This window comes from Oncorhynchus keta, chromosome 34 (genome assembly GCF_023373465.1).
Source record: "Oncorhynchus keta strain PuntledgeMale-10-30-2019 chromosome 34, Oket_V2, whole genome shotgun sequence".
NCBI lineage: Eukaryota > Metazoa > Chordata > Actinopteri > Salmoniformes > Salmonidae > Oncorhynchus > Oncorhynchus keta.
The window spans coordinates 20,230,399-20,302,487 of record NC_068454.1 but is presented as its reverse complement, the minus strand read 5'-3'; the positions used below and the strand labels follow the sequence as shown (position 1 = coordinate 20,302,487).

The window sequence follows — 72,089 nt, the reverse complement described above, 5'->3', positions numbered from 1 at the left end:
TTCGTTATGTGTCAGATGGTCCAGCACATTCTTTAGACAATTGCTTTAATTTTTTTGTGAAATTCAAATTTCTGGAAAAGGCTTAAAGATGCATTGTGCAGAAATCACTCTGCCATTTCCTGGTTGCAAAATTATTAATTGTTTGCCTAATTTCCTATTAAGTGACAAACAAGCAAGTATAGTGTTGAGAATCATTGTACCATCTAAACTGCTTTGAAATATATTTTCCATAACTAAAAATATTGTATTTTCAGCTGTTTGAAGCCGAAAGTAAAAGACAAAAACTGGAAGCATAGAAATAGCGTACATAGACCATATCTACCGCTTCTTAGACTTCCTTTCAATGAAAATGACAGATGTATAACTCACATTTCTATGTGAAGTTTGTCAGGTCGCCCCAAAACATATTACATCTTTAAAATAAAATATTTAAAATCTAGGTCATGTGACATTATAGCCAAAAACACAGAGCCCTTCTCATAACACATAATAGCATAGAGCAGTTATTGGTCCTTGCACTTCTGACATAATATGAGGAAAGTTTTTTCTTGAATGGTGTTTCTGAAAAAGTTTGTTTACTAAACTGTACATCAATAAAGTTGAGTGTGCACCACACATATGCTCTCCCTCATCATAGTCGTGTGTTACTGTATTGTCCCATCTTCAAACAGGTTGTCATATCTTTAGATGATGTGTACTGTCTGTTTGGAACTAGCTGACCACATTTTAGAAGAATGATTATGATGCAGACCACAGAGTTGAATATTTCTAGAGGGATGGCAACAAGGAATCAATACTGATGAATAATGATTACAGACAAACCAAGAGCAGACATTACTATATTAACTTGGGAATAGAGAAGGTTAGAGGAGAGAAAAATCAACAACTGTCCTTTCTACTTACCTGGCCAATGACTCAGGGTGACTGCTGAAGCCTGGCTGGGCTCTCTCTCTCTCTCTCTCCAGGTCGCTCCGTGTGACACAGACCCGGGGCGACAGCGGGCTTCCGTTAATGTGGGATAATGGGCCTCACGGTGCGTTGGCGAGACATCACAGCAGGTGACATTTACCTATGTGGACTCCAGCTGAATAGAAAACGCTAGGGTGGCTTCACCGACACTGCAGGACAATTCTATTAGACACACACCCGGGGATAAGTGGTAGAACATATTAAATGGTCTCCACTCAGTGCAATTGTCTCTGAAGTTGTTTAATGTGAGAGCCATGCAAATTACTGCTGCCCAGAAAGGCAAATTACCATGTGAATCATTTGAATTAGACAGAAAAGATAACATTGCTCTACTGTATATAGGACTTACCTTTTCCACTAGTCAATTCACTGGACCTTATTATTATTATGCTGGAAATGAATGAAAGAGATCAATATTGAGCCATATCCAAGAAAATGTGTAATGTTGGGGATTAAAGAGATTTTTCTGTACTTTTGTGTACTTTCTAGCCAGTAGTTCAGAAAGTAGCGCTCATGAGCCAAAAGTGGTCTGTCTCGCTCTGCTGTGTGTGCATCTTGCTAGCTGTCACTCAAATGGCGAGTAGCTGAAGCTCATTGGCTAAAACTCGAATTGCTAGGTGCTGGTCCATGTGGGGGGAAAATGGCACCGCACAGCTTCCAGTAAACAGTTGCTTTCAAACTAGGGATTTCGTGGCTAATTGAGGTAAGAGTAATTCTGCTCACAGATTATGTATATATAAACTACACATTGACACATTCAGCACAATGCGAATGACAGATCTATAACTCACATTTCTATGTGAATTTTGTCAGGTCGCCCAAAAACATATTGCATCTTTAAAATAAAAGGTTAAAATCTAGGTCCTTTTGAACACTTCCTGTTGAATGTGGGAACAAGGGAGAGCTCGGTTTGTTGTTTTGAAAAGTTAGTTGTTTTGAAAGTGTATTGCAAAGTTTCTTAGTAGCTAGCTAACTTTTTAGTTTGCATTTGGCATAAGTTGCTAGGACTGAAACTCTCTGTCCAGCAATCCTGCCAACCAAGGCAGGGTCTGAGAAAATATTTGGCATAGCAGCTAGCCTAACTGTTAGCTAGCTGCATATCAAGCTAACAGGGTTTACTAAGGGCTTGAACGCAGCCCGCAACGTGGTTAGCCATTGTGGCTGGGACCGTGGATTGTCCTGGGTTTGTGGCTGTCTAGATCCCTGCTCTTTGTTGTGTTCAATCTTCCCTGTGACCTGCCCTGTCTGGAACTGTAAGGAGTAACCTCGTAACCTACGTTGCTAGCTACCATGACAAAGACCAAAGCAGGCAGGAGTACCGTTGAGGACAGTGGTGTCTCTCTATCACAGGTAAAGGATCTTTTAAACTAATAAAAATAGTTCTACAAGCAGTTATTACAACAACAAGAAAATAGCTTCAAGTGTTTTGTCTAAATACTGGTCGATTCAACTAATGGACAACCTGACCAGAGAGGTTCAGGACCTGAAGAACAGTTTGCAGTTCTCCCTGGGTCAGCTCGATGAGGTGAAACAGGAGAATAGCAAGATGACAACAATCTGTAAGTCATTGTGAGAGGACATCAGTTTTGGGTTAATCCATGATAACTATGATGGATAAATCAGACTCGAGGTACAATCAAGGAGGAAGAACATGGTTGTGGATGGAATTGCAAGATATCCACGAGACCTGGACAAAGGCTGAGGACAAAGTGGGGGAAATTATCTCTGAGAAATGGAAGATGGAACACTGGAAGATTGAGGTGGTGCATGCCCACAGGACTGGAAAACCCATCACCGGCCCAGGTGACAGGCTGAGGCCGATAGTGGTCAAGTTCCTGATGTTCAAGGACAAGGTAGCTGTTCTGGAAAGAGCCAAGAACTTGAGAGGAACGTATATCTTCCTCAACGAGGACTATCCTGAAGCTGTGCGCCAGAAGACCCCAGCCATGAAACCTGCCAGAGCACGTGGGGACATTGCTTACATTCGCTATGACAGGCTCATTGTCCACCCTCCCTCCCAGAAGCCTGGAAGGGATGAGGGAGCCACGCCTATGGGTTCGTAGTTTAAACCCCGGAGCACACACTAATTAATGAATGGACTTCTGAATGTATATTTATTTATCTTGGTTTGTTAGCTCTTTTCCATATTATGTCTATCTCTAAGAAGCTACCCAGGAAAGAGCTGACAATAGCTCAAATTAATATATGTAGCCTTGGAAATAAGGTTCATGAAATAAATAACTTGCTAACATCAGATAACATTCATATATTAGCCATTTCTGAGACTCACTTAATTTATATGATGATACAGCAGTAGCAATACAAGGATATAAAATATATAGAAGAGACAGAAATGCTTATGGATGAGGTGTTGCTGTATATATTCAGAGCCATATCCCTGTAATGCTTAGAGAAGATCTTATGTCAAGTGTTATTGAAGTGTTGTGGTTGCAGGTTCTCTTGGCACATCTACGCCTTTTCTTTTGGGATGTTGCTACAGGCCACCAAGTACAGTCCGTTTCTAAATATTATGTGTGAAATGCTTGATAGTGTATGTGATGTAAACAGAGAGGTCTACTTTCTTGGGGACCTGCATATTGACTGTTTTTCTATAAGCTGTCCGCTCAAGAGGAAGCTTCTCACTGTAACCAGTGGCTGTAATCTGGTTTAGGTTATTAATCATCCACATGTATCGATCACATTTTTACTAATACTGTATCCATACCCATTGGATGCAAATATAACAATATTGTGGCTACATCCAGGAAGGCCAAGGTTCCAAAATCTGAGCCTAAAATAGTATATAAGAGATCATGCACAATATTTTACTGTGACTCTTATGTGGATGATGTTAAAAATATTTGTTGGTCTGATGTGATTAATAAGGAGCATCCAGACGCTGCACTTAATGAATTTATTCAATTGCTTCTTCCAATTATTGATAAACAGGCACCTGTTAAGAAACTGATTTTTAGAATTTTTAAGGCTCCATGGATTGATGAGGAATTGAAAAACTGTATGGTTGAAAGAGATGGGGGCAAAAGAAGTGGCTAATCTATCTGGCTGCACATCTATCTGGCTGCACATCTGACTGGCTGCACATCTGACTGGCTGCACATCTGACTGGCTGCACATCTGACTGGCTGCACATCTGACTGGCTGCACATCTGACTGGCTGCACATCTGACTGGCTGCACATCTGACTGGCTGCACATCTGACTGGCTGCACATCTGACTGGCTGATCTACTGGAAATTGAGAAATGATGTGACTAAACTCAACAAAAAGTAGAAGAAACTGTATTATGAAGCCAAGATCAATGATAGAAAGAATGATAGAAAAACAACTTTGGAGTACTTTAAATTAAATTATGGGCAGAAATACAAATTCAACTCCATCGTTTATCAAGTCAGATGGCTTATTCATCCAAAACCATTTCATGTTGTCAGTTATTGTAATGATTACTTCATTGAACAATGAGCCATCGTATTCATGCATAAAAAAAACAATGAAAGAAAAGTATTGCAAGTTTGAATTTTGTAAAGTTAGTGTGAATAAGATTGTTATTGTTAACAATCAATAATGACAAACATACTGGCATTGACAGCCACTCCTATCTGTCATATATTTAATCTGAGCCTAGAGGAAAGTATTTGTCCTCAGGCCTGGAGGGAATCAGTGGTTAAGCAGCCAATAGAGGTTAAACGGCCTTTAGTGGTTCTAACAGCAGACCTACAGTGGGGGCAAAAAAGTATTTAGTCAGCCACCAATTGTGCAAGTTCTCCCACTTAAAAAGATGAGAGAGGCTTGTAATTTTCATCATAGGTACACTTCAACTATGACAGACAAAATGAGAGAGAGAAATCCAGAAAATCACATTGTAGGATTTTTAATGAATTTATTTGCAAATTATGGTGGAAAATAAGTATTTGGTCACCTACAAACAAGCAAGATTTCTGGCTCTCACAGACCTGTAACTTCTTCTTTAAGAGGCTCCTCTGTCCTCCAATCGTTACCTGTATTAATGTCACCTGTTTGAACTTGTTATCAGTATAAAAGACACCTGTCCACAACCTCAAACAGTCACACTCCAAAATCCACTATGGTCATGACCAAAGAACTGTCAAAGGACACCAGAAACAAAATTGTAGACCACAGGATGGTGTTCTCTGTTCTGTAACAGGGATATTTCCGTTTTATTTTTATTTTATACATCTGCAAAAGTTAATAGAAACCTGTGTTTGCTTTGTAATTATGGGGTATTGTGTGTAGATTGATGGGGGGGTGGAGGGGGCAATTTTAGAATAAAGCTGTAATGTAACAAAATATGTAAAAATGTCAAGGGGTCTGAATACTTTCCGAATGCACAGTATCTCCAGCTATAGGACAGACACTTCAGAACATCCTTTAGATTTTTGGGGGGACTGTTGTTCCATGTGGTGAATCTGTTATTCAATACGTTTGTCTGGGCTAATAGCATGAAGGCCAAAAGTCATTTTTAATCAAATATTTTTTTTATGTTTCAAGGGGTCTTCAAAATCAAATAGATAAATGGTCCTTGGTATGACCTTCTTAAACAATCCCATATTGCTTCGTAGAACCCCCCTCCCTCGGATTGAACAGGATTTATGGGTTAAAAAAAGACTTACTAGTCGCCAAAGTGATGTAGTGTACGTGGCAGAATATTGCATAAAACTGCAGGTAATAGTGCATAAGGATTATGCATAAGGATTATGCATTGATCCATAATGTTAATACTCTACAAATAACACCACTTTACATCACTGTTCATTATTGGTCTAAAAGGCAGTCTTATAGAAACATCCAATCAAGTTGAATCGTGACAGCTTATAAAAATACAATTATTTTCAGCATGAAAAGTAAAAATAGACAGCATCTTAATTGTCTCAGATAGAGAAAACACGACTTTCAATCATTCATTAGGCTTCAAGATGTTCTGGGAAGGAGAAACAAGAAATTACAGGGTTTCCATAGCAACTGCACAAAAATGGAAAGTTCAGCATGTGGGGATTGATTGAATTTGGAAACTGGTGGATCCTTTAGTTCACAGAATATATTTTTGGTCTTTCTTTCTTTAACAATTTGGGAGATGAATATGTTAACAAACAAACTGTTTTACGTTATTCTAGGGATTAAACCAGCTTTATATAGATGACCACAGCAAAGCTTTTATCATTATCATCCAATTAAAACCAATGTTTACCTATTATACTACCTGGAACTGCAAAACAGCCCTCCAAGTCTACACTAACTAACAAAACCACCCAATGGTCTCCTGAGTGGTGCAGCGGTCTAAGGCACTGCATCTCAGTGCTAGAGATGTCACTACAGACACCCTGGTTCGAATACAGGCTGTATTACAACTGGCTGGGAGTCCCATAGAGCGGTGCACAATTTGCCCAGCATCATCCGTGTTTGGCCGGTGTAGCATGTCATTGTAAATAAGAATTTGTTACAAACTGACTTGCCTAGCTAAATACATTGATCTCAGCTCCTTTGTCATGTCTCAAGGTAGCTAGTCTATAATCAATGAGACTGGACTGCTTTGATCCCCCTTGAGGCCTGCCAAGACTGGTTTCCCTGCTGTCTTGGGAATGGTTTCAAAGCACAGCCATTATATCATTCTAAATCTCTAGTCCAAAGTGCATAAATAAATATCTCTTTATAATCTCTGAGTTTTACTGCTCAGAGATATGGTTACTAACGAAAGCTGATAAACACTGTTTATGCTCCTGATGGGACAATTATAGGAATGATATGAATTAGACGGGAAAAAAAACACACTTTCTGACTGTATCTGGAAAGTTCTAGTCAGAAACCCAAGAAGACAAATCAGAAACTAAAAATAATGTGGTTAAAAAAAGAAGCCTTTTGTGAAATAATACGCCCACTTGACTCTTTCCCCTCTTACTAGCTCTGACTTTACTGATAGCTACTCTATTGAGGAAACATGTACTTACTGTGATATGTGGTTGTCCCACCTAGCTATCTTAAGATGAATGCACTGACTGTAAGTCTCTCTGGATACGAGTGTCTGCTAAATAACTTAAATGTAAGTGGTAGAATGTGATAAGGAGGGAACGCAGGGGAATCGCTAAGTTGAACAAATATCAGAATACATTATTGATATTTGATAGAGTCCTCCACTTGCGATTTACGTCTGAGGACTACTTTAAAAGGAGCTGTGATGGTTCCATTCAAACACATTACTGGGAATAGCTTTTAAGATAAAAAATAATAATTCTGCATAGGAAATGTTGAATTTGGAATACTGCAAGTCTGCCACTTGGAATTGTGGTCAATAAACACAGGGTGAGACATTACTTCCGTCAACGATGAGTCGAGGTATAGCCAAAATAAATCTTCTATGTAGAAAAGCTCGATAGAGTTGCGCCTACTTCTCTTTTTGATAAATAAGCCTATGTATTTTCACATACATTTAACTGACATGCCATTGTTTCCCCTCAGATTTTTTTCAGCTGCGGTGGCAAGGGTAACGTGCTTACCATTATCCCAGAAACCCTAGACCCACTTCAATTTGCATACCGCCCCAACAGATTGTTGGGTTCTGAGAATATGAAATATACTTATTTATGTCACTGAGGGAGTGCTGAGGTTTAGAGGGTCTACACTAGAAGTGCATTATTATAGTAGGAAGGTATATAGTGTGTGCAATTAAGCTTGGAATGTGTTGGGCGCAGGGAAGCGATTACATGTGGTAGGCATTGATAATGGAAGAGAGCCATGGATTAGTGAAGGAGGGGGTTGAGGTCAGGTCACCTTAAGGGAGAAATAAAAGTGTATGGCCCGTATCACTAGTGTCCTGCCGAGCAGTAACGAACAATGTTTGTACAGATGTGTAGGAGGAGACTCAACCTTGAGGAACGGTTAAATATCAGTGCTTGTATGAAAATGTTTTTGTCTAATGCAGCCAGATTCTCTGGGAAGAATAAACTTGTGTTAAGCTTTCATAGAGTCCATAGAGTTTTTTACTCTGAGAATTAGAACCTAACAAATTCCGCAGATGATGCAATCTCTACACTGCCCTTTCCCACCTGGACAAAAGGAACACCTAGGTGAGAATGCTATTCATTGACTACAGCTCAGCGTTCAACACCATAGTGCCCTCGAAGCTCATCAATAAGCTAAGGACCCTGGGACTAAACACTTCCCTCTGCAACTGGATCCTGGACTTCATGACGGGCCACCCTCGGGTCGTAAGGGTAGGTAACAACACATCTGTCACGCTGATCCTCAACACAGGGGCCCCTCAGGGATGCGTGCTCAGTCCCCTCCTGTACTCCCTGTTCACTCATGACCGCATGGCCAGGCACGACACCATAATTAAGTTTACCGATGACACAACAGTGATAGGCCTGATCACTGACAATGAGGAGACAGCCTATAGGGAGGAGGTCAGAGACCTGACCGTGTGGTGCCAGGACAACAACCTCTCCCTCAACGTGATCAAGACAAAGGAGATGATTGTGGACTACAGGAAAAATAGGAACGAGCACACCCCCATTCTCATCGACGGGGCTGCAGTGGAGAAGGTTGAGAGCTTCAAGTTCCTTCGTGTCCACATCACCAACAAAATAACACGGTCCATGCACACCAAGACAGTTGTGGATATATTGAAGCAACATCTCAAGACATCAGTCAGGAAGTTAAAGCTTGGTCGCAAATGGGTCTTCCAAACGGACAATGACCACAAGCATATTTCCAAAGTTGTGGCAAAATGGCTTAAGGACAACAAAGTCAAGGTATTGGAGTGGCCATCATAAAGCCCTGACCTCAATCCCATAGAACATTTGTGGTCAGAACTGAAAAAGCGTGTGCGAGTAGGGAGGCCTACAAACCAGACTCAGTTACACCAGCTCTGTCAGGAGGAATGGGCCAAAATTCACCCAACTTATTGTGGGAAGCTTGTGGAAGGCTACCCAAATGTTTGACCCAAGTTAAACAATGTAAAGGCAATGCAACCAAATACTAATTGAGTGTACTGTATGTAAAATTCTGACCCACTGGGATTGTGATGAAAGAAATTAAAGCTGAAATAAATAATTCTCTCTAAAATTATTCTGACATTTCACATTCTTAAAATAAAGTGGTGATCCTAACTGACCAAAGACAGGGAATTTTTACTAGGATTAAATGTCAGGAAATGTGAAAAACTAAGTTGAAATGTATTTGGCTAAGGTGTATGTAAACTTCTGACTTCAACTGTATATATATTTGGCAGCAGTTGCAACAATTTAGCAGCGGTGGGACACTGAAAAATGCCAAGGGGGTTAATACTTTCACAAGCCACTATAGCTATAGCAAGCAGACCAGGGGCAGAGCGATCAAGGTTGACATGGAAGACCTCCTGTCACTCAGCATCAACATAAACAATGACTCCACTCCTCTCCACCAACATTACTCATCATTGTTAGTGTCAACATTACCGCAATGATGCCTTTGGAAACAGTCAATCAAGTATCTGGGGCTTGCTTGTCCCTTAAAGACATGCTCCGGAACTTTGCTGACGATGTGTCAATGTGTAGTTCATACATGCATAATCTAAGACAGAATTACAGTCTTGCCTCAATTAGCCGTGAAATCCCTAGTTTGAATGTAAGGTGTTTTTGGAAGCTGTGCTGCGCCATTTTCCCCTACATGTTCCCCCATGTGGGGCAGCACCCTAGTAAGTTGAGTTCAACCAATGAGCTTCAGCCCCTCGCCATATGAGTGACCGCTAGCAAAATGCACCCACAGCAGAGCAAGAGCAATGATGTGGTACACGTGATGTATTACACAATTTCAGGGACCACTTTTGGCTGGTGAGCACTACTTTTAGAACTACTGGCTAAAAAGTATACAAAAGTACAGAATAATCCCTTTAAGACTATTAAATTATTAATGTAACAGTAACATAAGGATTCCAATAAATTGTACAAGATGGAAACTAGGCTACAGTGTACATGACCTTGTCTTGTCAACAGATTTACATCTGGAATGACTGGTCAATTGCCTTCATGTCTTAATAACAACCTACATAAACTATTTTGGCTCTGGAGAAGAAAGATGCAATCCTGCAAGCTTCATGTCTGGTCCTCTTCTTCAATGGTGCCTGATGACATCCTCTGTCAGAAACCACATTCTTCATTGTGATGGAAGCACTTCTGCAGATGGAAGGCAGCAGGAGCCCTGCTGTCATCCTTCTCAAATTTAATGAAAGTTAGCATGCAATAATGGGATGACAAAACAAATCCCTATACATTCTCCTCAGCCTGCCAGGCAGTGAGGTTTGAAGAGGGCCCCAGGCAGAAAACCATCCCCAGCTGATACCATAACAAATCGAGCAGGTGCCTCAGTGCAGGGTGAGAGTAAAATAGTGTGTGTGTTGTGAAAATGGAGAGGAGAAAAACGCAATGGCAGGTATCACCATAGGACACAATTCTCAGAAAACAGGTTTAAAGCTGAATCGTTTTTATTTAAGTATTCTGTAAATAACAGACACCTTTAGTCAGAAATAACTGATCTAACAGCTTGGGATGATGACTCATGAGAGGGCTGCTGTTGATTCCCTTGGAGGAAGGACACAATAGTAACTGTACTACATGTGGTCATCACGAGACATCATCCAAGATGGGTTTATTTTATAGCATGTTACAGAGAACAGAACTGAACCATGAAGGGCAGAATTGCTACTAAAAGGTTTTGCAGCCAAATCCAGCTACCAACCAGGGAAGGAGATTTAGACCTTCCAGTTACCTCCTTTATGCCATCCAGTTACCTCCTAACATTTCATTCTGAACACACACAGCGTTTCCCACTTCAGAACAGAGTAAGAAGCCGGCCTTTCCCAGTGTGCAATGCACAGCAGCGCACATTAAAGAGTGTTTCACAGGCTGCCGGTGTGAGGGGAGAAGAGTGGGAGAGAGGAGTAGCGATCACACAGAGATGAGGTGTGAAGGGCAGGATGTTGTCCAAAGGAGACACGCATTCGCCCACACTATTGGTAGACAGGTTTACAGTAACAGATATGTAAACCTGCCAACTACAGTAGCATACACGGTGAACCACATCGATCTCTGGTTTGAAACTTCTGCTTACCAATGCATTGGGTAGCACTCAGTTCAAAATGAGATAAGAGCGACATCACCTGGACTGAAACTCAACATTTCACTGAATAATGGGCACTTACAGAATATTACAAAGCAAATGAACGTAACCGTACAATCCATTGGTACTCATGAAAGCATATAAATAAAAGGAACTACTATACATGTCAATGCAGTGCAGAGCTGAATGAGTGACTGTGACTCTATGAGGGTGGCTATATCTCCCTCCAACTGTACCTGGGCCAGTATCTGGGTCAGCCTGCGATAGGGTTCCATGTCCACCAGGGGGCTAAACCTCCTCCTACTCCTCTCCCTGTCCCACTGCCACACCTCCCTGCACCCCTTGAGTCGCTATGCAGAGCCTGGATCAGGGGGCTCCATCTTTCTCATTCCGCTGTACTTCCTCCCCTCCTTCTCAGTCTCCTCCTCCTCCTCGCCAAGGAGCAGAGACAATCTTCGTACTGGGTGACTTCAACTAGGGCGGTCGGGGAGCCAGAAGATCCCTGTCTGTGGACGTAATGGAGCATGACAGCACATTTGACACTGCCAGAGGTCAGCAATGGGGTCAGGTCAGTCACAGCGGTCACTGCCAGTCTGTGTGTGTCTGTGTGACAGACTGGCACCATCTCGCCTGCTTATCTTGGCCGTAGGCACTGGGTGAGAGCAGTGAGATGGGATCTTTGTGTGTGTGTGGGGGGGCGACACTTGGCTGTGGGTCTGAATGACCGCAAGCGTCTGGCACTGACCTGCCTCTGTCAGGTTGGATAAAGTCACACTCTCCGCTAAGTTGGAACAAAAATATATAACACGTCAGGAACAATCACTTGGACATGATAGGTTGCCGCACAGGGAATCAATTACATTTAGCATTCATGAAGTGAGTGAGCTAGTGAGTGTCAGCAGCATACCACCGTGCATCCCACTGCTGGCTTGCCTCTGAAACTCAGCAGGGTTAGTCCTGGTCAGTCCCTGGACGGGAGACCAGATGCTGCTGGAAGTGGTGTTGGAGGACCAGTATATATGCCCTGTGTAGGGTGCCGTCTTTTGGATAGGATGTTAAACAGGTGTCCTGACAGTGTGGTCACTAGAGATCCCATGGGGTGCTAAATTCCCAATCGGGCCCCCATACTATTATGACCACCTAATCATCCCCAGTTTCCAATCTGGCCCTCATACCATTATGACTACTCAATCATCCCCAGCTTCCAATCTGGCCCTCATACCATTATGACCACCTAATCATCCCCAGCTTTCAATTGTCTCATTCATCCCCTGTAACTATTTTTCAGGTTGTTTCTGTAAATGAGAATGTCTTCTCAGTCAATTTACCTGGTAAAATAAGGGATATGAGTAATTTAAAGAAGTCTCAAAGTGCCTGGAGAGCCTATGTGCTACTTGAGCTGTACCAGCAATTCCATCATAAGGATGATGCTCTCCAGACAACTGGAGCAACTTGGACTCTTGATTGGTCTGCGCTTCCACAGAAACAGCTCCAGGGCTATTGGAGAGCGTGTTGCCATGGTGACCAGACAGGCATGTGGCTGCTGTGGAGTAATTTCTCAGAAAGCCTGTAGTTATCGCCTGAGAGACTGGCGCTTAACAGTAGCTCTTCTACACTTTAGGCTGTGGAAGGTGAGATATTATTGACGTCTTGCTTTGAGAGCACTTCACAGGGATAAACAGCGTTTGATGTTAGGTTTGTTTGCTATATATCCTCATCAATGCAATGATCAAAGTCGTGATGTTGAGACAAATGTCCGGAGGGGAAACATTCTCTTTCAGGTGTGATTTAAGTGAGTGGTTTTGAAGATTAGTATTCAGGCTTTTTTTTCTGGCTTTTGGTTTGGGGAACTGCTCTCGTTGGTAGATTAAGAAATCTGGTCAGACACCAGTTGTGGGATCTAACAGCTGGTAAGTGGCGTTCACCAGGCAGGAACCACGGTTGACTGAACCCCATTAACACATACAATCATTATATTAACACTGCCACTATCATTACCATTGACATGCCACACAGCTCCATAACATTAACAAGATATCATGAATATTTGAAGCGTTACAATTCAATACTATTCGCTACTGGAGGCGGCAGGTAGCCTAGTGGTTAGTGTTGGGCCAGTAACCAAAAGGTTGGCTGATCAAATCCCTAGGCTGAAAGGGGCAGAACAACAGATTTGTACCTTGAGTATGGCAGTTAACCCACTATTTCTAGGCAATAATTATAAATAAGAATATGTTCTTAACTGACTTGCCTTGTTAAATAAAGGTTAAATAAAAATGAAGCATAACTGAGGAAAACAAGATATTTCCTGGCTTCCACACACAGCCTACAAGCCACTGATGCAGACCTTTGGAACATCTACATTTAAAAAGTCTAATAAATACATGTAATCGCCTACACCTTCACAATAAATCCAGTATTTATTTTAGACAGTTCTAAAGAAGCATGATATAAAGAAAAAGCAGTCTATTTCAGAAGAATAGTATACTCTGAGTTGTCCTTATGTTAGGTCTGATGTGGCTATGCCAAATTAATGTGGGCTACACTAGTACATTTAGCATTTGGCATTATTTTATATTATTTTACAGTATGAAGAATACAATTGTACAAAGCTGAAAAAAATATAAATATTTTCTCCAAACGATTTGAGGGAGTGTGCACATGTGGCTATTCTGTGTTGAGTGGTTATTAACAAAGAAAGAGGTACTCCTATATGCTTAATTTAGAGTTATTCATGTAACTTTAGTTGGTCTATAAACATTGGGCTATATGTTTTGTACATTTTTTGTACATTTTTTGTACATTGTATGGCTACATGATGAGACTAAAGATGATTTGAAAACAAGTTGCTTGAAAGGCATGAGCTCTAATTAGTTTTTTTTGCACAGGCTGTACACACTTCAATTGCCTCATTCACAATTTGACAAGCACTTGATAATGCCTCAAATTTCATGGCGGCATTCCCTTTGTGGCCGTAATGCACTCTAAAAAAATCCAAGCCCAGAGTGCTGTGTTGTGCCCTTCTCCCTGAGTGCTGCGCAATCCGAAGCGCCTCTCCCTCATATGTCTCTCCATCACGTGATAGGGTCTTTCTCAAAGGCTACAAGTGAAGACAGACAATTCGGAGATACAACAGCACGCGTCCTTATCCAATTTTGAGGTGCATATTGAAGATATTGGAAGAACTGTCCACATTTACTTTGTGTCAGCCAACAAGATGAGTAGGCCTAATAAACAGCAAAAGCACTAGCCTATGTCAATCTACCATCCCCCATAGTACAAAAGTCGATCTATTCTGTGCAATAAATAAATATTCCAAACAAAGTCTGGGACACTTGTGGGGTGCAATAGATCCCAAATTAATACAAACACTAGCATTAAAAAAAATGTGGATGACGCAACAGATCAGAAAGTTTAGCTTAACATGTTGATAAACTATTAGGCTATTTCTTCACGCAGCAATGTGCACATGGCAGTAGGCTATAAGCGTGAATGTTCCATTAGCAAGAAAACACCATTATCAAAAGTGACCGCAAATGTGATTATGCATGTAATGCTTTTATTATAAAGGTGCATTTTTATGGTGAAAATTATATTCCCCAAACTTGAAACTCACAAGCAGGTTTTGTATGCCAGTTAGGCTCTAAAACCCTTGTAAAGCGGATTAATGTGCTTAATTTTAATAAGTTATTTGGCCTCTTTAGTTGTGATACAAACCTTACCAAAACATGTAGGCCTATGGTCTAGGCTACATGAGGTGTGCAACTACGATCAGAAAATGTCGCAAAAAAAAGGCAGTTTCTTATGCTGGGCATCATTCATCATTGTGCCTGCAGCACAAATTCCAAAAAGTTCTGGGACACTGTAAAGTCCATGGAGAATAAGAGCACCTCCTCCCACTTGCCCACTGCACTGAGGCTAGGAAACACTGTCACCACCGATAAATCCACGATAATTGAGAATTTCAATAAGCATTTTTCAACGGCTGGCCATGCTTTCCACCTGGCCACCCTTATAGCCCTGCACCCCCCACAGCAACTCGCCCAAGCCTCCCCATTTCTCCTTTACCCAAATCCAGATGGCTGATGTTCTGAAAGAGCTGCAAAATCTGGACCCCTACAAATCAGCAGGACTAGACAATCTGGACCCTCTCTTTCTAAAATGATCAGACGAAAATGTTGCAACCCCTATGCAACCCCTATGCAACTCTTCATCCGATCGCTACCAGCACCTGCCCGCGAGTCCAGCATCACTACTCTGGACGGTTCTGACTTAGAATATGTGGACATCTACAAATACCTAGGTGTCTGGTTAGACTGTAAACTCTCCTTCCAGACTCACATTAAGCATCTCCAATCCAAACGTAAATCTAGTATCGGTTTCCTATTTCACAACAAAGTATCCTTCACTCATACTGCCAAACATACCCTCGTAAAACTGACTATCCTACCAATCCTTGACTTCGGCGATATCATTTACAAAATAGCCTCCAACACTCTACTCAGCAAATTGGATGCAGTCTATCACAGTGCCATCCATTTTGTCACCAAAGCCCCATATACTACCCACCACTGCGATCTGTATGCTCTCGTTGGCTGGCCCTCGCTTCATATTAGTCGCCAAACCCACTGGCTCCAGGTCATTTATAAGTCTTTGCTAGGTACAGCCCCACCTCATCTCAGCTCACTGGTCACCATAGCAGCACCCACCTGTAGCCCGCGCTCCAGCAGGTACATATTTCACTGGTCACCCCAAAGCCAATTCCTACTTTGGCCGCCTTTCCTTCCAGTTCTCTGCTGCCAATGACTGGAACGAATTGCAAAAATCACTGAAGCTGGAGACCCATATCTTCCTCACTAGCTTTAAGCACCAGCTGTCTGAGCAGCTCACAGATCACTGCACCTGTACATAGCCCATCTGTAAATAGCCCATCCAACTACCTCATCCCCATAGTGTTATTTATTTATTTTTGCTCCTTTGCAACCCAGTATCTCTACTTGCACATTCATCTTCTGCACATCTATTACTCCAGTCTCTATCACTCCAGCATTTAATTGCTAAATTGTAATTATTTCGCCACTATGACCTATTCATTGCCTTACCTCCCTTATCTTACCTCATTTGCACACACTGTATATACAGTGCCTTGCGAAAGTGGTTCAAAAATAAACATATCCAGGTGTTAGAATGGCCAAGTCAAAGTCCAGACCTGAATCCAATCGAGAATCTGTGGAAAGAACTGAAAACTGCTGTTCACAAATGCTCTCCATCCAACCTCACTGAGCTCGAGCTGTTTTGCAAGGAGGAATGGGGAAAGATTTCAGTCTCTCGATGTGCAAAACTGATAGAGACATACCCCAAGCGACTTACAGCTGTAATCGCAGCAAAAGGTGGCGCTATAAAGTATTAACTTAAGGGGGCTGAATAATTTTGCACGCCCAATTTTTCAGTTTTTAATTTATTAAAAAAGTTTGAAATATCAAATAAATGTCATTCCACTTCATGATTGTGTCCCACTTGTTATTGATTCTTCACAAAAAAATCCAGTTTTATATCTTTATGTTTGAAGCCTGAAATGTGGCAAAAGGTCGCAAAGTTCAAGGGGGCCGAATACTTTCGCAAGGCACTGTATCCTTTTTTCTCTATTGTGTTATTGACTGTATGTTTTATTACTTCCATGTGTAACTCTGTGTTGTTGTTTGTGTCGCACTGCTTTGCTTAATCTTGGCCAGGTCACAGTTGTAAATGAGAATTTGTTCACACCTAGCCTACCTGGTTAAATTAAGGTGAAATAAATAAATAAAAACGAATAATAACTCACAAGTGATAATATATAATTCACAAGTGATAGGCTAATATTGTCACCCATCAGACTATTCTTGATTTAATATTTACATAAGCTAAATAATATGTGTGACCATTATCATGCACCTGTCTCGAAACAGGGCAGCGGGAAAAAATACATGTCATCTATGCACATAAATAGAGAATGGAGGATGCTTTCCCTGTGGTTCATTTTAGTGGGCTATACTCCTGTTGTAAAGATAAACAATGTCATTAATATTAGGAAAGTTGAGAAATAAATATAGTAGGCTTAGTCTATAGAAAGCTGATGGGATCCTCCTCGTTCTAGTAGAGGCCATCACCCTGTTTTCTCACGCAAATGCATTGCCTATAGAAATGTTGCACAACACGAGCACATGAAGTGTTTGACTAGTTTTTCAACCACATTTGCATTAATGTCAGAGTGATTAGAGGGACAATAGAGTGTTGAGTACCAGGCAGTTAGCAAGTTTGGTAGGCTAATAATGACCAGCAGCAGCATCATTTACATTTACATTTAAGTCATTTAGCAGACGCTCTTATCCAGAGCGACTTACAAATTGGTGCATTCACCTTATGACATCCAGTAGAATAGTCACTTTACAATAGTGCATCTAAATCTTAAAGGGGGGGGGGGGGTGAGAAGGATTACTTATCCTATCCTAGCATCAGAGATTGGAAAGCCTAATTACCACGACTAAACGGTCACCTGGAATTTGAGGGGGTAATACGGTCATCGCAATGGCCCTAATTGAAGGTATAACCTGCATCTTCTCATCTGTTGCCTCATCCTCTGACTTGTCATCCTCATCCCATAGAGAAACAAGTCCTTCCTGTTCGAGGATCAGACACTACCATCAACACCAATATGATAACAGTTCCTTACAGTTGAAGTCGGAATTATACATACACCTTAGCCAAATACATTTAAACTCAGTTTTTCACAATTCCTGACATTTAATCCTAGTAACAATTCCCTGTCTTAGGTCAGTTAGGATCACCACTTAATTTTAAGATTTTGAAATGTCAGAATAATAGTAGAGAGAATGATTTATTTCAGCTTGTATTTCTTTCATCACATTCCCAGTGGGTCAGAAGTTTACATACACTCAATTAGTATTCGGTAGCATTGCCATTAAATTGTTTCACTTGACTCAAACGTTTTGGGTAGCTTTCCACAAGCTTCCCACAATACATTTGGTGAATGTTGGCCCATTCCTCCTGACAGAGCTGGTGTAACTGAGACAGGTTTGTAGGCCTCCTTGCTCACACAAGCTTTTTCAGTTCTGACCACAAATGTTCTATGGGATTGAGGTCAGGGCTTTGTGATGGCCACTCCAATACCTTGACTTTGTTGTCCTTAAGACATTTTGCCAAAACTTTGGAAGTATGGTTGAGGTCATTGTCCATTTGGAAGACCCATTTGCGGCCAAGATTTAACTTCCTGACTGATGTCTTGAGATGTTGCTTCAATATATCCACATAATTTCCCTCCCTCATGATGCCATCTATTTTGTGAAGTGTACCTGTCCCCCCTGCAGCAAAGCACCCTCACAACATGATGCTGCCCCCCCCCCTCCCCCATGCTTCACTGTTGGGATGCTGTTCTTCGGCTTGCAAGCATCCCCCTTTTTCCTCCAAACATAACGATGGTCATTATGGCCAAACAGTTCTATTTTTTGTTTCATCAGACCAAAGGACATTCCTCCAAAACGTACAATCTTTGTCCCCATGTGCAGTTGCAAACCATAGGCTGACTTTTTTTTATGGCGTTCTTAGAGCAGTGGACTTCCTTGCTGAGCGGCCTTTCAGGTTATGTCGATATAGGACACATTTTACTGTGGATATAGATAATTTTGTACCTGTTTCCTCCAGCATCTTCACAAGGTCCTTCACTGTTGTTCTGGGATTGATTTGCACTTTTCGCACCAAAGTACGTTCATCTCTAGGAGACAGAATGCATCTCCTTCCTGAGCGGTATGATGGCTGCATGGTCCCATGGTGTTTATATTTGCGTACTATTGTTTGTACAGATGAACGTTTGGAAATTGCTCCCAAGGATGAACCAGACTTGTGGAGATCTACAATTTTTTTCTGAGGTCTTGGCTGATTTCTTTTGATTTTCCCATGATGTCAAGCAAAGAGGCACTGAGTTTGAAGGTAGGCCCTGAAATACGTACACAGGTACACCTCCAATTGACTCAAATGATGTCAATTAGCCTATCAGAAGCTTCTAAAATCATGACATAATTTTCTGGACTTTTCCAAGCTGTTTAAAGGCACAGTCAACTTAGTGTCTGTAAACTTCTGACCCACTGGGATTGTGATACAGTGAATTATAAGTGAAATAATCTGTCTGTAAACAATTGTTGGAAAAATGACTTGTGTCATGCAAAAAGTAGATGTCCTAAACAACATGCCAAAGCTATAGTTTGTTCACAAGAAATTTGTGGAGTGGTTGAAAAACGAGTTTTAATGACTCCAACCTAAGTGTATGCAAATTTCCGTCTTCAACTGTACATCTAAATGGCATATATTGAATAGTAAGAAAGATCATGACAATGTAAGAAAGATAAGCATGACTCTGCGATTGACAATCACCTGCTCTGTCTGGGTGAGAATGTGTTCTCTTCCTGAGACCTCTTCTGTAAGGGCTTGGACTGACTGGCGTAGAATCCTCTCTTTTACCCTTACATCTCTCTGAAGAACCCGGAGCAAGGTCAGACCCCTCTATAGAAACACATCAGGGGGGGTATCAACAACAACATGTTGGATAAACGGGAATATCCTTGCATCTGGACAATAGACTCCAAACATTACAACCGTTTAATAACTGTACCCAAATACTAATAACAGCTTTGATGCTGCTCTCTTTAATGTAACAATATACCTGTAGTCTGTCCTGTAGAGTTTTGACAGTTAGGAGTTAGTTCTCTTGAGCTGTGTCAGATATGGTCCGTCCTTCACCGCTCTCATGTCCATGCTGAAACATACAACAATCTTCACACATCAGAACTGGGTTATAAGTAGGGTGTTATAAGACTGGTAAAGAAGAGCAGAAAAGTACAGCGTCTCTCAGAATAGGTTGTCCCGCAGAGATCTGTGATGAGGTATTGATCCACTGGACCCACAGTAGGGCACTGGCTTCCAAAGACCAGCAGTATCTGATCTGTTCCACAGTCCACAACGTCATCCTCACGGAGGGAGCTCACACCCAACCAGCATGATACTCCCCGAGGGGGACAGAGCAGGGCCATGACAATTATACAGTTTTACACAGTAAGCAATGAGCATGATGATCTCACAAAATAGCATTCCAATACCTGAAATGTGTCTTTCCATACTGCACAGACTGCACATGGTTGAAAGAGATGGCAAACAGACATCCATTCTGTCCAGTGTTGACCATCTGAATGTGGTGAGTTTCTTCAAAAGGAAACCTGGCATACCTTTCAAATAGAGCAACTGGTTTTTACTGGTCGCTGCCACCAGTTGACACACTGTTCACCTCTTCAGCTGAGATCCCAAATCTACACGGTGTGATGGAACTGTAGGCATGAGTTAAGATCAGAGCACCGTTAAATACTTGTCCTTCCTCTACAAAATACCCCAGGGTTTTGCTCCTCCCCGGAGTCCAATTGATCATTCAGGCATTCTTTGGATAGTGTTTGGGAATCTAGTATGAATATTTTCCTTTTGTTGAGGGTATCCTCACCAATAAAATTCAGAGCGAGCTTGATAGGCATTTGTCTAACTTCACCTGCTTGTAGAGAAATGTAAAAGACAACACCTTCATGGCTCCATATTACACTAGGGCCCTTCAAGACAGTAACATTTCCTTTAATCCGGTATGGTAGATTAAACTCCATATGTGGCTCTTATCTATTTGACCTGCTCAGAGTGAGAAGCCTGTACTTGAACACATCCCCCTACTTATCAGTAAAATGCATGGTGAAGTCACTGTTTCCCACATGTAGGGCAAAGATGCATGCCACCATATCAACATCTGATTAACTCTTTCTGTTGATAACAGCCATATTACCACCATTCCCGTTTGAGAAGGTGCAGCCATCCATTGAAATGTCAGTCTGCTGAAAGCCAGTTCTGATCCTCTTCAACTTTCGCCATCTCTGGGAATGGAGCGTTAGTATTGAAATGTGAGAATGTCACCACCGAAGGAAAGTAGTTTCATGTGTTGGCTGGGACAGTCTTGTGTCATTGTGGTATTATTGCCGCGTTCAAGTGATAGTCAGAACAAGGAAACCTGGAAATGTTCGACTTGTTAAAGGTTGTACAGTCATGGCCAATAGTTTTGAGAATGGCACAAATATACATTTTCACGAAGTTTGCTGCATCAGTGTCTTTAGATATTTTTGTCAGATGTTACTATGGAATATTGAAGTATAATTATAAGCATTTCATAAGTGTCAAAGGCTTTTATTGACAATTATATGAAGTTGATGCAAAGAGTCAATATTTGCAGTGTTGACCCTTCTTTTTCAAGACCTCTGCAATCTGCCCTGGCATGCTGTCAATTAACTTCTGGGCCACATCCTGACTGATGGCAGCCCATTCTTGCATAATCAATGCTGTGAGTTTGTCAGAATTTGTGGGTTTTTGTTTGTCCATCCGCCTCTTGAGGATTGACCACAAGTTCTCAATGGGATTAAGGTCTGGGGAGTTTCCTGGCCATGGACCCAAAATATCGATGTTTTGTTTCCCGAACCACTTAGTTATCACTTTTGCCTTATGGGTAAGGTGCTTCATCATGCTGGAAAAGGCATTGTTCGTCACGAAACTGTTCCTGGATGTTTGGGAGAAGTTGCTCTCAGAGGATGTGTTGGTACCATTCTTTATTCATGGCTGTGTTCTTAGGCAAAATTGTGAGTGAGCCCACTCCCTTGGCTGAGAAGCAACCCCACACATGAATGGTTTCAGGATGCTTTACTGTTGGCATGACACAGGACTGATGGTAGCGCTCACCTTGTCTTCTCCTGACTTTTTTTCGGATGCCCCAAACAATCGGAAAATGGATTCATCAGAGAAAACGACTTTACCCCAGTCCTCAGCAGTCCAATCCCTGTACCTTTTGCAGAATATCAGTCTGTCCCTGATGTTTTTCCTGGAGAGAAGTGACTTCTTTGCTGCCCTTCTTGACACCTGGCCATCCTCCAAAAGTCTTCAACTCACTGTGCGTGCAGATGCACTCACACCTGCCTGCTGCCATTCCCGAGCAAGCTCTGTACGGGTGGTGCCCCGATCCCGCAGCTGAATCAAATTTAGGAGACGGTCCTGGAGGTTGCTGGTCTTTCTTGGGCTCCCTGAAGCCTTTTTCACAACAATTGAACCGCTCTCCTTGAAGTTCTTGATGATCCAATAAATGGTTGATTTAGGTGCATTCTTACTGGCAGCAATATCCTTGCCTGTGAAGCCCTTTTTGTGTCAAGCAATGATGACGGCACCTGTTTCCTTAAAGGTAACCAGGATTGACAGAGGAATTAAAATCAAATCAAATTTTATTTGTCACATACACATGGTTAGCAGATGTTAATGCGAGTGTAGCGAAATGCTTGTGCTTCTAGTTCCGACAATGCAGTGATAACCAGCAAGTAATCTAACTAACAATTCCAAAACTACTGTCTTATACACAGTGTAAGGGGATAAAGAATATGTTCATAAGGATATATGAATGAGTGATGGTACAGAGCAGCATACAGTAGATGGTATCGAGTACAGTATATACATATGAGATGAGTATGTAGACAAAGTAAACAAAGTGGCAGTTAAAGTGGCTAGTGATACATGTATTACATAAGGATGCAGTCGATGATGTAGAGTACAGTATATACGTATGCATATGAGATGAATAATGTAGGGTAAGTAACATTATATAAGGTAGCATTGTTTAAAGTGGCTAGTGATATATTTACATCATTTCCCACCAATTCCCATTATTAAAGTGGCTGGAGTTGGGTCAGTGTCAATGACAGTGTGTTGGCAGCAGCCACTCAATGTTAGTGGTGGCTGTTTAACAGTCTGATGGCCTTGAGATAGAAGCTGTTTTTCAGTCTCTCGGTCCCAGCTTTGATGCACCTGTACTGACCTCGCCTTCTGGATGATAGCGGGGTGAACAGGCAGTGGTTTGGGTGGTTGATGTCCTTGATGATCTTTATGGCCTTCCTGTAACATCGGGTGGTGTAGGTGTCCTGGAGGGCAGGTAGTTTGCCCCCGGTGATGCGTTGTGCAGACCTCACTACCCTCTGGAGAGCCTTACGGTTGAGGGCGGAGCAGTTGCCGTACCAGGCGGTGATACAGCCCGCCAGGATGCTCTCGATTGTGCATCTGTAGAAGTTTGTGAGTGCTTTTGGTGACAAGCCAAATTTCTTCAGCCTCCTGAGGTTGAAGAGGCGCTGCTGCGCCTTCTTCACGACGCTGTCAGTGTGAGTGGACCAATTCAGTTTGTCTGTGATGTGTATGCCGAGGAACTTAAAACTTGCTACCCTCTCCAGTACTGTTCCATCGATGTGGATAGGGGGGTGTTCCCTCTGCTGTTTCCTGAAGTCCACAATCATCTCCTTAGTTTTGTTGACGTTGAGTGTGAGGTTATTTTCCTGACACCACACTCCGAGGGCCCTCACCTCCTCCCTGTAGGCCATCTCGTCGTTGTTGGTAATCAAGCCTACCACTGTTGTGTCGTCCGCAAACTTGATGATTGAGTTGGAGGCGTGCGTGGCCACGCAGTCGTGGGTGAACAGGGAGTACAGGAGAGGGCTCAGAACGCACCTTTGTGGGGCCCCCGTGTTGAGGATCAGCGGGGAGGAGATGTTGTTGCCTACCCTCACCACCTGGGGGCGGCCCGTCAGGAAGTCCAGTACCCAGTTGCACAGGGCGGGGTCGAGACCCAGGGTCTCGAGCTTGATGACGAGCTTGGAGGGTACTATGGTGTTGAATGCCGAGCTGTAGACAATGAACAGCATTCTCACATAGGTATTCCTCTTGTCCAGATGGGTTAGGGCAGTGTACAGTGTGGTTGAGATTGCATCGTCTGTGGACCTATTTGGGCGGTAAGCAAATTGGAGTGGGTCTAGGGTGTCAGGTAGGGTGGAGGTGATATGGTCCTTGACTAGTCTCTCAAAGCACTTCATGATGACGGAAGTGAGTGCTACGGGCGGTAGTCGTTTAGCTCAGTTACCTTAGCTTTCTTGGGAACAGGAACAATGGTGGCCCTCTTGAAGCATGTGGGAACAGCAGACTGGTATAGGGATTGATTGAATATGTCCGTAAACACACCGGCCAGCTGGTTTGCGCATGCTCTGAGGGCGCGGCTGGGGATGCCGTCTGGGCCTGCAGCCTTGCGAGGGTTAACACGTTTAAATGTCTTACTCACCTCGGCTGCAGTGAAGGAGAGACCGCATGTTTTCGTTGCAGGCCGTGTCAGTGGCACTGTATTGTCCTCAAAGCGGGCAAAAAAGTTATTTAGTCTGCCTGGGAGCAAGACATCCTGGTCCGTGACTGGGCTGGGTTTCTTGCTTGGAACAATGATTCCAAGCATCACCCTGCTTTTGAAGCTTCCAGTCTGTTATTCGAATACAATCAGCATGACAGAGTGATCTCCAGCCTTGTCCTCGTCAACAGTCACACCTGTGCTAATTAACGAGAGAATCACTGATATGATGTCAGCTGGTCCTTTTGTGGCAGGGCTGAAATGCAGTGGAAATGTTTTGGGGGATTTAGTTCATTTGCATGGCAAAGAGGAACTTTGCAATTATTTGCAATTCATCTGATCACTCTTCAGAACAACCATTTAGCAAGTTGAACATTTCCGAGTTTCCTGGTATAGAGTAGCACGTGAACCAAGGCTGAACTACGCAGCTGCTGACGTTAACTAACGTTACATAATACATACATGCATACATGATTTAGTTATACAAATTATAACAGATGATGCTTACTTACACATACATAGGTAATGGGCAATAGTTTGCCGAATACTTATCTATCAGAGTTATTGGGCAACAGTTTCTCGAATATGAATCTATCAAACATCACTACACGAAAGTCAAAACATCTCGCCAGAAGACTGGGTGCGCTCGATTCATGTCGCTCGCGTGGAAGACGTTGAGTGATTTTGATGGGCTACATCCAAACTGGTTCATATACGTTTAAATTGTTATAAAGCTATAAATATGATATTTAAAAAAAAGTTATACGCTAATATAAGTATCATACAAGGCTTTAAATCCGATATGCAACTACTTTTGCTCAGTATTGGCCGCTCATCCGTGTATCCGGGGCAGCACATAACGCAAATGAAGTAAGAAACGTTGCATTGTGGGTTAAGTCAGTATTGTCTCCGGCAACAGACAAATGTACAATACATATTGTTGTCATCAATGCTTACGTTGAGAAATAATTAAATAATCCATTAAATATTCTTTACATTTGATTGAATGGTCTTATTTTTTAGGTATCACTTTGATGATCTAGCCAAGAGCTAAAATGGCAATACACGGGCAACAGTTTCATACGCCAGAACTGATTTATTCCTCAACTTCAATATACCCATTCTAGCCAGAACAGCAGAGTCACTTGAACATGGCGGAAGTTGGGAAGTTTGAACCAGAGCAGGTAGCTTACCATTTCATTTTTCTTGCAATAATACGTATATTTTGCCAGGCCATTTGTAATGCATTCATTACACATGTCTAACTGATCTTTCTGTACAACAGGACATTGAGAAGAAGATTGTGGAGACGAGACAGAAGTTCAACAATGTGTATGTCCAAAGACAAGGTAAATTCATGCTAACAGGCTAACTATCGTTAGTTAGGTAACAACATGTATTTTTACAACAAGACCCCCATATTCTAGCTAATTAACATTCGCTCCTAGCTAGCTGTTAGCTAAAAGCCAGATGTCATGTGCTGTTCGATTGCATTTCATCCATCTAGCTATTTTACTTAGCTAGCGCAACACATTATCATCAGCTGCTTTTACCAGTCAGTTGTTTGACAGATTGTTCTGATACATTAATTCATGGATGAGTAATGATTATTAGTTTGGCTACTGGCAGTGACATGACATATGTCTGTATTAACACCATAATTATGATCTAAACTCGTTTTTTGTAATAGAAAATACAGTTATATTGAGTAGCCTACTTGAGGTGTGACCTCAAGCCATACAATATCAAATCTAATTTTATTTGTCACATGCGCAGAATACAACAGGTGTAGTAGACCTTACAGTGAAATGCTTACCCCCCCCCCCCAAAAAGGTACGAGATAAGAATAACAAATAATTAAAGAGCAGCAGTAAATAACAATAGCAGGGGGTACCGGTACAGAGTCAATGTTAATGTGGGCACTAATAACAGAGAGTAGCAGCAGTGTTCCAGAGGGGGGGCCATGCAAATAGTCTGGGTAGCCATTTGATTAACTGTTCAGGAAGGAGTCTTATGGCTTGGGGGTAGAAGCTATTTAGGAGCCTCTTGTACCTAAACTTGGTGCTCCGGTATCGCTTGCCGTGCGGTAGCAGAGAGAACAGTCTATGACTAGGGTGGATGGAGTATTTGACCATTTTTAGGGCCTTCCTCTGACACCGCCAGGTATAAAGGTCCTGAATGGCAGGAAGCTTGGTCCCGGTGATGTACTGGGTCATACTCACTACCCTCTGTAGTGCCTTGTGGTCGGAGGCCGAGCAGTTGCCATACCAGGCAGTAATGCAACCCGTCAGGATGCTCTCGATGGTGCAGCTGTAAAACATTTTGAGGATCTGAGGACCCATGCCAAATCTTTTCAGTCTCATGAGGGGGAAAAGGTGTTGTCGTGTCTTCTTCACAACTGTCTTGGTGTGCTTGGACCATGTTAGTTTGTTGGTGATGTGGACGTCAGGGAACTTTAAGCTTTCGACCTGCTCCACTACAGCCCCGTCGATAAGAAGGGGGGAATGCTCGGTCCTCTTTTTCCTGTAGTCCACAATCATCTCCTTTGTCTAGATCACGTTGAGGGAGAGGTTGTTGTCCTGGCACCTATAGGCTGTCTCATCGTTGTCGGTATGCCTTTCAGTTCCCTGTTAAGCATTGTTGAGAGACCAATCCATCTTTCAAAGAACACTTGTTTCCTAAACAATCTTTATATTGGTAGATACATGTCAGCATTTTAGTAAATGAGGTAGCTGAAGGCAGCCTTGTTTAGTATAGGAGGCTAAGTGCTGTCTTCACTCTATGGTTGAGTCTTGTCATAAAAGGTTATAAGCAACAAACTCATAGGTGCTGTAGGTGTTATGGTTGTAGGTCAGACGTTGGAGTAGGAATTCAGTTTCATGTCAAGTGATTTAAGTTTTTTACTGTTCTCCCTCACAGAATCTGACAAATATGACTCCAGAGATGTGGACAGGCTACAAAAGGATGATGCTCTGGTGGAGGCATATCTGACATGGAGACTATACTCTGTGGACGATGCCCTGAAGATGATTGATGACAGTTTCCTGTGGAGGAAAGAATTTAGTTTGAATGGTGAGCGGTCTGGGCACATATTTAACCTCTAGTAAAACTCCACTGCACGTGCACTTGTTTTCAGAGAATGAAGAAGGTGTAAGTGTCGGTCATCAATTAATCACTCTTGAAGTGATTCATCTCGATCTGAGAAGCCTGTGGCTGTATTTGAACCCTATAACATGTGACTTTGGCCTTGCTTAGGGTTGAGTGTAGAAAACAGGAACAGCACACATTCTCATTCCCTGCTAAACTTGTATCTTAACTGTATTCAAATACAGGCAAGTTATACAGTGCAGTTTTATTTGGGCCTATAAGTATCACCACACTGGGATGGTTCATCAGTAGCTGTCTTTGTGTGTCAATGTGTTATAGATTCTTGACCTTCTCTCAGATAAAGGCTTATTGTGTGCTGTGTGGTAATATTTCCATCTGTTCCGCATGGAGACAATCCTCTCTATTTTTCTTACGTTTCACTTTTAAATTGCTACATTTTACTCATACCAATACAGGGTTTTCTAGCCAGACAACATTCAGTTTGTTAAATCGGTGTCATGCAGAAATTAGATTTACAAACGTTATCTCTTCCAATTGCCTAACTTCCGATATTGACAATGCCTTATTGTCACTTGTTGACAAGATTTGTCGGTCTTGTATGGTGGCGAGGAGTTAGGAATTACTTAGGTTTTTATGATAATTATTTTGGCCAATAATTGTTCTTGTTATAAAACATTCTTATTGATTTATGTTTTATATTGTTGGCTGATAATGTATTGTCTTGTTTCAGACCTCACTGAGAGCAGCATTCCAAAGTGGATGTTTGAGACGGGGGCTGTCTTCCTCCACGGCTACGACAAGGAAGGCAACAAGCTCTGTATGTTGATTAATGATGCTCATACTGCACCATATGTATAATTGATTTCTCTCTAATAATTACTCACAGACACTAGTATTACCCCTTACAAAAGGTTACCAAAAATTGTAAGCTATTGCTTTGTAATATGTTTAACACATAAAGTACCAGTCAAAAGTTTGGACACACCTACTCATTCCATGTTTTATTTTTTATTTTTTGCTATTTTCTACATTGTAGAATAATAGTGAAGACATCACAACTATGAAATAACACATATGGAAGGAATCATGTAGTAACCAAAAAAGTGTTCAACAAATTAAAATATATTTTATATTTTAGTTTCTTCAAAGTAGGCAGGCACCCTTTGCCTTGAGGACAGCTTTGCACACTCTTGGCATTCTCTCAACCAGCTTCACTTGGAATGCTTTTCCAACAGTCTTGAAGGAGATCCCATTTATGCTGAGCACTTGTTGGCTGCTTTTCCTTCACTGTTCAGTCCAACTCATCCCAAACCATCTCAATTGGGCTGAGGTCAGGTGATTGTGGAGGCCAGGTCATCTGATGTAGAAAATAGTAAATACATTTTTCATTTTTAACTTGAATGAGTAGGTGTGTCCAAACTTTTGACTGGTACTGTATGTTGAGGTTATTGAATGCAATACTTTTGTCTGTGTTCTCAGTCTGGTTCAAAGTCAAGCTCCATACCAAGGATGCAAAGACCAGCATGGACAAGAAGAAGTATGTTGCCTTCTGGCTGGAGCGCTATGCTAAGAGAGAGCCAGGGATGCCACTCACTGTTGTGTTTGACATGGCCGATTCAGGGATCAGCAATATCGTAAGTGAACACTTACCTTTTTGATTAAGATTGTAGTCTTTTCTTGTATTTGTCACCTTCCCTTATTATAAATGTAACCTTGATTTAGCTAGGCAAGTCAGTTAAGAACAAATTCTTATTTACAATGACAGCCTACTGGGGGGAAGGGGGTTAACTGCCTTATTCAGAGGCAGAACAACAGATTTTTACCTTGTCAGCTTGGGGATTCGATCAAGCAACCTTTCAGTTACTGGCCCAATGCTCTAATCACTAGGCTATTTGATAGTGTTTGAAGAATCAAACCAGGGCTACAGCTCTGATTTATACCAATGTCGCTGTTGATCCACTCTACATAGATTTAAGGAGGGCTTTATTGATCAATTTCTGTCCTCATAATTAAACATGTTTTCCCCATTTTCAAAAAGAAGTAGCCTACGTCTGTTTGTGTGTGGTTATGAGTGTCATTGAAGTCCTGTTGAGCTTTCTAATTTTGCTTACTGTTTGAGCCTGGGACTTGGAGGGATTGATGCTCTTCAATGGTTTAACACATTGAAAGTGACCTTTAAATTAGTTTGGTCATTCCAAGTCGACTGACTGCCTAATTCATATACTGACTTTGTCTCGATCAGAGTTTCCCAGCAGGCACTCTCCTTTCTGTCAGCCAGCTCGCTTCACTGGCCAAACTCTCTCTTGGAGTAATGCCCTAATAAAATACACACAAGCCAGAGAGAGAATAAATAACTTCACGAAACCCTAATATGAAATTAGTGTGTTAGTAGATTAGTTTGGGGAGCAACCTTAATGAAGTTTGCTGAAATAGGCACTGTGTGGGCTGGAACAGGCCTGGCTAGTGTTATCTCTAACTTTCTTAGTGAGTCTAGTGCAGTGGTTCCCAACAAGTGATACTAGGACCCCTGGCAGTACTTGGCCTATCCACAGGGAGTACTTGAGAAATCTCATGAGACCATAGGGCTACTGGTAAAATGCACATGAGAGGGTAAATCAGGGGTACTCTGGGCAGACCAACATTCAGTAGGTGGGACACCGAAAAAGGTTGGGAACCATTGATCTGGTGCAGTGTTTCCCAACCCTGGTCCTCAAGTGCCCCCAACAGTACACATTTTTATTGTAACCCTGGACAGGCACACCTGTGTACTGTTTGGGGTACCCGAGGACCAGAGTTGAGAAACATTGGTCTAGTGCATGGCAATGAGTCTCTGTAGGGCATAGGATGTAGCCAGGCTGATATGCTTCTCTTCCTAAGGGTCTGATTAGAATATTGATAGTTCTGTTGTCTGATGATAATATGGCCATTATGGTAATGAAAACGTGTGGTATCTTTGACTGAGCAGGGGTCTACAGTGTGACCACTATACTTGAATATGCGCCTAAATATGTTGTGCGGCCTGGAATTTTAATTTAGGACAACCAGTGCACATAGAAAAATTAAGGATTTTAGCTTTAATATCTCAAACATTTTTCGTTGTGCTCCTACATTTCTTTGTGTGCGTATGCATTTTTCTACTTAGATGCACACATGCTCCTTGTGAAAAAGGTCAGCGTAGAGCCCTGCTCAGTAAATTCTCATGAAGGAGGCATTTCATGGTTAGCTGTAATCCATTAAACTGACTGTGAAATGTTTTAGATACTGTTGGTCTTGTGGGATTGTATAAAAACCCATCTCTGTCTTTGTTTGAGGCCTCAGGACAGATAGTATTGGGTTGTTTACAGGGTTTCCAACACTCTGTCCTGCCCTCTGGAGCATGTTTATTTTTTACACGTGCACTACACAGCTGATTCAAATAATCAAAGCTTGATGATGAGTTGGTTATTTGAATCACCTGTGTAGTGTTCGTGCGAAAACCAAAACGTGCACCCAGAGGGGGCCCCAGGACCTAGTTTGGGAAACCCTGGTTTAGAGAACACTTTTGCACAGACAAAAAGGAAACATTTCAAAGCTGTCTGTAGTTATCTCAGCCAAGGCTTGATACTGTATGTAGAGCAAGTTTATTCAACCTTCTATGAAGATCAAGGTTACGCAATCATAAAGTAAACAACCAGACTGTAACGTTTCAGAAAATACTGTGAATGGATTACAGTTAATAATCCAATTTGAGCAAAGTAAGAGTAAAAGTAGTTGTGGTGTTGCATGGGGTGCAGTGTGCACTGCACACACACTACTTTTGTATCACACGTTTTTCCCAGAAATATATTTAATATGATTGAGTTGAGGGAAGGTGTTTGAAAGTATTGACTACAGCTTTGTTCAGCTTTGTGACAAAGTTTAAATGGTTATGAATTGGGTCATTGCACAGCTAGCTTGAGGCAGTAAATATCTCCGGCTGAGCAAACGGGTTCCCTATTGAAAGGCCATAAAACGTCTTTGCTAGTCAAAGCCTGCTTTGAGGCTGTATATAGTACTGTACTTTCTGAGTCCTAATTATACTCTCTTTCATTTTTTTCAGGACATGGATTTTGTGAAGTATGTAATTAATTGCTTCAAAGTGTATTATCCAAAGTTTCTATGTAAGTATATAAAATTTGAAACAATATGGAGTTCATTCACAGGTTGATTGATAAACGTTGTATGACACATATACAGTGGGGGGGGGGAAAATATTTAGTCAGCCACCAATTGTGCAAGTTCTCCCACTTAAAAAGATGAGAGAGGCCTGTAATTTTCATCATAGGTACACTTCAACTATGACAGACAAAATTAGAAAAAAATCCAGAAAATCACATTGTAGGATTTTTAATGAATTTATTTGCAAATTATGGTGGAAAATAAGTATTTGGTCAATAACAAAAGTTTATCTCAATACTTTGTTATATACCCTTTGTTGGCAATGACAGAGGTCAAACGTTTTCTGTCTTCACAAGGTTTTCACACACTGTTGCTGGTATTTTGGCCCATTCCTCCATGCAGATCTCCTCTAGAGCAGTGATGTTTTGGGGCTGTTGCTGGGAGACACGGACTTTCAACTCCCTCCAAAGATTTTCTATGGGGTTGAGATCTGGAGACTGGCTAGGCCACTCCAGGACCTTGAAATGCTTCTTAAGAAGCCACTCCTTCGTTGCCCGGGCGGTGTGTTTGGGATCATTGTCATGCTGAAAGACCCAGCCACATTTAATCTTCAATGCCCTTGCTGATGGAAGGAGGTTTTCACTCAAAATCTCATGATACATGGCCCCATTCATTCTTTCCTTTACACGGATCAGTCGTCCTGGTCCCTTTGCAGAAAAACAGCCCCAAAGCATGATGTTTCCACCCCCATGCTTCACAATAGGTATGGATGCAACTCAGCATTCTTTGTCCTCCAAACACGACGAGTTGAGTTTTTACCAAAAAGTTCTATTTTGGTTTCATCTGACCATATGACATTCTCCCAATCTTCTTCTGGATCATCCAAATGCTCTCTAGCAAACTTCAGACGGGCCTGGACATGTACTGGCTTTAAGCAGGGGGACACGTCTGGCACTGCAGGATTTGAGTCCCTGGCGGTGTAGTGTGTTACTGATGGTAGGCATTGTTACTTTGGTCCCAGCTCTCTGCAGGTCATTCACTAGGTCCCCCCGTGTGGTTCTGGGATTTTTGCTCACCGTTCTTGTGATCATTTTGACCCCACGGGGGGAGATCTTGCGTGGAGCCCCAGATCGAGGGAGATTATCAGTGGTCTTGTATGTCTTCCATTTCCTTATAATTGCTCCCACAGTTGATTTCTTTAAACCAAGCTGCTTACCTATTGCAGATTCAGTCTTCCCAGCGTGGTGCAGGTCTACAATTTTGTTTCTGGTGTCCTTTGACAGCTCTTTGGTCTTGGCCATTGTGGAGTTTGGAGTGTGACTGTTTGAGGTTGTGGACAGGTGTCTTTTATACTGATAACAAGTTCAAACAGGTGCCATTAGTACAGGTAACGTGTGGAGGACAGAGGAGCCTTTTGAAGAAGTTACAGGTCTGTGATAGCCAGAAATCTTGTTTGTTTGTAGGTGACCAAATACTTATGTTCCACCATATTTTGCAAATAAATTCATTAAAAATCCTACAATGTGATTTTCTGGATTTTTTTCCTCATTTTGTCTGTCATAGTTGAAGTGTACCTACGATGAAAATTACAGGCCTCTCTCATCTTTTTAAGTGGGTGAACTTGCACAATTGGTGGCTGACTAAATACTTTTTTGCCCCACTATATGTAATTGTTCCTATTATTGACCCACATCCTCTTTAAAATGGGTTTTATTAAATGTATTATAAGAAACAAAAGTACATGGAATGCCGTCATATGATTCTGTGTTAGAGCCAATGCTACATGAGTACACAGAGCGTTGGGAACACCTTGAGTTGCAACAACTCCCCTTTTACCCTCAGAACAGCCTCATTTTGTCCGGGCATGGACTCTACAAGGTGTCAAAAGCGTTCTACAGGGATGCTGGCCCATGTTGACTCCAATGCTTCCTACAGTTGTGTGAAGTTTGCTGGATGTTCTTTGGGTGGTGGACCATTCTTGATACACTCGGGAGACTGTTGAGTGTGGAGAAACCCAGAATATCCCGTTCAAAGGCACTTAAATATTTTGTTCACCCTCTGAATGGCACACATGCACAAGAGTGGCTTACCAAGGAAAACTTCTGAAAGGACTAATTCGAAGTAAAAACGAGTTGGCACACATTCCAAATCCATATCTCAATTGTCTCAAGGTGTAAAAGTACTTCTTTAACCTGTCTCCTCCCCTTCAACTACATTGATTGAAGAGGATTTAACAAGTGACATCAATATGGAATGATAGCTTTGACCTGGATTCACCTGGTCAGTCTATGTCATGGAAAGAGCAGGTGTTTTTAATGTTTTGTACACTCAGTGTATTTCACCCCTCAGTCATGGTCTTGTCATTTCAGCCAAAATGATCATTGTCGACATGCCATGGATCTTGAATGGTGAGTCATGTAGTTATTGAAACGATTTGCAACAGATACGGAATCATCGTAATTTGGACATCGTAGTTCAAATCAAAGTTTATTCATTGCGTACACAGATTTGCAAGTGCAGCGAAATGCTTATGTTTCTACCTCCAAAAGTGCAGTAATATCTAGCAATACAATAACCAAAAAAAAACATTTTACAAGTTCGTACATGTGTTTTTGTTTTTTTAGCCGCATGGAAGATTGTGAGGACATGGTTAGGTCCAGAAGCCATCAGCAAGCTCAAGTTTGCATCTAAAAATGAGATCCAAACATTTATTGGCCCTGAATACCTGCCTCCTCACATGGGTGGAACGGTATGTACCCGCAGTATTCAACTCACTGAAGATGGCAATGACGCCATAGCTACATATATTTTCATCTTACTATCATCTGATAAATTCCCTTTTCAAATGTCAACATTTGACAGGTTTTGCCTCTATTTCTTCCCTCACTTGTCATGAGAAAATGTGACTAACCTGTGATTAGTCAATATTTATATTTATTTATTGTTGACTTAACCCAATGAGTCCCACTTAACACCGGTGCGTTTTGGACTTCTAACCCCTTTTAAACATCGTGTTGGATTCATCTATTTCTTCTGGAGACTAATGGTTGGTACCTACGGCGTGATTAACGGGCTGAGCTAGAGCGGTTTTTGTGAGAAGGACGGATCCCGAAAGAGGATTTTTAAATCTTTATAGTCCAATTCGTCAGTGACAACTTCACACAGTTGTCACTGATGAATTGGATATTCATTTCCCAGTGAGGAAACAATATCTGTACCGAAAGCATTCATATAAATGTAATTTTTTATGAGGTTTTTGTTTCGGCGGACCTTATTTCTTTATTTGACGTTCATGAATGCAACTGTTTATGTCAACTTGTTTTGTGTTCTACTTGTAGCCCTGGTTCTCCTGAAAATAAAATGCTAAAACACTTCATTGTGAGACAGAATATAAGGGCTGGACTTGCAGATAAGTGAAAAGCTGATTTTTGCTGGGGTCTCGACGCTGATAGTATTAACCCTATCGCTGACTTCATTCCAGGATCCCTTCAGATACAGCTATCCTCCCCTTCCTGACGATGACTTCCAAACGCCAGTATGTGAGAACGGACCAATCGTCAGCGAGGACGACAACGAGAGCAAGGACTTCGAATCAGACAGCAAGGAGTTAGAGTCGAGCTTCAGCTCCGAGGTCGCCATCGAGTCCAAAAAGGTACAAAACCTTTAGTTTAACAAACTTTTTTTGTTTATTTAACCGAACTCCTCCCTCTAAATGTAGGTACAGTAAGGAAGACAGTAACGCATAGAATTAAATATTCACGCTGGGGCTGCATATGAACTCATACTCCGCCTTGAATAGCCTACTACTTATCCACTTAATTTTCAGAAGTAGTACATGAGTCTGTTGTCATGTTTCTAATGTAGCCTACTGTTAAAACTGATGATGGATGCTGCTATTACTCATTAACAGTAGAGTCAATACATTTAGTATCTGCAGTGTGCTGATTACTGACGATTTAACCCTGCATTGGGCTCTCTACGAAACAGCAGAGACCTTTTCTCTTCGTCATTAGCCTTAATTAACATTAAACACACCCCGTTCTCACTTGTCAGTCAAATAAGACATTAGAGGTTCAGTCAAGTCCCTCCTCACTTTGATGTGCCGTTTTCCTCCCAGACCCTTTCATTTCTCAACGTTTAGGGTGAGATTACAGCATGTAATCGGCCTCCTCTATGGAGAGAGCTGTGAATTGTAGAGGCGGTAATGTCCTAATTTGGCAGCTGTTACGCTCTTCCTCATTGTCTCAGTCAAGGTGACTCCCCATGTCTCCAGCTGCAGCTTAATCCTTCCTGTCCACTGACTGTACTCACATAACACATCACAGTCCCTTCTTCAGTCTCCCTCACTCACCCCACGGCTCCTCTCATCTCCTGAGCACTTCTCTGGCTACTGAGAATGTGTCAAGTCTGACTGCCGTCACAGAAGCTCTTCCTAGCTGTGCTAGAGACTGCTTTTCCCCCCACATGCTTCGTTCAGCATACCTAACTTCACAGAAGTTTTTAAAGCACTTCCCAGAATACTTCATTTATTGTGTTGTCGCTAATGATTTTGGCTCAACCTAGTTGGAGGCTGGGTGATGAGAGTGAGACAGACGTTGGGGTGATGTGGTTTGTCAGAGGCTGTTATTTGTGTGTGTGATGGTCTCAGATGGTTAGTTGGCAGCCCCACCGGCCCGGACGGCCCCCGTGCAACCAGGCACCATCACAGAGACCCTGCAGCTCTTGGCTTTAACACACCTCCTCACAGAAACCATCTAGCATTCTCTGCTGTCGTCAGGCTGCTGCACCCTAGCAACGGTCAGGGCTTCATTGTCAGCATATGCAGCACAAATTTATGTATCTCTCTCTGTCTTTCTCTTACTGTAGCTAAGGGTCTTCATTTATTTATCCACAGTTGATATTTGGCCTCTTCTTTGTGACACAGAAAACAAACACATTGTAGTGAGTAGCTAATAGATCAATATCAGCCTGGGATGTAGGGTACACCCTATATATAAATTTCTGTCATTTGAAGACTAGCCTGAGTAGGCCTACCTGTTTCAATAAATATTATTCAGTGTAATGTGAACTGGATGGTAGTGAAGTGATTGTGTTAATGTGGCCTCGGTGTCGCTGCGCTGGGTGTTGCTGGGTGTCGGTGTCGCTACGCTGGGTGTCGCTGCGCTGAGTGTGTTGTCTCTACCGTGACAGACTCGAGGGAGGGGTGTGTGTGACTGCGCTGTGTCGAAGCAAACTCCTGCGCCCTTAAGCCTTCTGGGTAACCTGCACCACTGTCATAGCTCACAGGGGGCTCTGTACACACACACACACACACACACACACACACACACACACACACACACACACACACACACACACACACACACACACACACACACACACACACACACACACACACACACACACACACACACACACACACACACACACACAAACTAACTTGCACTCCAGAGTTGCCCTGTCAGCTACACATCACAAAGCTGCTCACATGAGCCTTTTAAGCCTCTTCATTGTCAATGATGATAAATTGGCAAACCAGAATCTAAGCCTGATCAAGTTTGTGTGTGGTTTTGTGTTTCGACCTATGTGCAATTTAGTGGATGAATGTATGTTAATGGGTCGGTCCATCAATACACGTGAGCAATGTTCCCTCTAACTTTTTTTCAGCACTATGCAAATTTCAGGTCTGCTGAACGAAAACCTTAACATTGTGAAAATTCTGTGCAACTTCCAGCACGTGATTACTGTGAACACGGAGACTGTACCCGCTTACAGTTTCAGACAGTGGTCAGGTAGCCTACTTTGGCTGTTTGATCTTATTGTAGGCCTATCAGTGGCCTACCATAAAAAACAATGGAGAAAAATGCATCCCATAAAATGTTTACATGGAATTAGCTGTTATATCATTCAACCTACAGTAGCAGCCAATGTGTGGTGTTCAATGTAGGCCAACATTAATGACATTAAACCGTTTATCCACTTGTCCTTCAGACAAGTGGATAAACGTAGCTCTGTAGCTCAGTTGGTAGAGCATGGCGCTTGTAACGCCAGGGTAGTGGGTTCGATCCCCGGGACCACCCATACGTAGAATGTATGCACACATGACTGACTGTAAGTCGCTTTGGATAAAAGCGTCTGCTAAATGGCATATATTATTATTATTATATTATAGACAAAGAGGTGACTGAAAATGTGTTGTTTGATGCAAGAAGCCACTTTACAAAATACAATATCTGTATATTCCCATACCATTATTCCAGAGAATCAGACAATTTATACTACGCACTGCCTGTGGGCTACTTAAGACCGTCTCAAAATACAACACTGACAAAAAAACAAAAAAAAGCTAAAAAAAAACTAGCTAGCAAAGAATATGAACAAATGTGCACACGTGGCTACATGCAACTCTCTTTTATTTAAATAAAAGAGAGGCAAGTCAGTTAAGAACAAATTCTTATTTACAATGACAGCCTCGCTTTGATAAAAAAAAAAAAAAAAAAAAAATGCATCTACTCAAGATTGCTCATACCGTAGCCTATACACAGTCCAGTTCAAAGTGAATGGCACATATCCATGTATGGCAATGGCTATTTGCATATAGGCCTACTGCAGCTCTGATTGGTTATGGCACACCTGTCTGTGTAGAGTACGGGCCTGAGTCATGTCTGTCAATGCAATAGAATCCTACTCCAATGCTTTCTGCCTACAATAAATTATCTTTCACACTTCATTTTGCATACTAAGTTTTGCATAGTTTTGTACATTTGTTTTATTACATTGATTTGAAAGTGGCTAATATTGCATTGACTCGATCACATTTCTCACAGTAGAGCGAAACATGATAGTGTTAACTAAAGGGGAAAACTCAAGGAGGGTGAGTGAAGTTCAATCTCGTGCTTCTCTGCGTGGGGGAATATTTATTCTGCTTGGCAGTCTGAGGGGAGCTATGCGCCCGTGTGCATCTTAAAGGGATCGTTGCCTGTGAGCAGAATGTAGTCTTTGGTGCCTCTGATTTAACCAGTCCCTAATGATCTACATAGGCTATAGGCTAATCTCTTGGCTTGCTGGCTTTAAAGGCATACTTCGGGATTTTGACAATGAGGCCCTTTATCTACTTCCCCGGAGTCAGATGAACTTGTGAATACCATTTTTATGTCTCTGTGTCCAGTGTGAAAGAAGTTAGAGGTTGTTTTTCAAGTTAGCATTGGCTCACGACACTACCTCTAAATTCCTTCATACTGGACACAGAGACATTCATCTGACTCTGGTGAAGTATCCCGTTAAGGTCCTAACACCAATCATGATACCCATTGTTTACAGCTTGTCTGTCTGCACACATTCCACTGTCATGATCATGTTCTGCTGCTCCTATCTCTACATAAAGCCAGTCTCAGGACTGAATAAATACCTGTGGCTCTCAACAGTGTGTTGATACAGTAGCTTCCCAGATCAGCTAATTTCCTTTCTCTCTGTTTTGACTCAAGGGCTGGTTTTGGTAAGGCATTGTATGATCTCTGCCTCACCAGCAACACTGATTCCTGGAGAGTTCTGCATTCTGAAAGGGCAGTCTGAGGGTTTTACTCATGTACCAAGCCCGCCATCGAGTCACCATCATGAACACATTCAGCCTTTCATTGAATCAAATGGACCTGGACCAAACATTTAAAATATGACCCCCACAATGTGTTGCACTTATCACAATGTCATGATTTTGAAGAGATTCATAGCCAATCAAGTAGGCTATGAGATACATAACTCACAATAGTCTATCAGAAAGTAAAAAGGAACGTTTGCCCCCTTGATTCCTGTGACCAGCATTATAACATGGTGATATTTTATCCAACTTCAGTATTTTACCTAACTTAATATAACGTTAAGGAAATAATGTTTTGTAGAGAAAGTAAAGCATGTGTGCCAAGTGTATACGTAACATGCCTTATCGAATTGTACTGATCTTTTAACCCAAAATGATACTTTATTTTATCATTACTGTTGTATTAATATCAACTGTACTGTAATGATGTACTAATATACTAATGTTTATAATAATAAGAAAAGAGTATTCTACTACCACCAGCATGAAATCCTTTATTTTTACCACACTCAATGTTAGCACATTTGCACTGACACTGAAGTAATACAATGTATATTCAACTACCTTATGCCATATTATAACTGTAATTGAAAGCACTTCCTCTGTATCGATGCCTCTGTGTAACGAGAGAGTACTTATTTAAAAATAATCTGTGTTGTGCCTTATTGTCAATACTCTCCAGATGATCAGACTGTCACTCCATGGTCTGTTGGGGAAGCTGCCTACAAATCATATTATCAAAACCAGTATTTCATACGGTCTACATTTCTTAGACATATCTGGATCTATGGATTTCTGAATTGTATCTCCTGCTTAGATCAGCCTTATTCATTCCAGTTTGTGTATTTGTTATTGTTGTGATTTACACATTTTAGCTCGTAGGATTGGACTGTTTTAGTGTGTTGATATTACATGTTAAGACCTTTTCATTAATGTTAGTTCATGCATGGTTTGTAGTTCTAGTGCCAAAGATTATTGTCAATATCTCAATACTGAGTATTTTAATCCTGGTTTTGACTAACCAGAATGATAAATTGAAAGTGTTGTTTTACTAATGTTTAATTAAAAATCACATTTGTTATGAGTTTTACTTTTATGTACTGTAGTTATTTGATACAGTGTATATAATCAATAGAAATGCTGTATTTTGTATTTATTCAATCAACCAAGCAGTCTATTGAAGTCAATTATGGTCATGTATCTTTCAACAGCAGCTAATGAATCCCCATTCTCCCCATATCTTACTCAGTACTGTATTGCACTTGATTTGAACACTGAATAAAACTAAACATTTCAGAAGCAGCTCAAAGTCTCTTGATGTCTTTATTGTGTCATCTGTGTGTGGTGTGTGTCGCAGCAGCCTGCTGAAGGGGGGGGTGTGTGTGTGTGTGTGTGTGTGTGTGTGTGTGTGTGTGTGTGTGTGTGTGTGTGTGTGTGTGTGTGTGTGTGTGTGTGTGTGTGTGTGTGTGTGTGTGTGTGTGTGTGTGTGTGTGTGTGTGTGTTGCTTATCACAGCAGAAGACACACTCCATCTGACTCATTAGTGCTTGTACGTGCATCATAGGCAGACCCCAGTCACCTCTCTATCAGCTCTCCCATCTTCTCACATCCTCTCCTGCTGTACTCCCTATCTCCCATCTGCCTCACACAAGCTGTGGGACTGGCCTTGGTCAATATGGTATGGAAACCAAATGATGCTCGTCCCACCACAACTTCATCTGTCCTTCCCCAAATTTCTGCTAACATTGCACAAACCATGTGTTTATCAGCTGTTCTGTAGTCTTGTGACATTGTGTAAATGGATGTATGAGGAAGTCTGTTGGATTTGGGTGAAAGTTTACAGTTGAAGTGAAAGAGCTTACTGCCTCACTGTACTGTGAACAAGGGTCAGGGATTGTTATGGGGATTGATGTATTGATTATGAAATTAAGTGTCATACAAAAGCTCCCTATTTTTAAAATGTTTCATCCTATCATTTGAAATGGACTATAGTTAGGCATTTAATAGTTTTATTTAGACATTAATAAAGATATGTTAATCATTTGTATCTTTAGAACACCTCTCCAAACAAAGCACCTTAGACTCATTTGATCAGTGTGTTGATGAACATTGTCTCACAAAGCCACTGTTGTCCTTGTTTCAGGTGTATTTCTCAGAGGAGAGCCTGAGCAGTCTGAAACTGGACGACAACGACAAAGGAGACAGTAGGCCGAAGGGAGCCAGGAAGCCACTGACCACATTCAAGGCCCCTCTGCTACACGTCAGGTATTCAAGCCAACTTTCTCAGAACTCCCTCTCTTAGCCATCTCTTCCTGAATATCAAATAAATCCCGAGCCCCTAATCGGTAGATACACATGTATCTCTGAAAGGATCAAATAGGTGTAGATCTTTCACCTTGCCTTCTGGGTGGAATTTTCAACGTATTATTTATCCAGTAGTTGCAGATGTACAAGGGTTTCTAGGAAGTCGGAAGAGACTAGGGTTTGATTTGGAATTCAGCATATCTCTCAGCTGCACTCGAGGCTTAAAGAATAGTCGACTGGTAGCACAGTGACGAGGCTATAGCCAATCCATGCCCACATGTTGGATTTGAAGGTGTTGTAGAGTTTAGAGTGAATGTATTGTTGACACTCAAGCCCAGAGCCAGATATCGATACATTTGTATCTGAATGGATCGACTAATCTTGTAGTATCTAAACAGAAATAAAGGGTGTCTGCGATTGAGTGGAAATCAGTTGGTGCAGTTAATTTGCAGTAATAATCAATGGAATTAATTGATCACACTGATGATTACTGCCCATATTAACCATGGAACAGCCTGTAGTCCCATCATTCAAATTGGATGGCCTAATGAATGTTGCAGTAGTGATCAAGCGACACTTTTGTGCAAAACATAGTTCAAGGTCACTCTGTTACCTAATTGTACTCTTTTGTGATGAAGCGGATGTATCCATTTACCCTGATGTTGATTATAGACTGGCAATCTTCACCCTGAGGCAGATTATAGACCGGCATTCTTCACCCTGAGGTTCATTATAGAACGGCATTCTTCACCCTGATGTTGATTATAGAACGGCATACTTCACCCTGAGGTTGATTATAGAATGGCATACTTCACCCTGAGGTTGATTATAGACCGGCATTCTTCACCCTGAGGTTGATTATAGACCGGCATACTTCACCCTGAGGTTGATTATAGACCGGCATTCTTCACCCTGATGTTGATTATAGAACGGCATACTTCACCCTGAGGTTGATTATAGACCGGCATACTTCACCCTGAGGTTGATTATAGAATAGCATACTTCACCCTGAGGTTGATTATAGAACGGCATACTTCACCCTGAGGTTGATTATAGAACGGCATACTTCACCCTGAGGTTGATTATAGAACGGCATTCTTCACCCTGAGGTTGATTATAGAACGGCATTCTTCACCCTGAGGTTGATTATAGACCGGCATTCTTCACCCTGAGGTTGATTATAGACCGGCATTCTTCACCCTGAGGTTGATTATAGACCGGTATTCTTCACCCTGAGGTTGATTATAGACCGGCATTCTTCACCCTGATGTTGATTATAGAACGGCATACTTCACCCTGAGGTTGATTATAGACCGGCATACTTCACCCTGAGGTTGATTATAGACCGGTATTCTTCACCCTGAGGTTGATTATAGACCGGCATTCTTCACCCTGATGTTGATTATAGAACGGCATACTTCACCCTGAGGTTGATTATAGACCGGCATACTTCACCCTGAGGTTGATTATAGAACGGCATTCTTCACCCTGAGGTTCATTATAGAACGGCATTCTTCACCCTGAGGTTGATTATAGACCGGCATACTTCACCCTGAGGTTGATTATAGAACGGCATACTTCACCCTGAGGTTGATTATAGACCGGCATTCTTCACCCTGAGGCTGATTATAGACCGGCATACTTCACCCTGAGGTTGATTATAGACCGGCATACTTCACCCTGAGGTTGATTATAGAACGGCATTCTTCACCCTGAGGTTGATTATAGAACGGCATACTTCACCCTGAGGTTCATTATAGAACGGCATTCTTCACCCTGAGGTTGATTATAGACCGGCATACTTCACCCTGAGGTTGATTATAGACCGGCATTCTTCACCCTGAGGTTGATTATAGAATGGCATACTTCACCCTGAGGTTGATTATAGAACGGCATACTTCACCCTGAGGTTGATTATAGAACGGCATACTTCACCCTGAGGTTGATTATAGTCCGGCATACTTCACCCTGAGGTTGATTATAGAACGGCATTCTTCACCCTGAGGTTCATTATAGAACGGCATACTTCACCCTGAGGTTGATTATAGACCGGCATTCTTCACCCTGAGGTTGATTATAGAACGGCATACTTCACCCTGAGGTTGATTATAGAACGACATACTTCACCCTGAGGTTGATTATAGACCGGCATTCTTCACCCTGAGGTTGATTATAGAACGGCATACTTCACCCTGAGGTTGATTATAGAACGGCATACTTCACCCTGAGGTTGATTATAGAACGGCATACTTCACCCTGAGGTTCATTATAGAACGGCATACTTCACCCTGAGGTTGATTATAGACCGGCATTCTTCACCCTGAGGTTGATTATAGAACGGCATTCTTCACCCTGATGTTGATTATAGACCGGCAATCTTCACCCTCATTAATTGTATAATTAAATCCCACCTGTTTCGATCAATTCTAGTGAGATTGATCAGGCCTCAGCAGAAAGTCATGAACTAGGGCATTCGAAACCATTCAATATTTCCTCTCCCTTTTCTTTCCCTGTCCTTCAGAAACGATTAAAAAACATTTCAACCATTTCCATCCTTCTGCATACCCAATTTACAACTAAATTGAAAAGACCCCAAAAAATGTATTCCACAGTATCAATACCACTAACGCATATTAATAACCGGTAAGTTGTGTGTATGTGCTGGTGTGTGTGGTAAACCGTAGGTCCAAAAACACACATGAATAGGCCTTACTTATCTGGGAACTGAGTTTATGGCCTAATCCAGATACTTTTATACTTAAACTGCCGAATATACTTAAACTGCCGAATATCACTAACTGCTCTCCCCAAGACCACAGTCTCAGGGAACATTCCAACAAGAGATAATGAAACCCCCCCTCTTCTGGAAAAGATAGTGTACATTTTATTACCATTCACAATGCTACATCGTAATCAGCAAACCAAAATTATCAATTATAAAGCAAAGATGATAATGGTAAATCCACTGACCTTACTCCAATCATTAAACGTTTGTTTTAATCCACCCCATCCTTTATTTATCTTTTATTTAGCATGTACTACCTTTAGACTTGGCAACTTTATCTTGCCACTGAGTCCAACGATTCACTGGTCTCTTTTCCCCATGATACTTCATAACCACCGCACCACCATGTTCACTAAAAACATGTAAAGTTCATTTTAGGTTTGGTAATTTTGCTAATTCCTCGTGACCCTTCCACCCTTTCGGCCATTCTGAACCCCCCCCCCCAAGGTTTTCTGAGTTGCAAGGAGTGTTTCGGCCAGATAATTAACATTTTTACCTCGTCCATTCCCCTGGCATTTCGCCTAGATTCTTCAACCCAAAATACTTTTTTCTGAGGCAAATTTAGCCAATTTCTCATCATAAGGAATCTGTGATATTTGATCCCTGGCATCTATTAAAAAGTTGTGTAAAAACGTGATCTCATACGTCTTTCTTCACATAGAAACTGTAATCTCTATGAACCACTATCGATCGTACCGAGGCCATACACCACTATGTGTAAGTTTCCTGTCCTGCTACTTTCAGGAGGATTTGTTGTTGCTCTTTTGAAAAAGATGCAAACGCTTGCATGGCAGCATTTCCTCCGAATGTAGCAGGCTCCATTCCTACTTTACACTCCCTTTTCCAATGACCAACAGCCCCACACCTAAAACAGGACTTTGTCTCCCTACGCTTTGATGTTTTTCCGCTACGTTTCTTTGTCTTAACTTGGCCATTGAAACTATAGTTAGTGACTTTCCCTGTGGCCATATTAACCATTCGCACAACTGTGAAGTGAGCAGAGTTATTTTCCACTCTCAAAGCATCCTGCTCTATTTCATCAATTACCCACGCAATTGCCATTTTGATCACGTTTCATAACTGCCATCAAAGCCGAAGCACAAATTCTATCAATGTGCTCCCGTACCCAGTCTTTCTGTAGCTGAGTACATCTACTAATTCCATTTTTTCAGTTATACTCTTCTGTTGATAAAACGCCAATATCAAAACACTTGTATATTCTCAATCATGTCATCAACAGCATCTGAGTTCTTTATTTGATTTGAATTTTCCGTCAACAGGGAAGTGCTGCCCAATTTTATCCCGTTTACTAAATTTTTCCCATATTCGAGCCAAATTGGTAGAATGCTTGTGCACTTCTTTCAGCACCTCCATAGCTTTATTAAAATGCTCTAGCTCCACTTTACAGGAGAGAATCGGGGCTGTCTGTTGCCATATAAATAGTTATTATTCCCAAACCTCTCCCGACAGTGTCCAGGGTGTTTAGATTTCTACACTGCCGTCTCCAATACGCACCTTCTATGAACTATTTTCTAAGGTAGCGCTACCCACTTCCCTGGAGAATGGTTATGGTATTTGTGCCTATTAATTGGTCACGGCACTTAATACCTTGTATTAGAACCAATACTATAGCGTCTGCAAATGTATTACTGTTGTTGATAACACACATTACCAAAATTATTCACACTTGTCTTCCTATTTCCACATAATATGTCATGGTTCCCCCTCCCCATATGGCATAAACCAACCTCTTGACTTATTGCTACTGCTAATACATGTAACTCAAAAAATGTTTGAATATCTTATTGCTTTTCTTTTAACCATGCATGTGGCTTACCTTCAGAATTTTTCTGCAACCTTCTTATCATTATCCACATACTCTACTTCCTCACTGTCACTGCAGCTGGGACTTTCGTCACTCTTACAGATCTCACAGGTGAATAGCCCCACTAGGGACCTATCCTATACGGAACCTACCCTGCACTGTATTGTCACTCGTGGATCTCGTGGAGGCACACCTCCACTCGGGACCTATCCTTAAAGGAACCCATCCTACCCCTTATATCAGCCTGGATCTCGTAGAGGAAAACCTCCGCTTGGGACCTATCCTTAAAGGAACCCATCCTACCCCTTATATCAGCCTGGATCTCGTAGAGGAAAACCTCCACTTGGGACCTATCCTTAAAGGAACCCATCCTACCCCTTATATCAGCCTGGATCTCGTAGAGGAAAACCTCCACTTGGGACCTATCCTTAAAGGAACCCATCCTACCCCTTATATCAGCCTGGATCTCGTAGAGGAAAACCTCCACTTGGGACCTATCCTTAAAGGAACCCATCCTACACCTTATATCAGCCTGGATCTCGTAGAGGAAAACCTCCACTTGGGACCTATCCTTAAAGGAACCCATCCTACCCCTTATATCAGCCTGGATCTCGTAGAGGAAAACCTCCACTTGGGACCTATCCTTAAAGGAACCCATCCTACACCTTATATCAGCCTGGATCTCGTAGAGGAAAACCTCCACTTGGGACCTATCCTTAAAGGAACCCATCCTACACCTTATATCAGCCTGGATCTCGTAGAGGAAAACCTCCACTTGGGACCTATCCTTAAAGAAACCTACCCAACACCATATTTTTACCTGGATCTCACAGAGGAAAACCTCTACTCGGGACCTATCCCTAAAGGAACCAACCATACGACCGGTCGTTACTCAATGGGCCTACTGAATAAACTCAGGCTTTGTAGGTCTGTATTCTATAATTGTTCAGCCTACGATTCTCATCTCCCCAATATGTCAAAATTAGTGGAAACTGGTGTAGGTACTGTGCCTACCTTGTTTGTTGCCAGCTCCTGCTCCACTGATCTGGACTCCCTGGTTTGACTATAATTCGTGGTGAATCCTGCCGTTAGGTTAGGTTCTAATTGTTAGAGTAAGAACTCAACGGACACTGTAAAAGCTTAAACCAAGTTTATTCTTCCCAAAGGATCGAACAGCTGAACAAACAAAAACATGTTTACAATAGTGGTGGTATTTGTACTCCACTTTGGGTGGAGTCTTCTCCTTCTCGCTAAACATTGTATATTTTTATTGCTAGCAAGAAACTAAGCGATACAGGCATTAAACGGTTCCTCTTCCCATAACGTAACCTGACCTGACCTCGACCCCCTTCATCACTAATCCATGGCTCTTTCCCCTTATCAATGCTGCCACATGTGATCGCTTTCCCTACACTCAGTACATTCCAAGCTTAATTGCACACACACCATATACCTTCCTCCTACAGATAACCATTAACTTCTCTACCTCTAAATCTAAGCACTCACTATTTCAATAGGATACCTGATAATTAACCCTATCCCAAGTTAAGGAGTTAGAATCCATCAAGGTACAGTACTTGAGAGCTGCCTCCATTGATGGGTATTCCGATGTTAAATTAGATCATTCCTATGTTCCTGAGTCATTTCCGTCCAGTTCAGTTTTTTGGAGAGCAGACTCTTTGATGTGAGATTTTTCACAGCTACGGGCTACGTATTAGAGTGATAAAAGTATTTATATGAGCCTTAAATGCAATTATGTCTCTGAGCTGTGTTAGCCCTGATTCCAGTGAGTCCACGAGGAAGGCAGAACCAGAGCTGGAAGGGCGGAAGAGGGGATGCTTTGATCTTCAGAATGTGTTTGTCAAAAGGTTTCCTGAAGTCTAGAGAGTCATTCCGGGCTCAGGGGAGCGCTGGGCTCCTCACAACGCTTTACTGGAGCAAAGAACAAAACAATCTGTTGTTTAGAGCTCTGTAGCCTACGGAATGTACAGCTAGACTTTTTATATACGCTACACAGGAATTTTTAGCATGTTGGCCATTTCACTGAGTTGTCAGTAGGTACTGAAGCATGCCAGCAGCAGTCCACAGCACAGTGTGGAGAAGTGTTCACTGAGGCTGAATGATCCATTTTACACAATTATCCCTTAAACATGAGCCTGGTGAGGCAGTTGGGGGGGTGGGGTGGTCTGTTAGGGGCTGGGATGGCGTGCGCTGAGTGTTGGAGAGCGAATTAGAGTGCCTCGTGGCTACTTTCTCAGGCCATGGATTTTTCCTCTGCTCCTCCAGATTTCACAGCTTTGATGCAAAATCACAGATATTTTCACTTGGGTAATAATGTGGTTTAATTCTCCATTTTCCTCATAAATGGGTTCAGCTACGCCTGCTAGGCTTGAGTCTGCCTTCTTCCCAGGGGCCTGACAGACAGCTCCATATAGGTCAGGAGGAGAACAGCACATCAGAGACTGAGGGTTTGGCCCCAGGGAACATACAGTTAGTCGGGGGCTATTTCTCTGGAATGAACCTCCTTGAAAAATATTATAAAGAACATATTGACATCAATTGAGTCGGATAAATGGCAATTACACATGGTATCGATGTAGTGTACAAGGCTTTTTGTTTATTTAAAGCAGAAAAAAACATGCAAGCACAGATGGACATAATCTGCCATGTGTTAGCTAGAATATTGAGCTAGATGGTGATCCAGCAGCTGTTTAGTAAATGTGTAACAATGGAAGCTAACAGAATCTACAAGTCCCTGGGTAATCATACTGCAATCACTCTCAGGAAGCAACATCTAAGCTCACGAAGCTTTGCCAAACAGATCGATTAAGCTAAGATATCACGAAGAGGAACAACAAAGCACGCTGTAAAGCAAGACTTCTAACAGATGTATTGGCTTGTTTTGAACACCAGATAGCCATTGTGGCTGATGCCTTCATAAAGAAAAATACATTTGTTTGTTAAGTTAGTCACAAATTCAATCGTAGCCGGCCGCCTTGTCTTCATGCAGCCTGTGCTGTTTCCCCTCTAAAATGTAGTCTTTTCTCTCTTACTTCCAGTCCAGCAGAGGAGCTGAGCTTTGGGTCCAAAGAGTCAGACAGGAAGTGTCTTATCATCCTCGATAATGTGTCCAAGAATCAAGTGGCCTTCAAGGTATGTGCATGCCGCTGTGTGTGCAAGCGTGGCACTTTGTGCTTGTGTGTGCCCATGTGTGTGTATGTGTGTGAAAATCAACAATCTCCAAGCTGACTTGACGGTGTCTCCTTCCACAGGTACGAACCACAGCACCTGAGAAGTACAGAGTGAAGCCCAGCAACAGCTGCTGTGATTCGGGCACTTCTGTGGATATAGTGGTGTCCTTACATGGAGGTAGAGTACTGCACTTATCTCTCGCTCTCTCTCTTTCTCTTTCTCCCCACCCACTCCTCTTATCTACTTCCTTCGGATGTTTCCAGATGCACCAGAAGAAACTTCAGAATAATCAAAAGGTCCAGTCTCAGTCTAATAACTTTGGAAAGTGCTGACAGAGTACAGCTTTCTTTTGCCTGACATACATATTTTAAGAGTGATAAAATAATAATCTCTTATCTTCCCCTAAGCTGAGCCTTTCAGAAATCTAACGGTGGGTAAATAAACTTTATTGAGCCAGTCTCAGTACTCTGTGGAAGGCTGAAACCCCTAAGGTCAATGTTTTCCTCTTGATCACTTGAGACCAACATTGAGTAGGGATGCAGGGACTTGGCTGATAAGACGTTCAGAGGCCTTCAAGCATGGAAATGTCAGTCATGGCTTCTGATGTGCTAGATATGGGTTTTTTGAATAATCAAATTCTGGCATTATTCCAAAGTTTTAGGGTTTCCTTCTCTCTCTGGGTTTAACTTAATTCCATTTTCGGGAGCCACCGTCTATCGCCTATATCTTGTTCATTTGTTCGAGTTTAGTGGATAAGAACCCTCACTTTTTCTGTTCACAACTGTGACAGAGTTAGCTCTTTCAGATCTATCTTCTGATTATTGGATTCTGACAGCAGTGGGGTTTAAACTGTATACTTTGTACAGCTGATCCCATCCAAATGTAGGAATCTAGATACATAAACTGAACAATATACTGAGATAAAAAAAAATAGTTCAATGAGTTCATGAGTTCAATGAGTTCATGGATGTGTTTGTGCAGGCTACCAGGCATCTCTGCAGGACCGCTTCCTAGTTATGGCTGCAGAGATGGAGCAGAACGCTGGTGCTGGATCACCAGAGCTCGTTCACTTCTGGAAGGACGTGCCCAAAACCAAGATCATGGAGCACAGGTACATCATCATCAATGCCTCCTCATGGATGGGAATATACACTGAGTTTACAAAACATTAAGAACACCTGCACTTTCCATGACATAGGCTGACCAGATGAATCCAGGTGAAAGCTATGGTCCCTTATTGATGTCCCCTGTTAAATCCACTTCAATCAGTGTAGACAAAGGGGGGGAGACAGATTAAAGAAGGATTTTTAAGGATGGAGACAATTGAGACATGGACTGTGTACGTGTGCCATTCAGAGGGTGAATGGGCAAGACAACATGTTTTATGTGCCTTTGATATGATAGTAGGTGCCAGGCGTACCGGTTTGTGTCAAATACTGCAACACTGCTGGGGTTTTAAAGCTCAACTTTTTCCCGTCTGTATCAGGAATTGTCCACCACCTAAAGGACATCCAGCCAAGTTGGCACAACTGTGGGATGCTTTGGAGTCAACGTGTACAATCCATTCCCCAACGAATTGAGGCTGTTCTGAGGGCAAAAGGGGGTGGTGCAACTCAAATTATGAAGGTGTTCCTAATGTTTGGTATACTGAGTGTATGTAAATGAGTAAAACAATTCCTTTTGAGCCATAGGGCAAGCAGTCATTAATATGCCACCATCAACATCTATAATGACCTCAAGATAACTTTGATTCACTAAACCCATCGTGGTCTTGCAGTGTACAGCACAGATTGCCTCAGCATGGCTGGGGTATGTCAGTGACCTAGCAGGCTGATTATCCCCTCTCCTCAGTCTTCCCTGATGTGACCAGTGATGTATATAAACCCTGGATTGCTGACGCTATGTATTGGCCATTGAGAGGCTTTGAAGCCAGCGGTCGACCATATGGGCAATCCCTAGTATGAGCACTCTTCCATAGTAATTAGTGGAGTTCGACAGTATTTCAAATGTTTCAAGAGCAAAATTACATGTATTTAAAGCTGCAATATGTAACTTTTGGGCGACCTGACCAAATTCACATATAAATATTTGTTATAGATCTGTCATTCTCATTGAAAGTAAGTCTAAGAAGTGGTAGATCAATTCTATGTGCGCTAAGTTTCCTTTTTGTATATTTTACTTCCAGTATCAAACAGCTGAAAATACTATATTTTTTTGCTTTGGAAAGATATTTCACAGCGGTTTAGATGGTACAGTGATTCAATGTAAGGGCTTGGGAAACATATGTTAACATTGCCAAAGCAAGTGAAATAGATAATAAACAAAAGTGAAATAAACAATAAAATGAACAGTAAACATTACACTCACAAAAGTTTCAAAAGAATAAAGACATTTCAAATGTCATGTGCAAATGGTTAAAGTATGAAAAGGGAAATAAATAAACATGAATATGGGAGGTATTTAGAGTGGTGTCTGGTTGCCCTTTTCTTGTGGCAACAGGTCACAAATCTTGCTGCAGCGATAGCACACTGTGGTATTCCACCCAATAGATATGGGAGTTCAAAATTGGGTTTGTTTTCAAATGATTTGTGGATCTGTGTAATCTGAGGAAAGTGTGTCTCTAATATGGTCATACATTTGGCATGAGGTTAGGAAGTGCAGGTATTCTGCTACTGTGTACTCTCTGTTTTGGGCCAACTAACATTCTTGTTTGGTCAGTTTTTTTGTTGTTAATTAATTCCAATGTGTCAAGTAATTATCTTTTAGTTTTCCCATGATTTGGTTGGGTCTAATTGTGTTGCTGTCCTGGAGTTGTCCGAGTAATTCTCTACACTATACTTGCTTGTTTTGTCACATAAACTGAAATTGTAGTCGGGACAGTAACATTAGTACATTTTTAAATATTATTTTTTATTTATTTTTATGTTTAGCTCACATAATATAATAAAAAATTATGCATTAAGGCAGGGGTGTCAGACTCATTTCACGGAGGGCCGAGTGCCTGCTGGTTTTGGGTTTTTCCGTTCAATTAAGACTTAGACACTCGGCCCTCTGTGGAATGAGTTTGACACGTCCATTAAGGTGTCTGTAATAGAATAAACGTGTCAAACTAATGTAGACATTTAACAAATGCAAAATATTTTTTTATAATTGAGGAGGAGTACCAAGATGGCTGCGCGGTGGCTTCAATACAGCGCCCACGGTCAGTCATCCAGGGTTTATACACATCATTGGACGTGACTGTGTCCTGTCCTTCCTGTAGATTACGATGTCACATCCTGGAGAGCACTAAGCCCATCCTGACCTGTGGAAGTGACAGCCCAATGGAAGGAGGAGCCAATGGCCACCCGGACCTGCACACGACGGTGAGCTCTCCACTTCTATTGGATGATGCTCCTCCACCCACAAGAATATATTAACCTATATAATATTAATCAATGTACAGTATTTGCTGTATTTTAACTTTGATTTAATTGGTTTATCTTCTTTCACCCCCCCTTTCTTTTTACACTATTACAAGCATTATACATTTTCATGGTGTCAAATTGATATGGGAAACTGAAAAGTGAATACATTAGTAAGATGAAGTTAACAAATGCTCTCCTCTGCAGCTGATGCGTGTGATGGTGTGTAACGCCCGGCTGGAACAGAAGCTGGACCAGTATCTGTGGGTCCAGCAGGTTCTGATTGGTCTGGTGCTTGTTGTCATGATGTTTACCTTCCTGTGTCTCTACAACCTTCCTGGGACTTCCTGACCTGACAACATGGTCTACCTCCTCCTCCCATCTAACATAGAGACTACAGCAGCAGAAAGCTTAACCAACAGGAAGAGGGCTGGTGTTGGACTCAGTGATCATTCGAGAGTAGACTCTCTTCTCTACAAGAGCTGTCGTCATGGAGATGGAGGGCTGCTCTGTTCCGTAGCAGTGAGCTTGTGTAGTTGCCCAGAGAGATTCCTCATAGTTACCTGGGTGTTGTGAGAGGTACCGTACCTAAAGAGTCTCGACACTGTGAAATGAAATCAATAATGTATTTTCACTACTGATCATGGAATTATACAGTGCCTTCAGAAAGTATTATTACCCCTTGACTTATTCCACATTTTTTTGTGTTACATCCTAAATTCAAAATTGATTAAAACATACATCATTCTCACCCATCTACACACAATAGCCCATAATGGCAAAGTGAAAACATGTTTAGAATTTTTTGCACATTTATTGTAAATGAAATACAGTAATATATAATTTACATACAGTGCCTTGCGAAAGTATTCGGCCCCCTTGAACTTTGCGACCTTTTGCCACATTTCAGGCTTCAAACATAAAGATATAAAACTGTATTTTTTTGTGAAGAATCAACAACAAGTCGGACACAATCATGAAGTGGAACGACATTTAATGGATATTTCAAACTTTTTTAACAAATCAAAAACTGAAAAATTGGGCGTGCAAAATTATTCAGCCCCTTTACTTTCAGTGCAGCAAACTCTCTCCAGAAGTTCAGTGAGGATCTCTGAATGATCCAATGTTGACCTAAATGACTAATGATGATAAATAAAATCCACCTGTGTGTAATCAAGTCTCCATATAAATGCACCTGCACTGTGATAGTCTCAGAGGTCCGTTAAAAGCGCAGAGAGCATCATGAAGAACAAGGAACACACCTGGCAGGTCCGAGATACTGTTGTAAAGAAGTTTAAATCCGGATTTGGATACAAAAAGATTTCCCAAGCTTTAAACATCCCAAGGAGCACTGTGCAAGCGATAATATTGAAATGGAAGGAGTATCAGACCACTGCAAATCTACAAAGACCTGGCCGTCCCTCTAAACTTTCAGCTCATACAAGGAGAAGACTGATCAGAGATGCAGCCAAGAGGCCCATGATCACTCTGGATGAACTGCAGAGATCTACAGCTGAGGTAGGAGACTCTGTCCATAGGACAACAATCAGTCGTATATTGCACAAATCTGGCCTTTATGGAAGAGTGGCAAGAAGAAAGCCATTTCTTAAAGATATCCATAAAAAGTGTTGTTTAAAGTTTGCCACAAGCCACCTGGGAGACACACCAAACATGTGGAAGAAGGTGCTCTGGTCAGATGAAACCAAAATTGAACTTTTGGCAACAATGCAAAACGTTATGTTTGGCGTAAAAAGCAACACAGCTCATCACCCTGAACACACCATCCCCACTGTCAAACATGGTGGTGGCAGCATCATGGTTTGGGCCTGCTTTTCTTCAGCAGGGACAGGGAAGATGGTTAAAATTGATGGGAAGATGGATGGAGCCAAATACAGGACCATTCTGGAAGAAAACCTGATGGAGTCTGCAAAAGACCAGAGACTGGGACGGAGATTTGTCTTCCAACAAGACAATGATCCAAAACATAAAGCAAAATCTACAATGGAATGGTTCAAAAATAAACATATCCGGGTGTTAGAATGGTCAAGTCAAAGTCCAGACCTGAATCCAATCGAGAATCTGTGGAAAGAACTGAAAACTGCTGTTCACAAATGCTCTCCATCCAACCTCACTGAGCTCGAGCTGTTTTGCAAGGAGGAATGGGAAAAAATTTCAGTCTCTCGATGTGCAAAACTGATAGAGACATACCCCAAGCGACTTACAGCTGTAATCGCAGCAAAAGGTGGCGCTACAAAGTATTAACTTAAGGGGGCTGAATAATTTTGCACGCCCAATATTTCAGTTTTTGATTTGTTAAAAAAGTTTGAAATATCCAATAAATGTCGTTCCACTTCATTATTGTGTCCCACTTGTTGTTGATTCTTCACAAAAAAATACGGTTTTATATCTTTATGTTTGAAGCCTGAAATGTGGCAAAAGGTAGCAAAGTTCAAGGGGGCCGAATACTTTCGCAAGGCACTGTAAGTATTCACACCCCTGAGTCAATACTTTTGGATGCACCTTTGGCAGCAATTACAGCTGTGAGTCTTTCTGGGTAAGTCTCGAGTTTTCCATACCTGGATTTTGCAACATTTGCTCATTTATTATTTTAAATATCCTTTAAGCAATGTCAACTTGGTTGTTGATCATTGCTCAACAACCATTTTCAGTTCTTGACATACATTTTGAAGTAGATTTCAGTCATTACTGGAACAACTCAGGAACCTTCACTGTCTTCTTGGTAAGGAACTCCAGTGTAGATATGGCCTTGTGTTTTAGGTTATTTTCCTGCTGAAAGGTGAATTCATATCCCAGTGTCTGGTGGAAACCTGACTGAACCAAGATTTCTTCTAGGATATTACCTGTGGTTAGCTCTATTACGTTTATTTTTTATCCTGAAACTCCCCGGCCCTAACGATTACAAGCGTACCCGTAACATGAAGTAGTCACCACTATGCTTGAAAATATAGAGAGTGGTACTCAGTAATGTGTTGTATTGGATTTGCCCCAAACCAAACACTTTTTATTCAGGACAAAAAGTTCATTGCTTTACCACATTCTTTTCAGTATTACTTTAGTGCCTTGTTGCAAACAAGATGCATGTTTTGGAATATTTTTTATTCTGTACAGGCTTCCTTCTTTTCACTCTGTCAATTAGGTTAGTATTGTGAAGTAACTACAATATGATTGATCCATCCTCAGTTTTATCCTATCACAGCCAATAAACTCTGTAACTGTTTTAAAGTCGCTATTGGCGTCATGGTGAAATTCCTGAGCGGTTTCCTTCCTCGCCGGCAACTGAGTTAAGAAGGACGCCTGTATCAAAGTGCAATTAATAACTATAACACCATGCTCAAAGGGATATTAAAAAATGTCTGCTTTTTATGTTTCCGGTGCCTTTCTTTGCGAGGCATTGGTAAACCTTCTTGGTCTTTGTGGTTGAATCTGTGTTGGAAATTAACTGCTCGACTGATGGACCTTACAATTTTTTGTATGTGTGGGGTACAGAGAAGAGGTCATCATACAAACATAATGTTAAACACTATTATTGCACACAGAGTTTTTCACCTTTATTTAACCAGGTAGGCTAGTTGAGAACAAGTTCTCATTTGCAACTGCGACCTGGCCAAGATAAAGCATAGCAATTCGACAACAACACTGAGTTACACATGGAATAAACAAAACATAGTCAATAATACAGTAGAACAAAAGAAAACAAAAAGTCTATATACAGTGAGTGCAAATGAGGTAAGATAAGGGAGTTAAGGCAATAAATAGGCCATGGTGGTGAAGTAATTACAATATAGCAATTACACACTGGAATGGTAGATGTACAGAAAATGAATGTGCAAGTAGAGATACAGGGGTGCAAAGAAGCAAGATAAATAAATAAATACTGTATGGGGATGAGGTCGGTAGTTAGATGGGCTGTTTACAGATGGGCTATGTACAGGTGCAGTGATCTGTGAGCTGCTCTGACAGCTGGTGCTTAAAACTAGTGAGGGAGAAATGAGTCTCCAGCTTCAGACATTTTTGCAGTTCGTTCAAGTCATTGGCAGCAGAGAACTGGAAGGAAAGACGACCAAAGGAGGAATTGGCTTTGGGGGTGACCAGTGAGATATACCTGCTGGAGCGCGTGCCTCGAGTGGGTGCTGCTATGGTGACCAGTGAGCTGAGATAAGGCGGGGCTTTACCTAGCAGAGACTTGTAGATAACCTGTAGCCAGTGGGTCTGGCGACGAGTATGAAGCGAGGGCCAACCAACAAGAGCGTACAGGTCGCAATGGTGGGTAGTGTATGGGGCTTTGGTGACAAAACGGATGGCACTGTGATAGACTGCATCCAGTTTGTTGAGTAGAGTGTTGGAGGCTATTTTATGGATGACATCACCGAAGTCAAGTATCGGTAGGATGGTCAGTTTTACGAGGGTATGTTTGGCAGCATGAGTGAAGGATGCTTTGTTGCGAAATAGGAAGCCAATTCTAGATTTCATTTTGGATTGGAGATGCTTAATGTGAGTCTGGAAGGAGTTTACAGTCTAACCTAGGTATTTGTAGTTCTAAGTCAGAGTCGTCCAGAGTAGTGATGCTGGACGGGCGAGCAGGTGCGGGCAGTGATCGGTTGAATAGCATGCATTTAGTTCTCCCTGCGTTTAAGAGCAGTTGGAGGCCACGGAAGGAGAGTTGTATGGCATTGAAGCTCATCTGGAGGTTAGTTAACACAGTGTCCAAAGAGGGGCCAGAAGTATACAGAATGGTGGCATCTGCGTAGTGGTGTACCAGAGAATCACCAGCAGCAAGAGCAACATCATTGATGTATACAGAGAAGAGAGTCGGCCTGAGGATTGAACCCTGTGGCATCCCAATAGAGACTGCCAGAGGTCCGGACAACAGGCCCTCCGATTTGACACACTGAACTCTATCAGAGAAGTAGTTGGTAAACCAGGCGAGGCAATCATTTGAGAAACCAAGGCTGTCGAGTATTCCAATAAGAATGTGGTGATTGACAGAGTCGAAAGCCTTGGCCAGGTCAATGAATACAGCTGTACAGTAATGTCTCTTATCGACGGCGGTTATGATATCGTTTAGGACCTTGAGTGTGGCTGAGGTGCACCCACAATCAGCTCTGAAAGCAGATTGCATAGCGGAGAAGGTAGGGTGGGATTCGAGATGGTCGGTAATCTTTTTGTTAACTTGGATTTCGAAGACCTTAGAAAGACAGGGTATGATAGATATAGGTCTGTAGCAGTTTGGGTCTAGAGTGTCACCCCCTTTGAAGAGGGGGATGACCGCGGAAGCTTTCCAATCTTTGGGAATCTCAGACGATACGAAAGAGAGGTTGAACAGGCTAGTAATAGGGGTTGCAACAATTTCTGCAGATAATTTTAGAAAAAGAGGGTCAAGATTGTCTAGCCTGGCTGATTTGTAGGGGTCCAGATTTTGCAGCTCTTTCAGAACATCAGCTATCTGGATTTGGGTAAAGGAGAAATGGTGGGGGCTTTGGCGGGTTTCTGTGGAAGGTGCCTGGCAGTTGACCGGGGTAGGGGTAGCCAGGTGGAAAGCATGGCCAGCCGTAGAGAAATGCTTATTGAAATTCTCAATTATTGTGGATTTATCGGTGGGGACAGTGTTTCCTAGCCTCAGAGCAGTGGGCAGCTGGGAGGTAGTGCTCTTATTCTCAATGGACTTTACAGTGTCACAAAACTTGTTAAAGTTAGTAATACAGGATACAAATTTATGTTTGAAAAAGCTAGCCTTAGCTTTCCTAACTGCCTGTATATATTTGTTCCTAAATTCCCTGAAAAGTTGCATATCATTCGATGCTAATGCAGAACGCCACAGGATGTTTTTGTGCTGGTCAAGGGGCAGACAGGTCTGGAGTGAACCAAGGACTATATATATTCCTAGTTCTACATTTTTTGAATGGGGCATGCTTATTTAAGATGGTGAGGAAGGCACTTTTAAAGAATAGCCAGGCATCATCTACTGACGGGATGAGGTCAATGTCATCCCAGGATACCCCGGCCAGGTCAATTAGAACGGCCTGCTCGCTGAAGTGATTTAGGGAGCGTTTGACAATGATGAGGGGTGGTCGTTTGGTCGCAGACCCATTACGGATGTAGGCAATGAGGCAGTGATCGCTGAGATCTTGTTTGAAATCAGCAGAGGTTTATTTGGAGGGCGAGCTAGTTAGGATGACATCTATGAGGGTGCCCGTGTTTACAGATTTAGAGTTGTAACTGGTCGGTTCAATGATCATTTGTGTGAGATTGAGGGCATCAAGCTTGGATTGTAGAAGGAGGTCTATAGCAAGCGGCAACAGTGAGAGACATGTTTCTGGAAAGGTGAATTTTTAGAAGTAGAAGCTCTAATTGTTTGGGTACAGACTTGGATAGTAATACATAACTCTGCAGGCTATCTTTGCAGTAGATTGCAACACCGCCCCCTTTAGCAGTTCTATCTTGGTGGAAAATGTTATAGTTAGCGATGGAGATTAAGGTTTTTGGTGGTTTTCCTAAGCCAGGATTCAGACACGGCTAAGACATCCGGGTTGGCAGAGTGTGCTAAAGCAGTGAGTCAAACAAACTTAGGGAGGAGGCTTCTAATGTTAACATGCATGAAACAAAGGCTTTTACAGTTACAGAAGTCAACAAATGAGAGCTAGGTTTGCCATACAATGTGGTTGAATACTTATTGATTCAAGACTTTTCATCTTTAAATTTTTTATTAATTTGTAAAAACATAATTCCACTTTGTCATAAGGGGTTATTGTGTGTAGGCCAGTGATAAAATTCATGAAATGTATTTTTTAAATTAATGTTGTAATACAACATTTGGATAAAGTCAAGGGGTGTGAATACTTTCTGCAGGTATTGTATATGAGGTCTATTTATGTCAATATGTAACATGACGTAGAAGATTTAGTTAATTTTTCTGATCCTAATGTACATTTCATTTGAAATATATGAACATATCATGTTTAAGAATAAACTTTAACAAATTTGTTTTTGTTTGTTTAAACAAACAGCATTTTCCTTTTGTTGAACATGACTGTTGTATTGATGGGTTGTATCTGAAAATGGCTTATAAAAATAGGGTTGTTTCTTAATGTGTACAGTGCAATGGTAGAATATTATGAGGGGGTCATGTAGAGTTATACCAAATCTTTGAAAGGCAGTGTGTGCTGGCATGAACAAGGCACCACCAACATGAGCACAGCTCTATCCTGATACAGTAGATAACCATTTCACTCCTGAAGCAGGCCTGAAACCTCTTTTGTCTCTTAACCCTTATTTTACAATAACAGTCTCACTGTGTCCATGAAGCAGCCCCCCTTCAGTAAAAGCCTCATCGGTGCAGTGGTGCCTAATTGAAAACAGCAGCATGACCTCTCCCCACTTACCCCTGGAGAGCCCAGGGAGATCTCTGTCTGTGCTATCTCCCTCTATTTGTTTTAATTACCCTATGCTGACAACCTAAAAATACCAAGCAATTACTGTTGAGGATGAGGAGATGGCAGAACTCACTCACAGGGCTCAGTGGGAAGGCTGGGTATCTATAACAAGATCCAGTGCAGAGCAATCAACCACAGAGCCAATGCACCACTTATAATAACACGCTGACTTACACCAAGGATAGTTTGTTCTGCTGTTGGTGTAGTAGACCTTACCGTGAAATGCTTACTTACAACTCCTTCACCAACAATGTCGTTTTAAGAAAAAAAATAGTTAAGAAAATATTTACTAAATAAATTTGTGTAAAAAAAAAAGTTACAAGAAAATAAAAATGAGGCTATATTATTTAACTTTTTTTGTACCTTTATTCAACTAGGCAAGTCAGTTAAGATCAAATTCTTATTTACAATGACGGCCTACCCTGGCCAAACCCTAACGACGCTAGGTCAATTGTGCGCCACCTTATGGGACTCCCAATCACGACCGGTTGTGATACAGCCTGGAATCTAACCAGGGTCTGTAGTGACGCCTCTAGCACTGAGATGCAGTGCCTTACACCCCTGCGCCACTCGGCAGCCCGAATGCCAAGTGGGTACCGATACCAAGTAATGTGTGGGGGTACAGGTTAGTCGAGGTAATTGAGCAAATATGTACATGCACAGTGCTTTCCGAAAGTATTCATACCCCTTGACTTATTCCACATTTTGTTTTTACAGCCTGAATTCAAAATGCGGAAATGGAAATGGAAATGGAAATGGATACCTAGTCAGTTGTCCAACTGAATGTATTCAACTGAAATATGTCTTCTGCATTTAACCCAACCCCTCTGAATCAGAGTATGTAAACTTCTGACTTCAACTGTAAGTATTCACACACCTGAGTCAATATTTTGTAAATGCACCTTTGGCAGCAATTACAGCTATGAGTCTTTCTGGGTCTCTTAAGTCTCTAAGAGCTTTCCACATGTGGATTGTGCAACATTTGTCCATTATTCTTTTCAAAATTCTTCAAGCTCTGTTAAATTGGTTGTTGACCATTGCCAGGCAACAATTGTCAGGTGTTTCCATCTATTTTCAAGTACAGTACCAGTCAAAACATTTGGACACAGCTACTCATTTAAGGGTTTTTCTTTATTTTTACTATTTTCTGCATTATAGAATAATAGTGAAGACATCAACACTATGAAATAACACATATAGAATCATGTAGCAACCAAAAAAGTGTTAAACATCAATATATATTTTAGATTCTTCAAAGTAGCCACCCTTTGCCTTGATGACAGCTTTGCACACTATTTGCATCCTCTGACACCGCCTGGTATAGAGGTCCTGGATGGCAGAAAGCTTGGCCCCGGTGATGTACTGGGCTGTACGCACTACACTCTGTAGTGCCTTGCGGTCACAGGCCAAGCAGTTGCCATGCCAGGCAGTTATGCAACCAGTCAGGATGCTCTCGATGGTGCAGCTGTAAAAACTTTTTGAGGATGTGGGGAACCATGCCAAATCTTCTCAGTCTTCTGAGGGGGAAAAGGTGTTGTCGTGTCCTCGTCACAACTGTCTTGCTGAATTTGGACCATGATAGTTTGTTGGTGATGTGGACACCAAGGATATTGAAGCTCTCAACCTGCTCCACTGCAGCCGAGCCAATGAGAATGGGGGCATGCTCGGCCTTCATTTTCCTGTAGTCCACAATCATCGCCTTTGTCTTGATCATGTTGAGGGAGATGTTGTTATCCTGGCACCTCCTACCTATAGGCTGTCTCATCGTTGTCGGTGATCAGGCCTAGCCACTGTTGAATCGTCAACAAACCTAATGATGGTGTTGGAGTCGTGCCTGGCCATGCAGTCATGAGTGAACAGGGAGTACAGGAGGGGACTGAGCACGCACCCCTGAGGGGCCCCTGTGTTGAAGATCAGCGTGGTAGATGTGTTGTTACCTACCCAACCTGGGGGCGGCCCGTCACGAAGTCCAGGATCCAGTTACAGAGGGAGGTGTTTAGTCCCAGGGTCCTTAGCTTAGTGATGAGCTTTGAAGGCACTATTGTGTTAAACTCTGAGCTGTAGTCAATTAATAGCATTTTTACATAGGAGTTCCTTTTGTCCAGGAAAAGGGCAGTGTGGAGTGCAATAGAGATTGCATTATCTGTGGATCTGTTGGGGTGTTATGCAAATTGAAATGGGTCTAGGGTTTCTGGGATAATGGTGTTGATACAGTATGGACCATGACCAGCCTTTCAAAGCACTTCATGGCTACAGACGTGAATGCTATGGGTCGGTAGTCATTTAGGCAGGTTGCCATGGCGTTCTTGAGGACAGGGACTATGGTGATCTGCTTGAAACATGTTGGTATTACGGACTCGGTCAGAGACGGGTTGAAAATATCAGTGAAGACACTTGCCTGTTGGTCAGCACATGCATTGAGCACATATCCTGGTAATCCGTCTGAACGTTTACCTGTTTAAAGGTCATACATCAGCTACAGAGTGCGTGATGTGGTAGCAATTCTATAGGAAGAGAGAGACTTGAGATTCCTCTAACAACAACTTTATTATAAGATTTGCAAAAATGAAGCAAACAACCATTACAAAGAATGGTACAGAGTTGAAAGCTTAACATAGTCGCGTCCCTTCTTTTATAGACAAAGTACAACCTCTTTTGTCTACGTGGCAGTTTAGCAGATGCGTGGAAACAGGGGCGGAACGTAGTGTAAAAGGCGATTGGTTTGTTTGTGCAGATTAAGGTAGCCGAAGGTTGATAACACGAGGGCTCAACTGTATAACTTTGTTGTGTCACAGTTCACACTGTAATGTGCTCATTTCTGCAAGGTTCCACACAGCTGACTTCCTGCTGATTGTAAACTCACGGGATGTCTCACAGGCTTCTGTCGCACCTAACAGATTTAGCTACAGTTGAAGTCGGAAGTTTACATACACTTAGGTTGGAGTCATTAAAACTCGTTCTTCAACCACTCCACAAATTTCTTGTTAACAAACTATAGTTTTGACAAGTCGGTTTGGACATCAACTTTGTGCATGACATAAGTTATTTTTCAACAATTGTTTACAGACAGATTGTTTCACTTATAATTCACTGTATCACAATTCCAGTGGGTCAGACGTTCACATACACTAAATTGACTGTGCCTTTAAACAGCTTGGAAAATGTTAGAAAATAATGTATTGGCTTTAGAAGCTTCCTGTTAGGCTAATTGACATCATTTGAGTCATTTGGAGGTACCTGTGTATGTATTTCAAGGCCTACCTTCAAACTCAGTGCCTCTTTGCTTGACATCATGGGAAAATCAAAAGAAATCAGCCAAGACCTCATAAAATAAATTGTTGACCTCCACAAGTCTGGTTCATCATTGGGAGCAATTTCCAAATGCCTGAAGGTACCACGTTCATCTGTACAAACAATAGTACACAAGTATAAACACCATGGGACCACGCCGCCGTCATACCACTCAGGATGGAGACGCGTTCTGTCTCCTAGAGATGAACGTACTTTGGTGTGAAAAGTGCAAATCAATCCCAGAACAACAGCGAAGGACCTTGTGAAGATGTTGGAGGAAACGGGTACCAACGTATCTATATCCACAGTGAAACGAGTCCTATATCGACATAACCTGAAAGGCCACTCAGCAAGGAGGAAGCCGATGCTCCAAAACCGCCATAAAAAAGCCAGACTACTGTTTGCAACTGCACATGGGGACAAAGATCATACTTTTTGGGGAAATGTCCTCTGGTCTGATGAAACAAAAATATAATTGCTTGGCTATAATGATGTTATGTTTGGAGGAAAAAGGGGGAGGCTTGCAGGCAAAGAACACAATCCCAACCGTGAAGCACGGGGGTGGCAGCATCATGTTGTGGGGTTGCTTTGCTGCAGGAGGGACAGGTGCACTTCACAAAATAGATGGCATCATGAGGGAGGAAAATTATGTGGATATATTGAAGCAACATTTCAAGACATCAGTCAGGAAGTCAAAGCTTGGTCGTAAAGGAGTCTTCCAAATGGACAATGACCCCAAGCATACTTCCAAAGTTGTGGCAAAATGGCTTAAGGACAACAAAGTCAAGGTATTGGAGTGGCCATCACAAAGCCCTGACATCAATGCTATAGAAAATATGTGGGCAGAACTGAAAAAGCGTGTGCGAGTAAGGAGGCCAACAAACCTGACTCAGTTACTCCAGCTCTGTCAGGAGGAATGGGCCAAAATTCACCCAGCTTATTGTTGGAAGCTTGTGGAAAGCTACCCGAAACGTTTGATCCAAGTTAAACAATTTAAAGGCAATGCTAACAAATACTATTTTAGTGTATGTAAACTTCTGACCCACTGTGAATGTGATGAAATAAAAGCTGAAATAAATCATTCTCTCTACTATTATTCTGACATTTCACATTCTTAAAATAAAGTGGTTATTCTAACTGACCTAAAACAGGGATTAAATGTCAGGAATTGTGAAAAACTGAGTTTAAATGTATTTGGCTGGGATTGGATTAGAATAGGTTCAGGTTGCTGACAAATCACCATTAATGCATTTTCCACTCAAAGTTTTAGCCTTTGAAGGTTTACCCCAAGGTTTACCCCATGATAAGAGCACTTCCAGTGCACAAAGTGTCGTTAATGCTGGCCTCTACTGAATACTGTAAGAATGGTGAGATCTCTTGAGTGTGGGAAAAAACTACAAACATAGCATGAGGTGTTTCCTACCATCAGTTCAGGTTTTACTGTATGATTAAGCAGTGACCAAGTGTTTCCCTCGTGATTCCGGCTGGGATGCTTGTCAAGTGGATGCATTGACCTCCTGCTTCTTCTGGTATCGGGGCGGCTATTGTTTGCTGGACTCCCGTCCTGAGCCTGCCGTTGGCTCGAGCTGGAGCAGCTGTTATTTCAGTCCCGCCGTGGGACTATGATGGTGTTGTATACTTCAGTTGCATTGTGGCCACTTCTTGCTCTGGGCGGTTCATCTCCTCCCAGGGCCCATACAACAGCTGCAATGAGAAGAGTGACCACAAAATCAACCAACATGATGCGTAGAGACCGGTCCTGGTTCTCCCATGTCATATAGCGTTGCCTATGACGGGACATCAGCTGGTACATCCTCGTCTGGTTTGTGGGGCACCTTCCTGCAGTGGCTGGCATGAACCCACGTAGACCTCTCTGCAACTTTCACTGGGGTTTGAGTCATCAGGAATGGACCAGTCCAGCTCTGTTGGTGCCAAGTCCTTCTGCAGAGGTCCTTGATGACCACCCAATCACCTGGTTAAGGTTTGTGGAGTGGTCCTCCCTTTGATTCAGGTAAAGCCGAAAACCTGGGAAAAATACTTTACATCATTGTTAAGTGCAGCACAGTAACTTAACATTTGATCCTCGCAACCCATCAATGTCAACATGTTCTTCGGGAATGGAGTGTTAAGCATTCTCCTGGGTTTTCCTGTGAATATTTCATGAGATGCTAAACCAGTGGTACGATGCGCGCGTCCACGCATGTACATCAGAGGCATTACTGTTACCCATGGCAATCTGGTCTCAGCCATCAGTTCAGTCAATTTAATTTTCAGCGTTTGGTTGGCTCTCTCTAGGAGACCACCACTGGATGGATGATAGCTACAGTGTGTTCGCAGGTCAATCTGCAAACTTTCAGAGATGTTCTGAATAACATTATTTACAAAATGAGAGCCATTGTCTGACGTTCATTTGGACGGCGGACCCCACCTAGGGATGATTTCCCTTCGTAGGTTCTTTGCTACAGCCATGGATGTGGTATGCTTACAAAGAAATGCTTCTACACATCTGGTGAAGGCATCAACCACAACCATGCAGTACTTATACCCCTGGCATGGAGTAAGCTCAATGAAGTCCATTATGTGCTCAAAAGGTCCTTCAGGCCTTGGGTAGGCTGACATAGGCATCGTAATGCGTCTGCCTGCATTGTTAGTCATAAATCAAAGACTTCGTACAAAATTGCTCTGCAAAAACAGAAAATCCAGGAGCAAACCAAAAATCATGTGCAATTTCGACAACTCCCCCTTTGACACATGGTCTTGGCCATGTGCCAACTTGGGGGAAGCAAGATCTGGGTAAAATGGGAAGGCCATTTGGCCCCAGCCAGAGGTTCCTCTGTGTGTCAAAGGAACACTTCTTCCTCCACTGTCTCACCTCCCCAGGCCCTGCACCTGATTGCAGATCAGAAACGTCCTGTAATGAAAACATATTTGCAGCAGAAACAGGAAGTGAAACCATTTGGAGAGTTGGGGACACAATCGACATGGCAGCTGCTTTTGCAGCCATATCAGCCATAGCATTCCTTTTAGAGACAGGGTCAGATGAGTTAGTGTGAACTTAACACTTGCAGACAGAAATGGATGTAGGCCAGAGAATGGCTTCCACCAGATTCACAATCAGTTTAGAATGTGAAATTGTCTTACCAGATGAAGTAAGGAACCCACGATGCTGCCACAATGTTCCAAAATTGTGTACCGCCCCAAACGCATATCTGCTATCAGTATAAATTGTAACAGTTGGCAAAAGGAAGTTCTTTAGCAATGTCCATTTCGTCCTGTCTCCAAGTCTTCTGGATGTCGACAAGCGGGTAACATCGTCATGGCCCTTTTCACCATCCGCAGGTTGTGGTTGTGGATTATGGAACGTTACCAGAGGTGCCTGGAGAAATGTTGTGTTTGGGTCCCCTTTATTCCTGTTCTGGTCGTGACTGTTGGGGGTGAGGGATTTAGCTGTGTGGTAGGGGTCGAGGTCTATGGTGGACTACGTTCCCAGAGTCCACCAACACCAGAGACAGGACTCAATGTGGGTAGTGGAGGGAATGGATTTCCACTGCTCACGGGCCACCTCCGAATGGTCTGCTGGTAGAGCTGCGGTGGGGGAGACGGCTGAGCAAGTTGCTGTCGGACAACCAGAGCTGGTGCTGGTGCAGTGGATACAGGGGTATACTAGGGGGGTGGAAAGTCATTATCATCATCCCTGTTTTTCCTTATTTTCTTATCTTCCTCTGTCTGTTTCTTCTTCTTATTTTCTTTCACCTTTATTCTTTTAACTTTCCTTCCTGACTGTCTTTCGGCTTCCCTCTCCCACTTTCTAAACTTACCCCAATCTATTGAACTTTTCTTGCCTTTCTTGGTTCCCTCAAACTTCTCTAAGTTCTTTATAAATTCTACTAATAAAACTTCACTCAATGTGCCAAAAGGAACACTTCTTCTTCCACTGTCTCATCTCCCCAGGCCCTGCACCTGATTGCAGATCAGAAACATCCTGTAAGAACTTCCGGAAAACAGTTAAAGTCCTGGAGAATAAACCCTCCTCCTCGCAGCTGCCCATGTCCCTTAATGTTGATGTGGTTGTTACTGACAAGAAGCACATGGCTGAGCTCTTTAATCACCACTTCATTAAGTCAGGATTCCTATTTGACAAAGCCATGCCTCCTTGCCCGTCCCACATTTCCATATCTCCCACCCCTTCTAATGCGACTATCCCCGATACTTCTCCCTCTTTTTCCCCTGCCACGCTACAAAGTTTCATACTGCAGGCAGTTACTGAGTCAGATTTTGCTAAAGGAGCTCCTTAAACTTGACCCCAAAAACATCTGGCTCCGATGGTTTAGTCCCTTACTTCTTTAAGGTTGCTGCCCCTATCATCGCCAAGCCTGTCTCTCCTTTCTGGGGAGGTTCCCATTGCTTGGCAGGGAGCCACGGCTCGTCCTTTATTTAAAGGGGAGATTAACCTGATCCTAACTGTTATAGTCCTGTATCTATTTTGCCCTGTTTATCAAGTGTTGGAAAAACGTGTCAATAATCAACTGACTGACTTTCTTGATGTCTGTAGTGTTCTCTCGGCTATGCAATCTGGTTTCCGCTCAGGTTATGGATGTGGCACTGTAACCTATTCTTGTGGGCTGGCTAAGGAGTATTGGTGTCTCTGAGGGGTCTTTGGCTTGGTTTGCTAACAACCTCTCTCCAAGAGTGCAGTATATAAAGTAAGAAAATCTGCTGTCTTAGCCACTGCCTGTCACCAAAGGAGTGACAACAACATAGCTCAGGCAGTAGGAAGCTCTCTCATCCATTTGTATGAATACAGGCTTATACTGAGCTGGACCCTCCCCGGATTTTGTGTTAAATGCTCTACAACAAAGCTTTTTTAGTGTCCAACAAGCTATCTCTGCCCTTAACCTTGTTCTGAACACCTCCAAATCAAAGGTAATGTTGGTTTGGTAAAAAATAATGCCCATCTCCCCACAGGTGTGATTACTACCTCTGAAGGTTTGGAGCTTGAGATAGTCACCTCATAAAAGTACTTGGGAGTATGGCTGAACAGTACACTGTCCTTCTCTCAGCACATATCAAAGCTGCAGGCTAAAGTTAAATCTAAACTTGGTTTCCTCTATCATAATCACTCCTCTTTCACCCAGCTGCCAAACTAATCCTGATTAAGATGACCAGCCTACCCATGCTAGATTACGGATACATAATTTATAGATCGGCAGGTAAGGGTGCTTTCGAGCGGCTAAAGGTTCTTTACCATTCGATCATCAGATTTGCCACCAATGCTCCTTGTAGGACACATCACTGCACTCTATACTCCTCTGTGAACTGGTCATCTCTGTATACCCATCGCAAGACCCACTGGTTGATACTTATTTTATAAAACCCTCTTAGGCCTCATTCCCCCCTCTGAGATATCTACTGCAACCCTCATCTTCCACATACAACACCCAATCTGCCAGTCACATTATATTAAAGGTCCCCAAAGCGCACACACCCCTGGGTCACTGCAGCTAGTTTTCAGTTCGCTGCAGCTAGTGACTGGAACGAACTGCAACAAACACTCAAACTGGACAGTTTTATCCTAATCTCTTCATTCTCTTCATTCAAAGACTCAATGATGGACACTCTGACTCTGACACAACTGACAGTTGTGGCTGCTTTGTGTGATTTATTGCCCTTTGTGCTGTCTGTGCCCAATAATGTTTGTACCATGTTTTGTTGCTACCATGTTGTTGGTATGTTGTGTTGCTACCATGCTGTGTTGTCATGTGTTGTCTCTCTTTTCGTGATGTGTTTTGTCCTATATTTATATTTGATTTATTTTTTATTTTATTCCCTGCCCCCGTCCCCGCAGGAGTCCTTTTGTCTTTTGGTAGGCCGTCATTGTAAATAAGAATTTGTTCTTAACTGACTTGTCTAGTTAAATAAAAAAAGGGTAAATCTATTTTGTGCCAAAGCGTTACCTGTCCAAGAATGTCCCTGCCCCATTTATCCGCCATTATTTGTACTGGTCCAATCAGCTGATCAGGCAGACAAGGTTCTCCCTTGCTGCTCTTGCCTCCTTGTGAAACTCCATAATACACACACACTCGAACACAAACACATAAAACAACAGTGTTTAATGAGGAACATCTTCCTTTCTTATAATTCAAAAATATGAGTTACATTTTTTTAACCTTTATTTAACTAGGCAAGTCAGTTAAGAACAAATTCTTATTTTCAATGACGGCCTAGGAACAGTGGGTTAACTGCCTGTTCAGGGGCAGAACGACAGATTTGTACCTTGTCAGCTCAGAGGTTTGAACTTGCAACCTTCCGGTTACTAGTCCAACACTCTAACCACTTGGCTACCCTGCCGCCCCATATACAGTATCAGTCAAAAGTTTGGACTTACCTACTTATTCCAGAGCTTTATTTTTCCTATATTCTACATTGTAGACTATTAGTGAAAACATAAACTATGAAATAACACATATATATTTTATATTTGAGATTCTTCAAAGTAGCCACCCTTTGCCTTGATGACAGCTTTGCACATTCTTGGTCTTCTCTCAACCAGCTTCATGAGGTAGTCACCTGGAATGCAGATGTGCCTTGTTAATTTGTGGAATTACTTTCAGCCAATCAGTTGTGTTGTGACAAGGTAGGGCTGGTATACAGAAGATAGCTCTATTTGGTAAAGACCTAGTCCATATTATTGGCAAGAACAGCTCAAATAAGCAAAGAGAAATGACAGTCCATCATTACCTTAAGACATGAAGGTCAGTCAACCCTGAGAACCTTGAAAGTTTCTTCAAGTGCAGTTGCAAAAACCATCAAGTGCTATGAGGAAACTGCCTCTCATGATGACCTTCACAGGAAAGGAAGACCCAGAGTAACCTCTGCTGCAGAGGATAAGTTCATGAGGGTTAACTGCACCTCAGATTGCAGCCCAAATAAATGCTTCACAGAATTCAAGTAACAGACACATCTCAACATCAACTGTTCAGAGAAGAGTGTGTGAATCAGGCCTTCATGGTTGAATTGCTGCAAAGAAACCACTACTAAAGAACACCAATAAGAAGAGACTTGCTTGGGCCAAGAAACATGAGTAATGGACATTAGACCGGTGGAACTCTGTCCTTTGATCTAATGAGTCCAAATTTGAGATTTTTGGTTCCAACCACTGTGTGTTTGTGAGACGAACGGAAGATCTCTGCATGTGTGGTTCCCACCGTGAAGCATGGCGGAGGTGGTGTGATGGTGCTTTGCTGGTGACACTGTCAGTGATTTATTTAGAATTCAAGGCACACTTTACCACGACATTCTGCAGCGATACACCATCCCATCTGGTTTGTGCTGAGTGGGACTATCATTTGTTTTTCAACAGGACAGTGAATCAACACACCTCGGTGGCTGTGTAAGGGCTATTTGACCAAGAAGGAAAGTGATGGAGTGCTGCATCAGATGACCTAGCCTCCACAATCATCCAACCTCAACCCAATTGAGATGGTTTGGGATGAGTTGGACCACAGAGTTAAGGAAAATCATCCAACAAGTACTCAGCATATGTGGGAACTCCTTTAAGACTGTTGGAAAAAGCATTCCAGGTGAAGCTAGTTGAGAGAATGCCAAGAGTGTGCAAAGCTGTCATCAAGGCAAAGGGTGGCTACTTTGAAGAATCTCAAATATAACATATTTTGATTTGTTTGGTACTTTTTTGGTTACTACATGATTCCATATGTGTTATTTCATAGTTTTGATGTCTTCACTATTATTCTACAATGTATAAAATATATATTTTTTTAAATAAAGAAAAACCAATGAGTAGGTTTGACTGGTACTGTATATTCTTAATTATTATATGTAATTTCAAATGTTATACCCACATTGTAGTTTCTCCTATCCAGATCCGAAGAACATCAGAGCCGGTGTAGTACGATTCAATCTTAGTCTACCATAAATCGTCTTAGTCTACCTGTTTGATGGTTCGTCGGAGGGCATATCGGGATTTCTTATAAGCGTCTGGGTTAGTGTCCCGCTCCTTGAAAGTGGCAGCTCAGTGCGGATGTTGCCTGTAATTCATGGCTTCTGGTTGGGGTATGTACGTACAGTCACTGTGGGGATGGCGTCATCGATGCACTTATTGATGAAGCCGGTAACTGAGGTGGTGTACTCCTCAATGCCATCGGATGAATCCCGGAACATATTCCAGTTTGTGCTAGCAAAATAGTCCTGTAGCTTAGCATCTGAGTCATCTGACCACTTCCATATTGAGCAAGTCACTGGTACTTCCTGCTTTGAGTGTTTCATATGCATTGGCTTTTGCCTTTTCTTTTCTCCTTCTTATTTTAGCACACCACGTTCAGCACACCACGTTTTGCTACCTAATGTTTCGTAACAGTGCTTTTTCCAGGTTTCACCTTGTTCACATGTTCTGATGTTCTGAACTTTCTTTTTACACTTAAAGGTTTCTTCTGTATAAGTCTACCTCGCGATTGAGAAACCTCTGTCCTTGTATTAATGGACTGTTTATATTAGTCGTTGGATCATTTGAGGAGAATGTGTGTACTGGGTGTAAAACATGCATTATTTGTTGTATTTTCACTCTCACCGAGAAATGCTTTCACAGCTGTTTGGGGCAGTAAGTGCCTGTGCATTTAGCA

The 72,089-nt window shown here is 42.0% G+C and overlaps 2 protein-coding genes across 2 annotated transcripts in view; both read left to right on the top strand.

Annotated features, from left to right (window-relative positions):
* The window catches only part of LOC118366806 (glycine receptor subunit alpha-2-like), a 16,760-nt gene extending 16,131 nt beyond the window's left edge, over nt 1-629 (top strand). Inside the window, exon 9 of the mRNA XM_035749498.2 lies at nt 1-629. This exon is cut by the window's left edge and continues 1,198 nt beyond it. The gene's annotated coding sequence lies outside the window, so the exon portion shown is untranslated.
* Nucleotides 630-25,304: 24,675 nt separating this feature from the next.
* On the top strand, nt 25,305-54,421 carry LOC118366805 (motile sperm domain-containing protein 2-like). The gene is made up of 15 exons (XM_035749496.2): nt 25,305-25,547; nt 25,649-25,712; nt 27,283-27,435; nt 28,202-28,288; nt 28,951-29,105; nt 31,550-31,610; nt 33,978-34,016; nt 34,233-34,357; nt 35,090-35,260; nt 41,345-41,466; nt 49,175-49,268; nt 49,388-49,484; nt 50,289-50,418; nt 52,570-52,672; nt 52,919-54,421. The coding sequence occupies exons 1-15, from the start codon at nt 25,515-25,517 to the stop codon at nt 53,060-53,062; spliced, it is 1,578 nt and encodes a 525-aa protein (XP_035605389.1). The 5' UTR covers nt 25,305-25,514; the 3' UTR covers nt 53,063-54,421.
* Nucleotides 54,422-72,089: the final 17,668 nt, after the last annotated feature.

Bases quoted from the DNA above. Each gene is read 5' to 3' on its own strand.
- LOC118366805 (XM_035749496.2), top strand. From the start codon at position 25,515: ATGGCGGAAGTTGGGAAGTTTGAACCAGAGCAG. The intron at 28,289-28,950 runs GTATGTTGATTA...CTGTGTTCTCAG, and splicing joins CAAGGAAGGCAACAAGCTCT to TCTGGTTCAAAGTCAAGCTC. The intron at 34,358-35,089 runs GTATGTACCCGC...ACTTCATTCCAG, and splicing joins CTCCTCACATGGGTGGAACG to GATCCCTTCAGATACAGCTA.